General features: G+C 58.9%; 3 protein-coding genes across 3 annotated transcripts; all 3 read left to right on the top strand.

The window, feature by feature from the left end:
• The first annotated feature begins 4966 nt into the window (after positions 1–4966).
• RAC2 (Rac family small GTPase 2) lies at positions 4967–18110 on the top strand. The gene is made up of 7 exons (XM_081083861.1): positions 4967–5160; positions 7201–7272; positions 12927–13044; positions 13757–13819; positions 14150–14309; positions 16675–16807; positions 17368–18110. The coding sequence occupies exons 1-6, from the start codon at positions 5126–5128 to the stop codon at positions 16803–16805; spliced, it is 579 nt and encodes a 192-aa protein (XP_080939987.1). The 5' UTR covers positions 4967–5125; the 3' UTR covers positions 16806–16807; positions 17368–18110.
• Positions 18111–26366: 8256 nt separating this feature from the next.
• SSTR3 (somatostatin receptor 3) lies at positions 26367–34446 on the top strand. The gene is made up of 3 exons (XM_081083836.1): positions 26367–26568; positions 26772–26935; positions 30867–34446. Exon 3 carries the CDS (start codon positions 30902–30904, stop codon positions 32174–32176), a length of 1275 nt encoding a protein of 424 aa, XP_080939962.1. The 5' UTR covers positions 26367–26568; positions 26772–26935; positions 30867–30901; the 3' UTR covers positions 32177–34446.
• Positions 34447–41807: 7361 nt separating this feature from the next.
• On the top strand, positions 41808–46535 carry C1QTNF6 (C1q and TNF related 6; the record flags this gene model as incomplete). The annotated part of the gene is made up of 3 exons (XM_081082467.1): positions 41808–41906; positions 44340–44598; positions 45988–46535. Exons 2-3 carry the CDS (start codon positions 44346–44348, stop codon positions 46533–46535), a joined length of 801 nt encoding a protein of 266 aa, XP_080938593.1. The 5' UTR covers positions 41808–41906; positions 44340–44345.
• Positions 46536–65523: the final 18988 nt, after the last annotated feature.

Here is a 65523-nt window from a genome sequence, read left to right as displayed (position 1 = left end):
ATTAGACATTTATGGAACACTGACTATCTATACGTTTATGAAAAATGAACCTCATTCTAGGTCACACATAAGGCAAATTTAAAAGAATCAAGCCAAGTTCTTTTACCACCTACCATTAAAAAAACAATATAAAAAGATAGCAGTCCCATTTCCCAACAATTGAAAATGAATAACAAACTTTCAAATACTTCATTGATTAAAAAAAACACAAACACATTATAATAAACTTTAAAACTTTTAGAATGTTTAAAATATGGCATATCAAAATTGCAGGTTGTGGTAAACGTTATGTTATGTATATTTTACCACAATTTTTAAAAAGTTGGTTGTGGTTAAAGGAAAATTTAGAGCCTTAAGAGCTTACATTAGGAATAAAACAAGGTTGAAAATTCATGAACTTAGCATTCAAAACTCAAAAGTAAAGTAAGAACAATAGGAGAAACCCAAAGCAAAAAGGAAATAATAAAGATGAGAACAGAATTTAAATAAATGGAATAAAATTGTATCGTAGAAACAATTAACAAGGCCAAAAGTTGATTCATTGAAAAGATGAATATAATTAGCAAATTTTGGGAGCAACTAAAAACAAATGCTGGAAGCAAAAATAATTAATATAGGATGAAAAAGAGGAATATAACAAAAAATAAAAAGGAGCGATTAAAAGGACGTATGAAAATGCTAGGAATTGCTTTATATCAACAAGTTAAAAAACCCAAGCAAAACAGAAAAATATACAAAGTATTTCTAGAAAAATATATAAAGGATGACTAAGAAGTAATAGAAATTCCAAATGGTCCTATAGCCTTTAAAAACACTGAATTAGTTTAAAATCTATCTCCTTCTCCTCTCACATAATTTCAAAACCAGGCCAGATGGCTTTACAAATGCTATAACATGTTCGAGGAAGAGATAAATCTGCATTATCCAAACTTCTCTAAAAATAGAAAGAGAGATACTATCGGCAGCTCAGTTAATGAAACTTTACACCCTTCTCCTGTCCCCACATAGGACAAGGACAATACGAGAAAGGAAGACTGCTGGCCTTACATGATGAGCATTCTCTTCATACCGTGTCCCCAGTCAGGCAATTTGAAGCCAGCGATGTATGAGAGACAGTCATCACGACTGCATTCATTACTTGAAGCTGTTGTAACAGAAAGACCCTATAACACAGTGGCTTGTTTCTATTTTTATTTTATTTTTTATTGATTTCAGAGAGGAAGGGAGAGGGAGAGAGAGAGACAGGAACATCAATGATGAGAGAGAATCATCCCTCGGCTGCCTCCTGCACGCCCCACCCTGGGGATGGAGCCCAGCAACCCGGGCATGTGCCCTGACCGGGAATCAAACTGTGACCTCCTGTTTCATAGGTCGATGCTCAACCACTGAGCCACGCCAGCCTGGCCACAGTGGCTTAAAGACAAAGTGTGTTTCGCTCCTCCATCCAGAGGGGAGTGGTCCTGACCTGGCATCCCCTGTGCATCAGGATTTAGCCAGCATTTCCGTTTCCTAGCCAGGGGGGCACAGGGTCAAAAGATGCACAGCCCAAGGCTTAGCCTTCATGGAGACGGTGACTCAGGCGCTGTGCACATCCCTTCCATTTATGCCCTCCCTGCCCCCCGCCCCGCCCCGCCCCCAGCCTTAATCATGGGGCCGCACCTCGCTGCAAGGAGGACTGAGAGATGTGCTCTTCAGCGGCCGAGAGCCGGCTGCGAGCCCTGGGGCTCTGCTATTGAAAGGAGAGGCGGAGGATGACTGGGGGACGGTCAGCAGCGTCCCCTGGAGTGACTAAGTCAGGTTTCTGCAGGAAGGACGGGCCACTGCACGTTAGAGACTGGATTGATGTTATTCACAACATCTCCATAGATACAGGGGAAAGAAACAAACATGCAATAAGATTAAACACTCAAGATCAAAACAAAACAAGCTGTCGTGAGTAAGATAGCAGGAGCCTCCTCTAACTGAGCAGAACATCTGCCAAGGCCCACATCACGTTCAATGCTGACGCCCAGACCCACTCCTCACCATCAGACAAAGTGCCCGCCGTCGCTGATGCCACTCAATGCGGCCGCGGAGGCTCCAGACGACCCAGGGAAGTAACGCTATACAAATTGGGAAGGAAGAAATAAAACTGCCACTCGTTACAAGTGAGAAGACTGTTGACAAAGACAGTCCCGGGCTTGTCAGTAGCCAAAGCTCCCGATAAGCATTTCCACATCTATAAGAGTTTCCCTATAATAGGAATGGCCATCCAGGTAAGTCCATGATGCAAAATTTGACATTTTTCCTGCGTGTAAGCAACCGACAGAAAATGCAATTTTAAAAAGTGCCCGTTACCATCCCCCTGAATGTGACTCGGCATCAAGGAATCGTCTTATGAAAACCATGTGCGTGACCTTCCCGGGGGGGGGGGGCGGGGGGGGGGGACAGAACTTCACTGAAAGACGCAAAGAGGAAATGGAACGTGTCCGCGGGTGGGAGGGCTGAGTTTACAGAGATGTCCACTCTCCCCGACTCCCCTAATGGAACCGAATTTTAACGAGACTCCTGGCGTAGCTTTTCTCGGAACGTGGTGAGCTTATTCTAACACGCATGTGGAAGAGCAGATGGTCAGCAAAAAGGAACAATTTTGAGAAAGTTCAAGAGAGAGGCCTAGGCCTGTGGGGTAGGAGGGCCTGACACAGGATTTCGGTAACCACGGCCGCGCTGTGCTGGCTGCAGGGCGGGCAGATAGGCGAGAGGCAGAGAAGCTACGAAGACGCGCACGGCTCATGGGGAGGAGGCAGGCGGAGCCTCAGGAAATGGTGCTGGACCCTTGGTCGTGGAGGGGACTAAACAGAATCCATATCTCACAGAACGGAAGAGGCTCATATCTCACCTCGCCAGAAAATCCATCCCAAGCGTGTAAAGACCTGAATATCAACAGCGAACTTTTTTGATTTTTTAATCCTCACCCGAGGATATTTTCCCACTGATTTTTAGAGCGAGTGGAAGGGAGAGGGAAAGACAGAGAGGAATATTGATGTGAGAGAAACGCATCGATGGATTGCCTCCTGCTGGAGCCCCAACCAGGGCCCGGACCAGAGAGGAGCCTGCAACCGAGGTACATGTCCTTGACCGGCATCAAACCGGGTGAGGATTAAAAAAATAAACTAAAACAAACAAAAACCCCGGGAAATTCACTTTAGTTTTAGTGCCATACTGCGAAGTAAATTTCTATTTGTTTTGGATTTTACTACTTTTCCCACTAGGTTTTTTGTTTGTTTGTTTGTGTTTTTTTTCCTGTTCCAGGATTTAACCCAGGACAGCACACTGCATTTAGTACACTGTTATCCTTTTGAAGGTTAATACGGAGGTTGCCCTATAGCAGTGGTTGGGAGAAGAATGTGAATACGGGGAGGACCCAGAATAAAGCTGTTAGGTGGCCTGGGAGGACGGAGCCCCAGCTGGGTCATGGGGTGGGGGGCGGGTGGGGGGGGGGGGGGAACTGGGCCTTCCTGACCTGGGCTGGGTGCCCTGCAGCGCTTCCTGCAAAGCACAGAGCAAGGACCTGGAAGTGCACTGGCTGTTTTTAAAAAATATTCTAATTGACTTTTAGAGAGAGAGGAGGGGAGAAGGACAGAGAGAGAAACATCGATGTGAGAGCAGAACATCCGTGGTCTGCCTCCTGCACGCCCCCTACTGGCGATGGAGCCCGCAACAGGGCCTGCGCCCTGACAGTTCCCTCCACGGACGTCGCCCAGCCAGCTGAGCGCTGCGCCAAGGCCACTGGCTGGTTTGATAACTGACTGGCCAAGTGTAGGAGCAGGCCCTGGGGAGCCGCATTTCCTTCTGCAGAAGCCCTTTGTGCCAGCCCCTCGGCTTGTGTGGACAGTTCTGGAAGCTCCCGCCTGGGTGCCTGGGGGAGTCCTGGGCTCTGCCCCCAGGGTGGGCAGTGGGAGGGACGCGGGCACCCTGCTGACTCCTGAGCTCCCTACTCCTGCGGGTGCCCGGTTTGCCCCGAGTGGGTCCAGGCGGGTGGCCGGCGGCTCTGCCCATGTCCTCCCACCCCCGGTCCCTGGAGCCACGGCAGCGAGTGGGAAGGACCAGGTGAACGTGGAACCCGCTGGGGAGACTCGGCTGCTCAGATCCGAGTCTGCCGAGCTGAGGGGGCCACTCCCCATCCGCCCGCTGCTGAACTCTGGCCCTGAGTCCCCCGGCAGCAGCCGCGGTGCCGGGAGGGTGTGGAGTCACCTGACTTCTCAGACCCTCTGCTTCTGCATCTTTAACATTGGCCACGGATCTGACTTAGCCCCAAGGTGCCTGGGCCCACAGGGCTGCCTCCAGCACAGGGCACGGCCTGTCACTTCCCTTCTATTTCCCCTTCTCCGTGAGCTCACCCCACCTCCCTTCCTGTCTCATCACCCCCCACCCCCCCCCATCTCCCATCCTTCCCTGCTCAGGGGTTCCCACGCCAGCCTCTCTTTGGGGGGAGCCTCAGTGTCTTGCTCAGGCACCCCCCTCCCTGGAGCGCCCTCTCTCCCTCACCACCTTTCAAGGGCTGGCTCGAACGCCACCTCCGGGCCTCCCGCTCCCCCTCTGTGGCACGCTGAGGTCCCCTCCCGGTAGGTCCCCTGTGGCCCCATCCCTTCCGGCCTCGATGGACAACCGTGATGAGGTCCTATCTTCCCCAGGACCCGGCCACCTGGCCTCACCACTACCGGATACTGAGCCTGGCCCACAGCAGATGCTCATTCAGTGCTTATTGCTTAGTCTGAGTGGCACTAAATTCTTGGAAACCTCAAGTTCTTGGAGAACAGCTCTGGCCTTGCCCGTGGACGTGAGTCCCCAGCTGAGAGGGTCCCTAGGTCTCCAGCGAGTGCCCCAGAGCAGGGATGGCCGCGGGGTGGCCAGGGCCCAGCCCAGCACCTGAGCGCCCCCCACCCCCCGCTGTTCCGCCAGACCGCACGCTCCGCCTTCTGCAAACGGCTGGGAGGGCAGCTTGGGCAAGTTCCCCTTCCGCTTCCTCCTGCCTCCGTCCCGCTGCTGCTGCTGCCGCTGCTGCTGCCCGGGGCGCCTACCAGGCTCTCCACTCCCTGGTGCCGAAGACGCTCCGCCGTCACCGCCGCCCCCAGGTCCCGACGCGATGCAGGCCATCAAATGTGTGGTGGTGGGAGATGGGTAGGTACCTGGCTGACCTTCCTCACAGCCCCCACCGGGGAGCCCTGAGACCCTGAGACCCTCCTGCACAGGTGTCCCCAGGAAGCCCCCTTACCTGTGGGAGTCTCGGAGGCAGCCAGGAGGACCTGCTCCTTCTCCCCGGAGCCAGAGGGAGCCGCTGGGGTGGGCTGAGGACACCTCACTCTCTCCGTCCACCTCACCCCGGGAGCCTCCTGGGTGGAGGGCAATGGACTGCGGGTGGCGGTGCCTGGGCCCCTCGCCTGTACCGCGGGGGCTGGGGCAGGCCTCCCATGGGACCTCCGTCTTCAGCTCAGTGGATGCAGGTGGAGGGTGGGGAGCCGAAAGCTGGCCCTTGTTCCCAGGCTGATCTGGGCTCTCGTCACTGGCTAATGCTGCTGTGTGGCCTTGGGTAAGTCACAGGGCCTCTCTGGACCTCGGCTTGACCGTCTGGGATCTCCCACCAGAGTTGGTGGGGTTCACCTCAGGCATTTTGAGGGGCTGTCCTGCACATAGTATGTGCTCAGTAAACGCCACCTCCTCCCCTCCCCCCGCAGCGGCCCGTTGGGAGGATGTGGGGGGATGTGGGTGAGAAGCAGAAGGAGGGACATGAGAGACGATCAGGGGAGGAGGGGGGCAGAAGAGGTGTGATTGCGGGGGTCAGTTTGGAACAGGCTGGGCTGAGGCGCCTTCTGGGTTGTCATGCCCTCGGTGGGCATCAGTGTCCTGAGCTGTGAGGTGACAGGTCCAGACGCCTCTCAGCAACAGTGCTCAGGGTCCAGCCCCTGGTTCGTCCTGGTTCTCCATAGGCCCAGCCCATCACATAACAGCTGGGCAGGCTTCTTGTCCGACTCTCCCATTCCACAGATGGGCAGCCCGAGGCCCCGAGAGACTCCGATCTTTCCCGGCCTGGGTCCCTGGGGCCCCGGCTCACTCTGACTCTGATGGGCCGAGGGGGCGGGCCAACTGATCAGGCTGCCCTCAGCTGATTCTGAGGCACCGCTCAGCTCCCCGTTATCTCCCTCCTGCCCACTTCTGCTTTGTATCTGATCTGAGGAGGTCAGGGCGGAAGCCAAGGGCAACGTTCCAGTCATTCAGGGTTACCTTGCTGGCAGGCCCTGGGGGCGGGGGTTGGGGAGGGGGGACAGGCAGCCAGCTCCTCAGAACAGGAAGTGACGAAACAGTGCAGTGGAGGCAGGGGAGACGGCCCGGCTGCCCCTTGGGCTTCCACCTGTGTCCCCTCCCAGCCCAGCAGGCCCTGGGAAGACAGCGTGTCTCAAGGGCCAGCACTATTTGCTTAGCACACCCTGGGCTCAGTCACACCCTCACCCACCCTGATATCAGGCCCAGTGAACAGGTGGGAGAACTGAAGCTCAAAGAAATTAAGTAATTTTTTCAAGACCTTACGGGATTGGAACCTGGGTCTTCTGACTCCAAATCTCTGAGCTCTGAGCTGCTGTGCTCGCTGATGAGGCAGGATGGTGGGGGGCAGGGCAGGCTTTCCCCAACAGCCGGGCCCTGTACTGAGCTTGGTTTTTTATGGGTTTCGTCTAATTTCCTTTTCAGCACATTCCTCTGAAGAGGGACTCACCCCTGTTTTCTAGATGGGGAAACTGAGGCATAGAAAGATGAAGGGACTGGCCCAAGTTGGTGCCGCAGGCAGGGGGTGGACCGGGTGTGAGGGCAGAGCCCTGGTCAAGCTCGGGAGTCCCTGCGGCATTGCCCGGTTCAGGGGTGTCCTGGGCACCCTCTGCTCTTAACCCTCAGGCCCCCATCAGCGCCACCTGGGAGAGCTTTTCACAACACAGGCTCCCAGTTCCGCCCCCAGCCGCGGGTCAGACTCTCTGGGGTGGGGCCTGACGTCTGCCCTTTGACAAGCACCCCGATGACTCCACGGTTCTCAGGTTTGAGAACACTGACACGGGGACCCTCAGATGGGGAAACTGAAGCCCAGAGGGGTGAGCCTGGGTCTTTCCTGAGGGCTGGGCTCGGGGACCAGGCCGGGCCTGTGACTGACGCCCTCCGGAACTTCCTGTCTTTCAGAGCCGTGGGCAAGACCTGCCTCCTCATCAGCTACACCACCAATGCCTTCCCGGGAGAGTACATCCCCACCGTGTGAGTCTCCGTGTGGGCGGGCCCCGGAGGGCGGGGCGACACGCATCGCCAAGCCCGCCCCCTTTTCAGGCACTTCTGTGTGCCCGCCACGTGTGGGCACTTGGGGTCCAGCAACCGGGAGATGCCCCAGCTGGTCTGCCTGGCAGGGCCCCTAAGGATCTGGCTGGGGAGGCGGCCACTGAGGCCGAGATGAACGGTCAGGGGGCAAGGCTGGGGGCTCCTAAAACGCAGAGAGACCGTGTCGGGGTGGGGGGTGCTGAAGGGGAGCAGGTGGCCTTCGAGAGGGCCTCGGGGAAGAGGGAGATGGGGGGGCCAGGCTGAGCGGGGGCAGGGAGGGAAGAGGGGCTGGGGCAGCGAAGGGGAGGAGAGGGGCAGGGTGGGGAAGGAGATGATCTGATCGAGGGGTTTGGTCACAAGGAGAGGAGATACCAGGGGGCACGTGTGTGTTGCGGGAGAGGGCAGTGCCCTCTGGAGGCCAATCAGAGGCCGTCCTCTCTCAGATGTGAAGTCGGAGTTGTCATTTGACATGTTTGTGACAAAGTGTGGGTGCCAGACTCAGGAAGGAAGGATAAGGGGGAGGCACCAGCCCCTCCCCGGCCGGTCCCCAGGGGCCCCCATCACTCACAGGGCAACTTCCCAGCGCTTAGCTCGGCATCCGAGGCCCTGTGTGGTCTTCTCGCAACCTCCCTGCCTCGCGTCACGGCCCCTTCAGTTCACCACACACTCCCAGGCATTTCCACGGCCGCTCGGGGCCTTTGCTCCGCTGTTCCCTCTGCCTGGGGTACCTGTCCTTCGCACATCCACATGGCTATGCCCGCCAGCCCCAGCTCTAGGGCCCCCTCCTCCAGGAAGCCTTCCTGATCTAGCCTGCAGGGTCTCTCACTCCCCAGAATGACGTCATTTGACCGTTGACCATGAGCCTGGGGAATGCAGGGCCCCAGCCCAGTGCCTTTCAGGCCAGCCCACTGTCCCCGCGCAGTGTCTACGCTCAGTGTAACCTACACCTTGTCTCAGACACAGGAGATACGTTTTGAGTTGACCTGACTTGAACTTCGTGGGGGGGCTGTAGGACTGATCGCAGCTACCATCCTTTGAGGGCCTGCTGCATGCTGGCCTCACAAAACGTCATTTGACCCTCATGGGAGCTGGGAATTACGATACCGGGTCACCCAGGAGGAAGAGGAAGCTCCCGGCCACTCAGGGGCCTGCCCTCAGGCTCCGGGGGGCCCTGAGTTCCCTCAACTGAGACACTGACCCGGCCCAGGCAGGAGCGGGGCGCAGACAGCCAGGACAGGGCAGGGACACCTGGACAGGGAGCCTGGAAAACCCACAACTGCCCCAGCTTGGTCCCGCCTCCCCATGGTGTGGCGCCCACGCACACCTCTCCCCACACTCGCCCTCATCTGCCAGGTCACCATCAATTATCAAAAAGCGAGGGCACCTCCCAGCGGAGGGAGGGCTGGCTCGGACCGAGCCGGAGCCGGAAGCAGGGATCCGTCAGGGGGAGGCCTGGTCACCCCGAGTGTGTTCCTGCCTCAGCCTGTCCCTGCTGGGCTGGAGGGCACGCTTGCTGAGGGCCCTTACACCAGTCACGTCCTCTCTCTGAGCCTCAGCTTCCCTTTCTGTAGGAGGCGGGGGCTGGGAGACGCCCAGCTCGTTGCCCGGCTGCCTCCTCTGTCCAGGGAGGCGGAAGGTGTGTTCTCAGAGGCAGGTGCTCTCGGCAACTCGGAGAGACTGGCCCCTGGTGAAGTCGCTTGGCCTGGGCAGCCTTGCAGAACAGCCAGAACGGATTGGACGAGGTCCACCCGCTGGACAGAGGAGCCGGTCAGAGACCAGGGCCGGCTTCACCACGCCCTGTCCCTGCAGCTGCAGGGGCCCCGTGTGCGTGGAAGGGGCCGCATTTGGTTTAATGCTCTCATATCCCCTCGTCTTGAAGTTCTTAATTTTTGAACAAGGGGTCCTGAGTTCTCATTTTGCACCGGACCCTGCAAAGTGTGTGACCAGCCCTGCCTGCCACCCCCCTTAGAGAGGGGCTCAGCTCGGACAGGCCCAGAGCAGCTCCTGGGGCCACACCTGCGCCCTGCAGCAGGGCGGGCATAGGTTATCCTGAGCCCTTGAAGGGCGGGGGCAGCAGGGGAGCGGGGCTAGGGAAACAGGCAGCTGGATAGAGGTGAGAAGAGCTTCTGGGGTAGGGAACGGAGGGTTTGCTCAGACCCCCACTTCACCGACCGGGAGACCAAACCTCTCTCGATGTTGGGGATGCAAAGACATGGCCGGGAGACCTGTGGCCAGGGGGTCTCCCCTTCCCACCATGTCCCCTTATAGCCGTCCTCAAATGGAAGCCCAGCTGAGCTTTCAAATGTGAAAAGCTCATGGCCCCGTTACCATTCAAGCCCATCTCCTACCCTGGCATCCAAAGCCTGGAATGCCGCCCCCCCCCCCCATCACCCCACACACGCCAGCTCCCCACAAGCCTCTGCGCTCTCCCCTCCCCACCATCCAGTTCCTGACCCAGGTATCACCCCCCGGACTCTGTCCTCTAGGTGGTCCCTCCCTCCACCCAGGCCCCTTGACGTCCTTCATAGCCGGTCCCCCCTGACTTCCCTGCTGGGATGGACGCTCTGGGCGGTCAGGGCCCTGTCCTTGTCTGTCCGTCCATCCATCCCACCAGCTGCTGGAACAGAGCTGAGCTCGTCAGGCAGGTCAAGCTGCAGTCTGCCCTGAGAAGGTGCTGGAACTAGGGCACCCCTTTCACCCGCCCCCCTTTTCCTCCTCCACTCCAGTCCAGGGTCAGGGCTGGTGAGTGCAGACAGAGGCCGCACAGACTCTGGGTGGAAACCTCCCAGCTGTGTGACGGTGGGCAGGTAACTCCCAGTCTCTGATTCTCGCTTTCCTTGTGTAAAACGGGGACGATGGCAGGTCCACTGAAATGACCTAGGCATGCGGGGCCTGGAAGAGCACTTGGCGCCCCTGGGTGCTCAGCAAATGGGCGCTCCCTGCCCTCCCCAGAGTTCGCAGTCAGCCCCAGGCCCCAGCTCAAACTCCACCGAGACCCCAGCCGTGAAGTTGCAGCGACCCTTGCCACACGGGCTCTGAATTGGGTAACAGGATCCAGTCCTGGCTCTGCCACCAACTGTGAGGTCTTGGGCAAGCCCCTTCCTGCCTCTGAGCCCATGTCTCCTCTGGCAGCGGGAGCGAGGGCTGGACACAGTGGTGTGTGAGGCCCTCTTGCCAAGGCCGCCTGTGGAGGAAGGGGGACCCCGGGAGCTGCAGGTCCCAGGGGGGGGTCCCCGCAGACATGCCCGGCCCTGACCGCTGGTCCTCGGGGGAGGGGCAGTGGAGCGTGTGCAGGGGCAGTGAGCACAAGGTCATCAGCGGCTCAGCGGCTCCCCACGGGGTGGCTTCAATGTCCTCTGTCTCTTTGGAGCCTCCCAATGGTCCCAAGAGACAGGGCTTTTTCACAACGAAGACAGCGAGGCTCAGAGAGGCTGGGCTGCTCACCCAGGGTCACACAGCCCGGACAAGACTTTACCAGGAGATCTCTGTTCCCTCCCAATTCTGGGGGACGGATCCCAGACGGCTGTCCCCAGGTTCCCTACTGGGGGTCATGGGAGAAGCAGGGTTCAGGTTCTTGTTTATGAGCTGCCTGGTCTTGGGGCCTCGGCTTCCTCATCTCTCTACTGGGAGGAACTTGAGGTCCTTTGGTCTTGGGTCACCTGGGACTTCAAGACCTATGGGATGAAGGCCCCTGGCCCTCTGCCCGGCCCCAGAGTAGGTGCTCGGTGTGGCTATAGATCCTAGGTGCAGCTCCCCCCGCCCCCGCCCGGCCACAGCCCCTGAGACCCTGGGGGGTGACCCGGAGAAGGCAGACACCTTTGGCTCAGGAATTTGGGGCGGCTTTTGGGCGCCAGAGTTTCAGACTGGACATTAGAGAAGAGAGTGTCCCAAGCTTATCCTGAAAGAAGCCAAAGACAACACAGACACTTATTTTCCTATCGTGCCCAGTGGCATCTCCTTGGACCTGAAATCCCAGTGGTAGGGGTGGTGCCCAGAGTAGGTACCTACTATGTGCCAAACACGGTGCTGGCCTCAGGGTGCAGTAAGGAACAAGCTCCTGCTTTTGAGGTGCTGAGTTCACCACAGATTACTGGTTGGGACCCAACCTGGCGGGGAATCAGGAAAGGCTTCCTGGAGGAGGTGGCATTGAGATAAGGCTGGGGGGGGGGGTGTTGTGTAAGAGTCAGCCCAGCAGAGGGAGGAAGGAGAGTGGGAAGTCAGGGAGGAGTTTGCAGAGCGTTCCAGGCAGGAGGGAGCAGGGCCATCTGAGGAGCTGAGAGTAACCAGGATCACTCCCCAAGTGCAGTGTGTTAACCTGCTGGGCTGTTGCCCTGGCTGGGTGGCTCAGTGGTTGGGGGTCGTCCCCCACACCAAAAGGTGTGGGTTCTAGTCCCCATCAGGGCACATACCTGGGTTGTGGGTTCAATCCATAGAGGAGGCAACTGATCAGTGTTTGTCTCTAACCTGGATGTGTGGGTGTGTTTTTTTCGCTCTCTCTCTCTTTCTCTCTTTCTCTCCCTCTGTCAATAGACATATCCTCGGGTGAGGATTTTTAAAAAAGTTAGGCTGTCAACTTTTGTTTTTGTTTTTTTGTATGTGGGGTCTTTCTCAGGACAGGTGTCTTTGGAGTTACTCTGGAGCATTAGGGCTCTGCAGCCTGTCACTGAGCAGCATTCCGGGAGGGCTGCATGGAGGAGGTGACATCCACGGCATGAGGAACCAGTGCCTTCTTCTCAGGAATGTGTGTAGTGAAAAATACTCTTGAATTGGTTTTGTGTGTTTTCTTTAATCTGTCAGCTTGTTAGATTGCCCGGAGTCCTCGCTGGTACTGGCAGGGAGATTTCAGGGGTCATGGTTGGTGCCCATGCCACCCTTTGGCATGTGTCTGTCCAGCGTGTGCCAATGGCATTTCCCCAAACCTCCTGTGACTGACAGCTTCAGTGTGGGTTGGATAACAAGGGAAACAACATCCCAGGACATCCCTCTAAAAGTGGAAGATGGAGAGGGTGGGCAATACCCCAGCTCCTGCCCCCTCTGGGGGGCGCCCTAGCATGGCCCACGCTGTCTCCCAGTGGCCCTGGCTGGCCGGAGCCCCACTTGCCCACTAGCTCACCCTGTGTCTGCTGCTGCCCTTCCTCTCCTCCCCACTGGCCTCCTGTAGCTGCCTGGACTCACTTCCCAAATAAACCACTTGTACCACCCCTCACCCCCGGGTCTGCTTCCGGGGAGACCCAGCCTAAGACGGGGATAAGTTCTTATTCAGCACATGCTGGGTGGCCAGCCTCGGTGGCCAGCACAGGAGGTGGGTACATTTATTCCGATCAAACCGTGGCGGGAATAGTATGCAGCCTTGAAAAGCCGCTTCTCCAAAGAACAGGTGAGGGCAGGAAACCAATCGAGGCGATGTTTCCCTCTATGCTTCCCCGAGTTTTTGAGTTTTTACGTTGCGAAAACCCACTTAATTGCGTGGTGCTGTGTGACTCTGGTCCTGTTGCAGGCCCTCTCTGGGTCTCCGCCTCCAGCAACCTGGGCCTGGACTAGAGGGCCCCGGGCTCTGGGCGGGAGACTGACCCTTCTGTCTTGCCCGCGCCCCGCAGATTTGACAACTATTCAGCTAACGTGATGGTGGACAGCAAGCCGGTGAACCTGGGGCTGTGGGACACTGCCGGGCAGGAGGACTATGACCGCCTCCGGCCCCTCTCCTACCCGCAGACGGTGAGCTCCCTGAGCCTTTCTTGCGGGCCGGCCTCTGCTCCCCCTGTTCCCTCTGCGTGGGGTGCCCTGGGGCCAGCTTGGCCTGGTGAACCCTGACCGTCCCCCAAGGCCCAGCTCGAGGACTCTGCCTTGTCCTCCCCAGGCACAGCCAGGGACTCCTCCCTCAGCCCCGCCCTCCATCCGTCCCCCTGACCACTCTGTCCTCTTCCCAGTCCCACCACCTGGGCCCCCTGTGGGTGGGGCAGGCAGACCCAGGATGGGGCTTCCATAGGGAGCCTAGGGCAGGGAACCCTGGGTGAGCTGGGTGGGGGGAGAAGAGACTGGGTAAGCCTGCAGGCGGCTCTGTGGTTGCTGGGCAACCACCACTCCCCACCCCCTCCACCCTTGACCTTCCCTCCAGGGCTGGTAACCGGATGGTGGGGTAGTGAGTGCCTGGTTAGGAGTGTGGATTCTGGAGCTCCAGGTGGCAAACCCGCTAACCTTTGCGGCCTCACTCTTCCCATCTGCGGAATGGGGGCGGCAGCCCTGCTGCCGGGTCTGCGTGAGGACAGGGCCTGGCCTTTGGGAGGTGTTGGGTAAAAGGCAGCAGCCTGGACCCTGCCCCCTTACCCTGGGCTGCGCCACTGCTCAGTGCTGCCAGGTGTGTGGAGGGGCTGCAGGTGGGGCACCCCGGGCCTCCCCTCACAGGTAGCCCTGGCCTGTCTGTCCCTAGGATGTCTTCCTCATCTGCTTCTCCCTCGTCAGCCCAGCCTCCTATGAGAACGTCCGTGCCAAGGTGAGCTGAGCTGTCCCTGGGGCAGTGCCAACCAGTGCTGGGGAGATTCCGGGATGAGACTGGGGGAGGGGGCAGGGCTCAGAGGGGGCTGGGAGTGTCAGCTTTATTGCCCGCCCTCTCTAACCTTGTCCTCTCTCCTACCTGCACAACCTCATGCCTGCCTCTTATCTCTGCACAAAATCACACCTCCTCTTTTCCTGCACCCACGTGCCCCCCCCCCCCCCGTGCAACCTTCTTCTCTCAAACTCATGCCGCCTCTTATCTTCTCACGACGTGGTGCCCCTTTTCTCCCCCCACTCTTGTGCCCCTCTCGTCCCCACGCCTGCCCAGTGGTTTCCCGAGGTTCGGCACCACTGCCCCAGCACACCCATCATCCTGGTGGGCACCAAGCTGGACCTGCGGGACGACAAGGACACCATCGAGAAGCTGAAGGAGAAGAAGCTGGCGCCTATCACCTACCCACAGGGCTTGGCACTGGCCAAGGAGATCGGTATGGGGCTCGGGCTCAGAGAGGGGACCTGGATGCCGGGAGAGCCCCAACTCAGCCTCTGGTGACTGTAGACATGGCTCCAGAACCAGGCTGTGCGGTCCTAACCCTGGCTGTGCGTGTGCTGGCTGTGTGACCCTGGGCCAATCACTTAGCCTCTCTGTGCCTGTTTCCTCATCAGTAAAACCTGGCTATAGGAATAGTTCTGGGAGAATTAAACGAATTAATACACAAGGCACCTAATAATAACTAACACGGCCTGGCTCCCAGCACCCACGCATGGGGATCTGTCAGTGTTAGCTATCTATCTATCTATCTATCTATCTATCTATCTATCTATCTATCTACCTATCTATCAGCCTAATATGCAAATTGTCCCCATGGGAGTTCGACCAGGAGACTGATTGCTCACTATGACGTGCGCTGACCACCAGGGGGTGGTATGGAATGAAGGAAGGCCCCAGAAGCTGGGATCCAGGGAAGGGAGGTCCTGGCCGGCAGCCAGAAGGCCCTGATTGCCGGCCAGGCCTAGGGACCCTAACTATGCATGCATTTCATTCACTGGGCCTCTAGTTATTAGTAAAAACCATAATCGGATCTTGAAATAAAGTGTGTTTTGCCCAGAGAGAAGCAGGAATGGAGTGGGGTGTGCTGTGGCCGCTTAGAGGACGAGCAGCCAAGTCAGGCTTGGGTTTTCCAGGAAGGCTTCCTGGAGGAGGCGCTTCTGCCTTGGGTTTGCAGGGGGAGGCTTTCCCTTTTGTCTCCTCACCTCCCTCCCCCTCCCAACTCCTCTCTGCCTCCTGATCACTGCCCAGAGAAGTAAAGTGGCTTTTTAAAGGTCACTCATCTAGTAGGTGGCAGAACTGGGATTTGAACACAGGACAGGAAGTTGCTTAGGGGCCTGATGGGCTGGCCTCTCCCATGGTGTTCCTAGTCTGGTCCTGACCGACCTACAGCCCAGGGCACACTTGCCCAAGAGCCCAGGCCCTCCAGTGGGTTTGGCCACTATGAGCAGTGACCCAGCTACCCAGGGCGCTCTGCCTCACCCCAGGGTCCTGCAGGCCCAGGATTTTGCCCCCAATCAGTGAGGCCTCCCCACCCCATCCCTGCCTCAGCCCCACCACTCTTCCTTCCGCCGGAACTGGGAGGGCCCTGGGGACTCACATCTCTTCACAGGAAGAGAAACCGCAGCTGCCACCTCCCCCTTCCCGTGACTAGCCCAGTGACATGGCCATCTTCCCTCGGGGACCTTCGCTCTGCTGAAGCCCTGGGTCCCATGCCCCATCCTGGGGGCTCTGGTCTGGCCTGCAGTCTTCCCTCACGAGTATGGGGGATGGCTCCCCCGCCTGCTCTCTTTCTGACCAGCCAGTCCCCCTGGACCCCTTCCACCAAGGCTGACGCCCCCGCCTGCCGTCAGCCCTTTCCCTTTAAAGCATGCGCTTCAGGATGAGTAGGGGCCTGAGAAGCCGGTGCTGCTCCTGGCTCTGGCACTGTCGGTGTGACCTGGAGCCAGTGGCCTCTCCCTGGGCCGCAGTCTCCCCACCTGCAAAGCCACCCACAGAGTCCCTAAAAGCCCTCTCCCCTCTGTAAGGAGATGACCTGGGGGTCCTGTCTTGGCCTCTAGCCAATCTCTCCTGGAGTTGATCCCAGTCGGGGGGTGGGGGGTGTCAGGGGCAGGGACTTTGAACTTGTCTTGGACCATCCCAGGCCAAGGGCTTTGGGGGTGGGGGGCTGCAGAGCTGCCCAGGCAGCAGCTGCCTCTGCCCATGGGCTCCTCCCCAGCCTGGAGTGAGGAGTTGTGGGGCAGCTCAATCTCCCATCCTGGGGGAGGGGCTCTCCTCTTATCCTCGGGCCGAGAGCCCCCGGCTTCCTCAGGGTGGCGTGTGACTGGACAAACACCCCCACCTCGAGGAGCCTCAGTTTCTTCATCTTGAAAATGGGGAGAAGCTAAGGAACGGTCAGACATTTGGGAGGTCCTGTGAGTGGGCCACGCGTGGGACAGGCCTCGTGGGGGAAGCAGGGCGGCAGGTGTGGGTCTCTTCTCTGGAAGGAGCTGAGGCGTGGAGAGATCGGTCACGAGCTGAGCCCTTTCCTTCCCGGGAAAGTATCAAACTCTGCCTCCCTTCCGCAAATTAAGGGCTGATGTGTCCAGGAGAGACACAGACCTGCTCCTGCGGGTCGTCACCCTCCCACTGAACTCAGGCTCCCTGTTCCAGGCATGAGAAAGCGGCACAGAGAGGCCAGTGCCCTGCTCTGCACGGCACAGCCCCGGTGGCCCCCAGCCTGGGGCGGGCACGTGTCTTGGGAGGGGGTTTTGCCCGGGATCCTCCCCTGACCTGGGCCTCTGCCCTCTCCCGGCCTCACCCAGATTCGGTGAAATACCTGGAGTGCTCGGCCCTCACCCAGCGAGGCCTGAAAACCGTCTTCGACGAGGCCATCCGGGCCGTCCTGTGTCCCCAGCCCACGCGGCCGCAGAAGCGCCCCTGCAGCATCCTCTAGGGGTGAGGCCCCTCCCCCACCCCCCACCCCATCGCACAGCAGACTGTAGCCGGCAGGGCCCTCCATTTCGCTGGGAGTGGTATTTAGACCAGGACAGAGGAGGAGAAGCAGTGGCTTCAGTTTCCCCATTTGCCTGAGCCAGTGCCACTCAGTGAGCCCGGTTCCCAGAGGGAAGGCCCAAGGTATGAGAAAAGGCCGGGTACCCTGAGCCAAGGCCTGGGGGTCACTGAGCCCCCACTCTGCCCTCCCTGCAGGAGGGCGGGGAAGAGAAGGGTTAGAGACACCTCAGCCCCTGCCCCCCAGGGGAGCCCAGTCCAGCCAGGGAGAACCGACCCCCACGTCCAGGGGTGGAGGCAGGGAAGACGGAGCTGTGAGACGATTGGGGCAGAAGAAGGATGGGGAGGACCGGGTGTGGGGGAAGAGCAGGGCAGGCCGTCCTGGCGGGCAGGCAACCTTGACCAGAAGCTGGGAGGTGGGAATGAGCTGCGAGCCCGGGAGGCTGTAAGCTGGGGCTGTAGATCCCGCTCGTCCCCACATTCTCACCTTGCCTGTCTCCCTCCAGGTGTCCCAGTCTTCCCAGCCAGATGGTTCCGACCCTCCAGGGCCCCCACCCAGAACCCGATGGCACCCCGGCTGACCACGCTGTCCCCTTCCTGTGGCTCTTCCTAGCACGTGCTCAGAGCTTGGTTGATGGTCTTCTCTGTGCTGGAGGCCCCCGAGGGTCCGAAGGTGTGAATCCGTAGGTGCTGTGTCCCGATCCCCTCATGCTCCTGCCTCCCCAGGGGCCGGAGGGGAGCCCCAGGACCCAATAAGCCCCCCCTGCATTACTGTGGTATGTCCCCCGGCCACATACGGCAGCGTGTACCCATTTACCCCAGCCCCGCCCGACCCCTGAACGTCCTTTGGAAACTTTGGGCCAGATGGTTGCCAGCCACCGCTTGTATGCCTCCGGAACGGGCCTCTCACTCCCCCTGAGGCATCCACTCCAGTATTGCTGGTCTTGCTTGTCTGAAAGTTCTTCTACTGCGCTCATATGAGTGTCTCAGAAGTGTGTCCCTCTGGCCTTAATGCTCCTTTTGGGACAACAGAAAACAATCAGATTTCCCAGAAGTCTGTGGGCACTGCCCAGCCAGCCTGAAGTCGGGGTGCAGCTGGCTCCTGCCGCCCTCGTCTTTCTGCTCCACTCGGGATCCTGAGCTGCCTCAGACCCTGCTCGCCAGGAACTTTGCTATTGCAAACAGAAAACCCGATTCAACCTGCTTAAGTAGAAAATAAATTTACTGATTCCAGTTTGGAAATATCATGTCTTCAGGTGCAGCATGATCGAGGGGGCTCAGATGGCATCGTCGGGGCTCACTCTCCTGGACCCCTTTGCCTTGCCTTCCGCTGTCTGGTTCATTCCCAGGAAGGCGACTCCCAGGGCTTTGTCCTTCCAGGTTCAAGTTCAGCAAAAAAGAGCAAGTGCTTGCCCCAGGCGAAGTTCCAATGAAGATGTACTCTGATTGGACCAGCTTAGGTCTCGGGTCCCATTTCAACCAGTCCTATTTGGTAGGGAGCTGCTGGGCTCTGCTGGGCTGGGCCACACCCCCAGGGTGGAGGGGTGGGTCCCTACATGGAGACGGAGAGCCTTGCAGGGAATTTGGGAACATGGGTGTCAGGCAGCTGGAAACTCGCGGCCTCTCCTACTGGAGGTCACAGGAAGGTGTCCAAGGGCATAAAGAAGCAATGCCAGTCCCCACAGGCACTAAGCAAAGGGGAGTTTCTTTAAAGGAGAGCTGGCGCTGTTGGAAGGATCGAGAAATTCATCTATAAAGCGGGCAGTGCCCGGTATGGAGTCAGTCACCTTAGTCTTTGCCAAGTTACAAATGCCAGACTTCCCACTCCTGTGGACAATGACACGTCTTTGTCTAAACTTCCCCCACTCATTCTGCACAGGTAGTGAGCACTCACTCTGGGCCAGGTGCGGTTCTAGGTTTGGGGTCGGGGAGGGAGGGTGGCGGGGACAGGTCCAGGCGCGGGGATCCAGGCGTGCACAGGAGCTCCTGACCTAGTTAGCTGGCATCCGGAGAGGCTAACATAAAGGAATAAAAAAAGAGACGGAAAACTCCGCCCCTGACAGCTCAGAGTCCCCGAGTCCCAGCCCTGTGAATCGCTTTGAGTTTCTATTTTCTTCTCCCCAGAGCCCCAGCCACCCACGCTGCCCCCCAAGTCCTGACGTTCTAGGCAGGACCCTCTCACACCCCTGCCTCCCCGAGCCTCACCCTCTTGAAAGGAAGTGAGTGCAGGGGGAAACCCCCGCCTTTATGAGTTTCAGCTCAGACGAGTTTATGTTTTTAAAGTTACTTCTCGTATGAAACAAAAATCTCACAGTAAAACCAACACTCGATGGAAACAGATGTGGTGGGTTGAGCCTCCACCCGGATCCTCAATGTTTCAAAGCCCAGAGGTGCCCCCTCTCCTGGGGCCAGAGTCTGAGGGGGGGCGGTCTCCGTCTGCTTCCTGCTCTTCCTGGGCCCCGGAGGCCTGGCCACACCCCAGCTCCCTCTCTCCTCCTGCACTCACACCTCCACGGGCAGACTGGACTCTCACATCCTCAAAGCCACATCCACCCCAGCCTTTGCACAGCGGATCTGGTCCCCTTTCCTCGAACAATTTCCTCGGCTCCTCAAACTTCCCTGCATGCCTACCCCAGTGGACACGTCACTGCTTTATTCCAATGACGTCATAGAATTTATCTATTCATTGTGGGTCTCACCTGGCACCTATTAGCTCACTTAACCCTCCTCCTCGCCTTCTGAGGCGGGGACTAGCAGCTCTTGTTCTGCAGAGAAGGACATGGGTGCACAGGAGGGCACAGGAATTAGGACTCAGCTCATTAAGACACTATTTTCCTCTCTCTGCCACGGCACCCTCCTCCTTGCTATCAGAATCCTAGTTCTGTGCAGAGCAGCAATGTATCTAACCCCAGACAAAAATACTTGTTTTCCTAGCCTGCTTGGCAGCTGGGGTTCCAAGATCACACAGTTCTGGCCAACAAGACATAAGTGAAAGTCAGCTGGAGAGGTGGCATCTGTGATGTTTTTGTCCTCCCCCCCCCCCTCCAAAATGCCCTTTGTTCTGCCCTCTTTCCTGCCTTGAATACGGATGTGATGTCTGGAGCTGCAGCAGCCATCTTGCGAACCTGAAGCCAGCCGCATGAAGATGCCCACTCACAGGCTAAGAATAGAGGAGCAGAAAGAGAGAGAGAGAAAACAGCCTGGATCCTTGACAACTTTGATGGGCAGCTGAACCAATGCCAATGGCCGCTTTATTACGGCAACAAAATGAAAATGAAACCACCTGTTTGTTTCCTCGCCGCTGGCCAGGCCTACTGTTAGCTGGCGGCATTTGTAATTGAGGTCTCAGGGCTTCTAGCCCCTTGCTTTTCCCACTGTCTCAGGTGCCCAGCACTCACTGTTCATGGGCGAGTCACTTGTTTTTGCTCTGCAAATTGGCTGAGGACGGCGGGGGGGGGGGGGGGGGGGGGCGCCTTTAGGTAGGAAAGAGAAACCTGTTTTGAAACAGGAAGAACTGCTGGTTGTGGGCAGAAGCTGTCAACACGGTGATGCTCACTCATTCGACAGCAACCACCCCCACCCCAAGCACCCCGCCACTCAGTCCGATGCATCAGACTTGGCTCCGTCCATGCAATCATTGCCTGGTGGGCAGGGGAGCACCAGCCCACAAGACTCCTCCACTTGGGGCTCTCCGTCACAGCCCAGCGGCTCCTTGTTCCTTCTTCCAAAGCAGAGGCCCAGGGGTGCCCTGGACCCTCCCACGCCCTCACCCCAGCATTCACTGTCACCAACTCTGGCCAGGTCTGCCTCCCCATGTCTGTTAAGCCCACCCCCTTACCTGGCCCACTGCCAGCCCCTGCTCTGGGCTTTGCATCTCTTCCCTGGACAGTCATTACAGCCTTTTCATCGGCATCCCAGCCTCCACAGTCGGCTTATACTCCAACCTCCACTCAGCAACCTGGGGGATTTCCTCATTTACAAACATGATTTTGCTTCTCAGATGCCTTCAAAGATTCTTATACAGCACTGATTCATTCAATCAAGTAATCATTCAGCAAATAGTTATTGAGCTGTGTGCCAAACACAGGGTTTGAGGGCATGTCAAGGGAGGGCCTGCTCTTAGGAGCTTAGAGCCCAGTGGGGAGCTGCCGAATCTTCAGAGAGCCCAGGAAATATAACCTTGTGCTTAAATGGTTCACCATGACCTTAGCAAGTACCTGGTAGATGCTGGATACACAGTAAACCCAGCTTTCCAGCCATCAAGGCACCAGTCATGGCATGAGCCATTTTGGATGTGCCAGCCCAGTCGAGTCCCCGGATGACTGTAGCCCCAGCCAATATCATATAGAACAGAAGAGCCACCCCGCTGAGCCCAGCCAACCATAGACTCATGGGAGATGATAAAATGGTACACTGAAACAATTTTCAATCTTTAAAAAAAGTATTTTTATTGATTTTGAGAGGGGAAGGGAGAGGGAGAGAGAGAGAAACATTGATGTGAGAGTGAAACATCAATCAGCTGCCTTCTGCATGCCTCCTACTGGGGATCAAGCCTACAACACAGTCATGTGCCCAGATTGGCAACCCTTTAGTGCACAGGATGATGCCCAACCAACTGGACCACATGGGCCAGGGCCAATTTTCATTTTTTTCAACAACAATTTTTACCGACTTTTCAGAGCCCAAGTCCCTGCTATCTTTTTTTAAAAAAATTTTTTTATAAAAATTTATTTGAGCCAAAAATAAGATATGCCTGGAAGCAAAATCTCAACAGATTGAGAAAAATTGTCCCTGCTGTCTTTTCCTTTCATTGTTTACCTCTCCTCCCTCCCCTCTTAACTCTCCCATCACACAAGAAACGCTATGTATGTCTTTACCCTATCCTTCCACGCCTCTAGGGTCACCTGACTGCATCCAGGCCTTGTGGGCTATGGGAAGTAGGTACAGGGTGGGCTCGGGGGAGGGAGGCAAAGGTCTAGGATGGTTCTAGAAGACTTCTGAAGGCCTCGAGGAAGGTGGAACCATGAGCAGCCATCTGTATAACCAGAAGCTCAAGTCAACTCAGTTCCCATGTGCTCTGTGGCAGGAGCTGAAAGTGAAGAGGAGGGTGAGACCCAGCCTTCTGCTCCCAGGGGCTCTGAGGCCAGTAGGAGGGACAGACGTGTAAATCAACACCCGGCCTGTGGTTGGGTTCACAATACCACAGCAGCGCACTCTATACCGAAAGGAACACTCTGGTCTCAGGTGCCAGGGGAGAGAGATTTTTGCTTCCTGCACTTCGCTGAAGAGCAGCCACGACAACAAGGAGAACACATAACAGAAACACAAACTCTCATCTCCAAAGAAAGCAGGAGACACCTGTGACCCCAAACCACAGCACAGGCAGGAGAGCAGGGGGACGGGTGGTAAATGATTTAACAGCCCCGACAGGCAAGCCAACCTGCCTGCTGTTCCCTGTGGCGGGGCGGGGCGGGAGGAGGGGCGGAGCCTGAAGAGGTGCAAACCAACTGGCCTGGCAGAACCCCAGGAGGCTCCCAAAGAGGGGCCCAGACACCACAGATGGCGAAGTCTGTTTCAGGAGCCGTTGGACTCCAGGTCTTCCCCTCTGCACTGTGCAGCCAGGCGACCATCCTTCTCTAAGCCCGGGCGGGGAGATTCCAGCCAGAGACTTCCGGACCCAAGGCCACTGGCTACTGGCTATGGGCATGTGGGGGTGAGACCCCAGGCTGCATCCTGTGGGGGGGGGGGGGGCGGTGGTAGATTTGATGGTGCTTAGCAGGTAATCTCAGTCCCATCCCCCACCCCTCCCTCCAGGCCATGCGTGTAATTTCCCACTCCACTGATGCAACCTGGCCCAGGTGACTTGCTTTTGGCCAATGGGTGGTTAGCATACGCATCACTAGGAGAGACCTGAGTGTGTTTCGCCCTTGAGCTTGCTCTCTTGTGCTGACAAGAGAACGTGCCTGGTAAGCCTGCTGGCTCCGAGTGTGAAAGAACCGGCGGCTGTAGAGGCGGGTTAAGTGATTCCATCCTTGAAGCACCCTATGCAGTAGCTTTGAAGATGAGGGACTGAGGCTCAGAGAGGTTAAGTCACAGACCCAAGATCACACAGCTAGGAAATGCTGAAGCTGAGATTCAGCCCCAGGAGGACCCTGCAGGGACTGATGAACCTGGGGACACCTTAAGGGGGACTCCAGTCACAAAGCCCCAGGGGGTGGGCTGGGAAGGTGTTTGGCCTCAACTTGTCTTATTGGAGAGGACAGACCCAGCATCTGCAGCTGAGGCCCCGCCCCGCTCTGTGGTTGGCTCTGGCCTAGGCTCTGTGTTGGGGAGGAGCAGGTTCTGCCCTGGCTCTCAGGGTGGGAGGAGCCTGGGCCCCAGCTCCTGGGAAACCACCTGTCTGATGGTGGAGGCACATTTGTTGGACTTGGGGGAGCCCTCCAGTCTGAGGGGAGAGACCCTAGTTTTGAGAGGGCCCGGGTGTGATGAAAAGACACATATAGCATCGTCCTATCTTGGGGAGGCAGGCCAGACAGCCCCTCCAGGTTGCCAGGGACATGAGGTGACAGGTCCAGGCCTCACACTCCAGGACCGCAATGCCAGGCAGGGCAGGGCCACCCCATGTCTCCCAGACACCCCGCGGCGCCTGCTCCCCAGCGCTCACAGGTATAGAGCTGCACTTCCTCCTTCTGCCCGGCCCGTCCCAGGGGGAGGGCTGGTCAGGGTCGTTTCTGCTGCGAAGGGCCGTGGGTGGGAGTGGGTGTTGGACTCAGGTCCTCCCTGTCCCCAGCTGGGTGCTCGCGACTCCTCACCACCCTCCGGCCTCCAGCAGCCGCTCAGCAGTCTCCCTCCTCCTGCCACCCTGCCCACGCCCCCTCGCCAACTAGCTATCCTCTTTTCCTCCTTAAACAGGCAGCACATGCCTACTGGCCAGGCCAGTGCCAGGCCTGGGGACACAGTGCGGACCCACAGTCTCCCCTTCCCGAGCTCACAGCCCTGCACGGAGAACACAGCCCCCACAGCCGAGTCTTGAGGTCATTAGAGGCTCGTGGAGGGGGCGTGGCTCTGGGAAGTCTGGGGGCGTGGCTCTGGGAAGCCGGGGGCGTGGTCCTGGGCTGTCTGGGGGCGGAGCTTAGCTAACCCAGGGCCTGGAAGGCTCCTGGGGAGGCCACCTGCAGGAGGACTTCCTTCACCTCACACCAGGGGTGGGTGAGAGTGTCCCGCCACAGCTCGGAGACCTTGCCCTTCCCTCTGCCTGAAGGCTCTTCCCTGGACGTTTGCTTAGCCTCTCTCACCTCTCCAGAGGCCTTCTGAGCTCCCCTGTCTCATGAATGAATGAGAGACTGGCAGACTTCATAAATGAATGAATGAGGCTGGAGGTGCCTGGAGCTCAGGCTGGGGGAGGGATCTGTAGATGAGAAGACCGGGGGAGGGGCGGGACAGGCGGCAAGATTGGGGAAGTATAAAGCCCGGTGGGCGATGAGAAGCCACTGGAGGCCTTGGGCAGGGGAGGGGCAGTGCCATGGAACCCTCCCTCACCCCCAGAGCCCACTTACTCCTCACCAATTTGTCTGGGGAGAAGGGTGAGGACTGCAGGAAGGTCTGTCCCTGGGTCCTCGGCTCCAGGCACAAGCAGGTCTGTCCCTGGTCCTACTGTGTGCTGCAGCAGCCAGGATGGCACCCCTGGAAGAACCGGGTTCCTGGCTCTCTGAGGGCCTACTACACACCAGCCTTCCAATCAAGTGCGTCCAGCTCTGTCTTTAAGGAATGGGGCCCAGACAGTGCCTGGCACACAGTAGGTATTCAACCAAGACTCCTGCCTTTCTCCTGACTGTTACCCCCTTGCCCTCCTGAGAAGGGGGCAGGCTGCTCGGTGGCAAGGCGCTCGAGAGCACACCTTTGGTGCGAGGCTCTGGCTTCTGCTGTGTGATCTGAGTAGACGGCTTCCCCTCTCTGAGCCCCAGCCGCCTTATCAGTAAACCGATGCACTAATGCCGCTTACCGTGGCGGGTGTGGTGGCGAGAAGTGGGGTAACGGGCCTAAAGCAGCCCACGCCTAATAAAAATTGCCGTCATTACTAAGGGACCCTAAGCGTTTGTGACGCTCCCGTTGAAAGAGGATCTTAGGGCTGGTCTAGTCTCACCTCCCCACGATCCCAGTGAGGAAACTGGGGCCTGAGACGGGACGACTCACTCATGGTCCCTGGCAAGTCAGCACAAGCTGGCACGGTGTCCTGGGGCAGCCAGGCCTGTGCGCAGGCCCCGGGCAGAGCACCTTAGAGCCAGGGGCCAAGCGCCCCGCCTGCGGCTGCGTCGCCTGCCAGCTAAGAATAGATTTCACGGTGACCACTTCCAACCGATTTGATGATGGGAAATACTACCTTTGAATTTCAATTAAGCCAAATATTATTTCCCCCCAAAGAATTCTGCTCTTCTCAGCAGTAGACCTGCATCACAAATCATCATCCTTAATCATTACTATTAGATTTTGAGTTTTGTCAATGTAGGAAGAGTGGACATTTGTTTTCCGCAGCTTTGAGTTGCCTCCTGGGCCCCAGAGCCTGCAGCATTTATTCTGGCCCCTGTCCTCCCTCGCCCCGCCCTGCCCGGGCCCTCCAGACTCAGCCAGTCTCGGGACTGACGACCCCCGCCTGGCCTTCCTCCGTGCCCCGTGTCCAGCCTGTGGCTGGGAACAGGACTCCCATTCCAATGCTCACCCCACGCTGTCAGCCCTCCTGGTGGCACTGCCACACCCACCTGGCCTCGGGACCCAGCGTCACCCTAGGGGACATGTGCCATGGTGGCCTGGGGTAGGGGCTCCCTGGCCCCTGGCTCTCAGCCCCCAGCTTTCCTGTGTACCACCCTCTTCTCTCCGCACCCTGCAGGAGCCAAGGCCAGCGTGGGTGGCTGAAATCTCCCCGGTAACAGGCCTCCCCCTCCTGCCAGCCTCCTCCCCTAACCTGCTGTCCCTCCTCCCTCACCCTGCACCTGCTCTCTGGCCCCTGGGCCCCTCCCCCCAACCCCTCCCACACCCCCACTCCTGCTCCCTCCTTCCCTGGCTCTCCATGTCACCATCTGTGGCACAATCCTTCTCTGTCACTCTCTCTGCCACCCCCTCCTTCCCCTTCCTCCTTCCCCGCTCTCTATCCCTGCCTCTCTCCGCATCTCTCCCTCTCTTCCCTTCTCTCTCTCTCTTTCCTCCTCCTTTTATTCTCACTGTCACGCATTTCTCATCACTCCCCCTCATTCTGGCTTTCCACCCACTCACTGTCCTCTCTCTCTCTCTCCCTCTCTCTCCACCTCCGACCGACCCCCCTTCCCTCTATCTCTATTGGCTCCTATCATCCCCTGCTCCCCATTTCTCTTCTTTCCTTGGGAGGCTTCTCCCTCCATCCCCACCCCAGGCTCCTGCTTGCAGACCCCATCTGCGTCCCTGCCCTCCAGGACATGTCCTGGAGATGAGGGGGGACGCACCACGCACCAGCGGGAAGTCAGGGCTGGAGACCAGATGGAAGAGGCTCTGTGGGCAGACGTGGCCACTGCGGGCCTAGGAGGGGGCCTGGGCCGCAAGCGGTCTAGAAGGGGGCACTGTGCGGGGACCCCGGCTAAGGGGTGCTCTGGGGGCAGCTGGGGACTGTGCAGGCAGAAGGGACAACAGAATGATAACCAGCTTGGCAGCAAGGAGGGGATCCCTCACCCCACGGACAGGTAAGGAGGCTGGGGCTGCGGGGGGGGGGGGGGCTCCCAGAGGGTGGGGTCCTGGAGCTCCCCCTCTGCCCAGCATACATTTGGGAGGTTGGGGCTGGCGGCTGGAGAGGGTGGGGAGGCCCAGGGGGCAAAGGGGCTTTCCTGTGGCCTCTGGGTGGGCTGTGGGGGTGGGGGGCCATTCATCTTGGAATTTTGCACCACAGCTCTCGGATCTGGGAATCCCTGCAGGGCCGTGTCGGAGCTGGAAGCGGCCAGATGCATCGGGCTGCGTGGCCTCCTCCGCTCACGCGCCGGCTTTCCTGAGCCCCCTGTCTGTGCTGGGCGCCGTGCTCTGCACGCTCCCGTGTAGTCGCAGCCACCCCGGGAGGTGGGTACGCTCGTCTTCATTTAACAGGAGGAAACAGGCCCAGAGGGAGGAAGTGACTTGCCCAAGGTCACACAACTCGGGCATGTGGGACGTGTTCCTGGGGTCAGATGCCAGGCCTGGGGTGGGAGTGTTCAGTGGGCAGTGACCGGGGGCCTCCTCGGGGAAGGCCCGGGGCAGCAGAGGGCACAGAGAACACAGCTGGCCAGGGGCCAGCAGCCTGCGTGGTCCGGGCTGGCCCAGTCCCCGCTTCCTTTAAGCCCGAGGCCACCAGGGCCAGGGGGCACTGATGGTTTCTGAGTAAACAGAACTGAGTTTGAACTCTGACCTCCCGCTCACCAGCTGGGTGACCTTGTGCAACTTGCTGAACCTCTCTGAGCCTCAACTTCCTCTTCCCTGAGCACCTCCCCCGTGGGCCCCGGGAGGGTTTCATAATGTGAGTTTGAGGCGTCTGCCCAGGGGCAAGCCCCACCTCGCTCAGAGCTCCACTCGCCGAGAGCTCCACTCGCCGAGCGTCCTGGTCTAGTCCTGTCTTCTGATGTTCTGGGTGCTGTGCTAGGTGCGCAGGGTCCCTGCAACCCAAGAGCCAGCACCCTAGAGGGGCAGGGGGGTGGGGGGGGGGACAGACAAATGCAGAACCGATGGGGCGTCAGGGATCCCGCCCTCCTGAATTGTGTGGGGCTCAGGGCCGCCACCCGCCCTCTCTGGGCTTCCGTCCCCCTGAACAGTCCTCTGAGGGGTCCACCCCCAGCTTTCAGGCAAACGGTGCCAAGATAAGCCAGACAGGGAGGAAGAGCCTCCTCCGGGATGGACTGGATCATGCACAGGATTCCGGCTCCTTAAAGAAAAGGCGGCACCTAAATTGCAGGTCTGGCTGATGCCCCCGGAAAGCTGTTCTTTCCCTGCTTTTGGCACCCTGGCCCCTTGAACTTGGCCAGGGGAGGTGGGTCCAGATTAAGGTGGAGGCAGGGCATCTCGTGAGGGGGCCGGGGCTCTGGGAGGAGCTGGGCCTAGTGGGTCCCCTGTATCCTACCAGGACCCTGTGCGTTAGCACGTGTGCTGTGCGGGTGTGTGCACACGTGTGTGACCGGCGAGAGGGAGGCTGTCCTCAGAGCTCACCCCCAGGCCTCCCTGGGGGCATCTGTCGCTGCAGCCTGGCAATCAGGTCTGCCCGGCTCACTGCTCCTCTCTTGGGAGCCCAGCACCCCTCCCTCTTCCATCGCTGGGCTGGACTGGCCGCCTGGCGGGGAGGCTGTAACGAGGATCTGCGACAGGGAGGCAGGGGGATGGGTGGGTGGCGCAAGACTCCCAGAGGAGGCCAGGGCTCGGGTCCCAGATTCCACGGTCCCGGGTCTCAGCAGGGCTGGCTCGGGTACTTGGAACGCTAACATTCCCTGATTCAAGGCCACGGATCTAAAAGCCCATGACCACAACTCAGTTCTAAGAATCTACAATTCTATTTCTAGGCCTCCAAGAGTCTAGGGATTTGGGTCTATGGTCCTACTAGTTCCAGGCCCTGAGGAGCCGTGAGAGCTCTGAACAGGCCGGTGGGAGAGCTGGAAGCCAGCTGGGCGGCCTGACCCCCCGTGGCACCAGGCAAGTGCCTTCCCCGGGCCTGGCCTCAGTCTGCCAGCCTGTGAAGTGGGTCCTCCCAGCTCTGCCCCTTCACAGCTCTGTGACCAGAGCGTGTGGACTCCCTTTGCTCCCGGTCTGCATGTTGGGAATGGCAGACACTAACGCCTTCCTCAGGGGACCCACGGGGTACAGCGCGTCACCCGCTTACCCGGGAACCTGGCAGTCGGGCTCAGTGACAAGGAGCTGGCCACACTGCTAGGACCCCATGAGCCACTGCCCAGGGCCCCTCCCTTAGATGCGGTCCCAGGCCCAGGGGAGCTGATGAGGGCCTGGGGTGATGAGGACAGGGAGGGGGTGCTCTGAGCCCAGCCAGCCTGGGGTGCCCTCAGGGGGAGCCACAGACAAGGGGTGCTTTGCCATTCTTGGCATCGCCCTGCCTGGCACTCAGAACCCTCAGAAGCCCCAGATCATCAGGCAGGGCACCCAGGCGCGCTCGCCCTCCCAGCAATGCTTGCTCCGAGTTGAGGCACCTGCCCTTTCCCGGAGCTTTGCATCTGGAAAGCAGGGTCCTGACAGGGCAATGCGAACCCCCAGTGTTGGATTGGCAGGAAGATATTGGATCTGGGAGGGTTATTAGGAAGCAGGGGGAGGTCCAGGCCCAGAGGAGGCCGCAGCTTCCAGCCTGGTCTCTAACTGGGCCTCCTGGGAGCCAGGAAGTCCGGCTGAGGGAGGCTAGCAAATCCGGGGGCCGGGGGGGCCTTTCCCGGGGGCCTGGGTCTCCACTCTCAGCAATGCATCCTCCCTCCGTGTTAAGATCTGTCCCCTCTGGTTCTCTGATTCGTTTGGATGGTGCCTCAAACACGGATGCAGAGCTCGGGCTGGTGTGAAAGGGACAGCTGGGACACGAGAAAGGTTCAGAGCTGAGTGAGAGCGACTCCACACGTAAGGAGAGTCGAGTCCAGCAGGGGAGCCAGGAGGAGTCCCAGCTCTTCATCATGCATGGGAGGTGTGACAAGAAGGGCCCTAACACAGTACATGGGAATGCTCGTTCCCACCATGCTGGGGGACGTGCTCCTATAGATGCTTCAAAACCCACCCTGAAATGCCCTCATTTCAGGGAGACCTGGCTTGCCAGGGCCTGGGGGGGGGGGGGGGGGGGCGTGGGCAGCTAAGTGAGAGTGGGTTGGCAACCGCTGCTCTAGTGTGTTTTGAATTTCTCTACAAGTCTCCCTCTGGGGGAGAAGGGGCCCCAGATAGCCCCCCCTCCCCAGGTTCACAGCCAGTCATCCTGGGCAGGGTCTTTGCACGTGGGCTGGGGCAGGCAGAAAAGGTCCCCAAGGGCTCTGACTCCCAGGGGAGGGGTGTACTCCTGAGCCTGTGGTTCTTAATCTGATGAAAGCTCTGGGCATTCAGAGTTTTCGGGGTTCATGGATGCTCTGAAGTTCAATTGGAGACCCAAGTTCAAGGTTAAGGAACCGTGACATGCAGCAGTGTTTTCAAATGTGAGGGCTGAGACCTGTTGGTGGGTGTCCCAGTCCATTTGGGCTCCTACAACAGACTACCATAGACTGGGGGACAGATGTATAAACAACCAAAATTTACTTCTCAGTGCCAGAGGCTGGAAGTCCAAGATCAAGGTGCTGGCGGATTTGGTGTCTGGTGAGGGCCTGCTTCCTGGTTCATAGATGGCCATCTTTTTGCTGTGTCCTCACCTGAGGGAAGGGGCAAGGGAAAGGGAGCCTCATAAGGGCACTAATCCCCTTCATGAGGGCTCCACCCTCATGACATAATCAGCTCCCACCACCATCACACTGGAGATAGGATTTATTGCTTTGGTGGGAGACGTCTATAGCAGCGGGTGATCCACGTGGGGCTCCGCGGGCTGGGACCCTCTTATGTAGAAAGGGCAGGAGTTGCTTTATGAGACAATATGACTCCATTGGTTGCTATGTAAAATGTACTGGCATCGAAAATATTTGGAAAGCACCAGTGTAAAGGAAAGGGCCTATGTTGTCATCGGCTGATTGAATGATCTATTGATTCCTTATTGGACATTTGTGTAGCACTCACCCTGTGCACAGGCGAGGGGACACAGGCCAGCGCTGTGTCCCCTTTAGAGCCTTTAGAGCCAGGCAAGCCGGCGCCCCTCACCACACCGTAGCTACGATGGTGCAGGGAGGTCACTCTCCCTCTCTGAGACTCAGTCTCCTCCTCTGAGAAGTGGGGATACCTTGCTGGCCTGTGCAGTGACGAGCTGGTGCATGACACTCTGGCCAAGCACAGTTCAGTGTGAGGAGGGAGGGGCAGCTGGGAGGAAGCCATCTTGCGCCATGACCTGGCTGTGTCCTCCCTCCTCCAGGCCGATAGCGGACTGCTGACCGCCCTCCCTCAGCCATGGACCCCCTTGGCTATCCTTCCCCGGTGCCCGCCACCTCGGAACCTGAGAACGCCTCGGCCTGGCTCCTGGACGCCACCCTGGGAAACGTGTCGGTGGCCCCGAGCGCGGCCGGCCTGGCCGTCAGGGGCGTCCTCATCCCACTGGTCTACCTGGTGGTGTGCGTGGTGGGCCTGCTGGGCAACTCCCTGGTGATCTACGTGGTCCTGCGGCACACGGCCAGCCCGTCGGTCACCAACGTCTACATCCTCAACCTGGCGCTGGCCGACGAGCTCTTCATGCTGGGGCTGCCCTTCCTGGCCGCCCAGAACGCCCTGTCCTACTGGCCCTTCGGCTCCCTCATGTGCCGCCTGGTCATGGCCGTGGACGGCATCAACCAGTTCACCAGCATCTTCTGCCTCACGGTCATGAGCGTGGACCGCTACCTGGCGGTGGTGCACCCCACCCGCTCGGCCCGTTGGCGCACCGCCCCCGTGGCGCGCGCCGTCAGCGCGGCCGTCTGGGTGGCCTCGGCCGTGGTGGTGCTGCCCGTGGTGGTCTTCTCGGGCGTGCCCCGGGGCATGAGCACCTGCCACATGCAGTGGCCCGAGCCTGCGGCGGCCTGGCGCGCCGGCTTCATCATCTACACGGCCGCGCTGGGCTTCTTCGGGCCCCTCCTGGTCATCTGCCTCTGCTACCTGCTCATCGTGGTCAAGATGCGCTCGGCGGGACGGCGGGTGTGGGCGCCCTCGTGCCAGCGGCGGCGGCGCTCCGAGCGCAGGGTCACGCGCATGGTGGTGGCCGTGGTGGCGCTCTTCGTCCTCTGCTGGATGCCCTTCTACGTGCTCAATATCATCAATGTGGTGTGCCCGCTGCCCGAGGAGCCCGCCTTCTTCGGCCTCTACTTCCTGGTGGTGGCGCTGCCCTATGCCAACAGCTGCGCCAACCCCATCCTCTATGGCTTCCTCTCCTACCGCTTCAAGCAGGGCTTCCGCCGGGTCCTGCTTCGGCCTTCCCGCCGGGTGCGAAACCAGGAGCCACCAGCCGGACCTCCGGAGAAGACAGAGGAGGAAGAGGAGGAGGAGGACGAGGATGGACAGGAGGGTGGGGAGAAGGCGGCCGGGAAGCAGGGGGAAGCAAAGGAGATGAATGGCCGGGTCAGCCAGATCACACAGCCTGGCACCAGCAGGCAGGCGCTGCCTCCCAGCTGTGTGCCCGGCAAGGAGCAGCAGTTCCTGCCCCAAGAGCCTTCCTCGGGGGAGAAGCCGGGTTCCCTGCACATCAGCTGTCTGTAGGGCCGGTGGAGGGCCAGAGCGGCCCAAGCACAGAGCACAGGCTGTGGGTGCGCCTCGGGGCTGCCACCCAAGGTGCCAGGGGCCCGTGATGGGCTGTTCAGATCCCACTGCTGCTGAGACTCGCTGTGTGACCTCCGACAGGTCACTTGCCCTCTCTGGGCCTCGTGTTCTCCTCTGTGACTCAGGGATGGGAGTCATCGGTCTAGACAATGCTGCCGGATGAGAAGGCTGAAGGGACATGACCGCTGGGCTGACCCTCCTGAGGGGGCCCAGGGTAAGGGGAGAGGTGCAGACTGGCCGTCCCCTTCAGAGACAGAGCATCCTGGTGGGTTGGCCTGAGTCTGGGTCCTCAGAGGATAAACCAAGGCCTGGGTTTCCTGGGCTCAGAGTCAGGTTCATAGGAGAGGGGCTGGGGCCCAGGTTCACAGGGAGCTGGACTAGTACCACCCCCCAAGCCCCCAGTAGAAGAAAATCTTGCCCCGTGGAGGGCGGGTGTGAGGCGGCTCAGGCCCACACCAGCTCCCCCCTATTGCTGCAAGGCCTTGAGGCAGCTCTTCTCTCTGGGCTGCAGGCCTCACCTGCTGAGCACCCAGTAACCTCCAGGCCCTCTTGCCAGACGGTCGGGCCAGGACTCCTGTGATCCTGGACTTGAGAAGAAGCGAATTTTCCCAGAAGCTCGTTAAGTCCAGCTGCAGGGTCCCTTGCTGCTTGGGCCCTCTGAGTCCCTGAGCCTAATTTTGTACTTGGAATTTTGTATCGCTTTTCTTAAAGAGGGACCCCACATGCATAAGCTTAGGCCACCCGAAGCCTAGCTCGGGCCCTGCTGAGGGCAGCCCACGAATCCCCAAAGCAGCTCACTTTGTGTTTGGAGCCTGGAGGGGGGTGGGGGGTGTCTCTGGGTCTGTGAGAGCTCACAGGAGAAGCATCCCTGTGCTTCCCCTCTCGCTGACCAAGGCAGGGACCCCACCAGGCATACTGGCACGGAAGGGCAGAGGGTAAGACAGTGAGTGCTGAGAGGAGGAGGAGGAGGAGGGGAGGACAGGAGGGAGGAGGAGGAGGGAAGGAGGACGCGGGTGGAGGATAGATCTGTTCCATGACCTTGGAGCTGTCCTTGGCCCCTCTGGACTGAGCCCAGTTGCTGCATCAATGAAACTGAGTTGCCTGGCCCAACAGTCCCAAGAAAACGATGCCATCAGGTGGAAGAGCAAGTGCTCTGAAAGGCACAGGGCCAGCCCCTTGAGGCCGATCAGTGCTGGGAAGAGGGGCTGGGCCTGGCCTGTGCTGAGAAGCAGGGCCTGGGAGACCAGAGCAGGCCTCTCGCCCTCTGAATCCCCCGGGCTGCAGGCTGGAAAGGCCCAGGGAAGACAAGACAAGACAAAAAAGTGGGACCACAGGGCCCTCCCTGGTTTGGCCCAGTGGATAGAGTGTCAGCTCGTGGGCGGAAGGGTCCTGGGTTCGATTCCAGTCAAGGGCACATACCTCCATCCCGGCCCTGGTCAGGGCACATGCGGGAGGCAACCAGTCGATGTGTCTCTCTCGTGTTGCTGTTTCTCTCTCCCCGTCTCACCCCTCCCTTCCACTCTCTCTAAAAATCAATGGAAAAATATCCTCGGGTGAGGATTAACCACCACAACAAAGGTGAGACGACAGGGAGAGACCACTGCCCCAGGCTGGCCCGACCGGCCTGCACTCCCTCCCCCAGGTGACCCCTGAGAGCCACAGTCAGACCGGCCCCGGGGAGGGTGGTACCTCTGGCCAAATCGCCCAAACCCTCCACCTGCAGGGGCAAGGGGTCCTCAGGGAAAGCACACGGACCACAACTTGGGGGACCCACATCTTCAGCTCACCTCAGATCCTGGCCAGCCGCGACCTCTCCGGGCCTCAGTCTCCCCATCATAAAATGGAGGTGGCTGTCCCAGCTTGCCTGCCTCCTTGGATTTGGGGAGGACAATAAGTCACATCAGGTAAACTGCCACACACACTGAAGGGGGGGGGGTGACCCCCTTCTCCTTCACCTCTGTATCTGGGCCTTGGGGGTGAGGACATGACGAAGGTGGGGGTCAGAGGCTCAGGGAGACAGGGCCTGGAGGAGTGTTTCACCACCTTAGGGGACCCGGGGGTCCAAGTGCAGAGGCCGCTCCACCTTCCTGATTCCTGGGACAGGGAGGGAAGCCTGTTCTTCAAGGGTGGCTGGGAGGCCCCTTAGAGAAATTCTTTGCCGCTTCTGCCCCTAGCTCTCGTCAATAAAGATGGTGGCACATGACAACAGCCATGACCTGTGTCAATTCCTTTGCCAGGTGCTGTGTGTCTAGATCGGTGTGCATGTGTGTGTGTGTGTGTGTGTGTAGATCGTGTGCATGTGTGTGTGTGTGTTTGTGTGTGTCTAGATCGTGTGCATGTGTGTGTGAGTGTGTGTATGGGCGTCCATCTCTATCAGATGCTCCCTGAATCCATCTCAGCTCTGTGTGCCCAGGCCTCCAGGGGGCGTGGAAGATGCCCCTGACAAGCCTCAGCCTCTCATCTTACAGATCTTGATGCAAAAGCAGCAGTTATGCTTTCTTCCTGTATCCAAATCTCAAATCTCATGGAAGGAAGCTGATTGGTCCCAACTAGGGCACATGGTGGCCCCTTGGGCCAATAACCAAAGACAACGCGATAGAGTGCCATGATTGGCCAGGTGTGGGTCATGTGACCATCCTCCCAGCCAGAGAGAAGGTAGGACTCTGTGATGAACAGTCTGGCTGACCAATGGCGTGGGAGTTGGGTGGGGGACAGTCTACAATGGCAAAGGGAGACTAGCCAGGGAGTCTGGGGGAACCCGGGAGAGTCTCCCCAAGAAGGTCAGGGACCCACGATGGGCTAACGGGAGAGGAGAGATTGCCCCAAGGTCCAGTGACCTGCCCGAGCTACACAGGCCAGGCCAGGCCCCAGCCTGGGATGGACGCTACAGCCAGGCCTTTCCCTCCTTCTCTCGGGCCAGAACCTCTTCGACAGCATCAAGAGCGAGCCCTTCTCCATCCCTGAGGACGATGGCAATGACCTCACTCACACCTTCTTCAACCCTGACCGCGAGGGCTGGCTGCTCAAGCTGGGTGAGATGCACGCGCACTCAGGCACACGGGCACACGCAGGCACACACTCAGGCACACTGGGGGCACATGCTGACACACGCAGGCACACACTCATGTGCACTGGGGCACATGCTGACACACACAGGCACATACTCAGGCAGACTGGGTCACAGGGCTGACACACACAGGCACACACTCATGTGCACTGGGGCACATGCTGACACACACAGGCACATACTCAGGCAGACTGGGTCACAGGGCTGACACACACAGGCGCACACTCATGCACACCAGGGCACACACTCATGCACACTGGGGCACATGCTGACACACACACAAGTTGACATGCAACCTCAGGGTGGTATGGAGCCAGTCCCAGACCTCCTGACTCCCGGTGCAGCTGTCGGCCTGCCCCATCTCTCCATCCGTCTGTCCTGGGAGTGAAGGGGATGGTGGGGGAGGGAAGGACAAGCAGGAAGAGAGGCAAATGCTGACAGACCCACAACCCTTCATCTCCAGTTCCTCTCCCTTCCCGAGGGCCACTGAGGAAGCTAAGGCTCCGTGAAGTGAGGGCACCTGCCGGAGGCCACAGGCAGCGAGTGGCAGATCTTGGTGGGCAGAGGGCGGGGTGTCCCTGAGGACAGAGGGGGCAACAGGATGACAGGAAGTGGCTCGGGGGAGCCTCCCCCAACATGAGGGCCTAGACCTGCAGAGAGGAGCCGTGGTGGGTGCTGCGGTGGTGTGGGCGGCAGCTGCAGAGTCTGGTAGGGGAACCACAGGGCCCAGCCCCGGCCCCGACTCCCACTCCTGGACGCCTCCAGCAGGGACCGCTTAGCCGGGCACAGGGGCCTTCTGCGGCCGGCGGGACAGCTGTGACATGGGCAGAGTAATCACTGGGAGGCTTGACTGTAGCAGAATGGCCAAGCGCTTGCCTCTGGGGCTCTGCCCCTGGGGGGTTCGAATCTCAGCTCTGCAGCAGGATCTTGAGCAGAGACTTGGTCTCCTCATCTGTGAAATGGGTTTAATAACGATCTCCTCACAGGTGCAATTAATAAGTGATTATTATTTAAAACCCTCTAGAACATTGGTTCTCAACCTGTGGATCGCGACCCCTTTGGAGGTCGAACGACCCTTTCACAGGGGTCACCTAAGAGAAATATAAGGCCTGTCTTTTGGGAACCAGGACCAGAGAGAAAGAGACAGTTCTTTTTTAAAATATATTTTTATTGTTTCCGAGAGGAAGGCAGGCAGAGGAAGAGATAGAAACATCAATGATGAGAGAGAGCGGTTGATCGGCTGCCAAAGAGACAATTGTCAATCACTCCCACCCTCCTCACTCTGGAATTGCCTGGATTTGAATCCCAGCTCATCCATTCACTGCCTGTTTGCCCTTGAGCCCGTTCATGAAGCTTTCTGTGCCTCGGTTGCCTCTTCTCTGAGATGAAGATAAGAGCACATGTCTCTATTGTTAGGAGCTTTAAATGGGTTAATATTTGCGAACAGCTTAGAACAGTGCCTGGTGCACTGTAGCTGCTATGCGTGTGTTAAATAAACGTGAGAAGTGCTTTAAGCAGAAGCAAGAACCCATGCATGGGTGGGGTGGACGTCTCCTCGGGAGGGGCATGGCCAGCTGAGTGTGAAGAGGGAAGGAGGCGTGGGAGACAGTCAAGGTGCTGAGAACAGCTCTGATATCCATTTTACAGCTGAAGACAGTGAGGCCTGCAGAGGCCATGTGACTTGCCCAGTGGCAGCACCAGAGGTAGGAGCAAGAACCCTGTTTTCCTGGCCCCCAGTCCAGTGTCTATAGTTTTTTAAAACTACAATAATGAGGGCCGGGGTATCAGGAGTGATGTTGGGAGTGGAGAGAGCTCTGAAGCCACTGGTGCCAGCTCCTTGGTGGCCGTTGGGCAGTGGCAGACAATGCTCTCGGGCATGACCGGCAGCCCAGGCCCCACGGGACCTCTGGCGCCTCCTACAGGTCCAGCCCCTCCCCAGCAAGCCCTGCAGCCTTGGCAGGCCAGTGCCGTGTGCACACAGGAGCGAAGGACTGGCACACACTTGTGTGTGTGTGTGTGTGTGTGTGTGTGTGCGAGCTTGAGGGCCAGACCAGCCTTCACTTTTTCACGGGCTCAAAGAAAGTGCCCGAGCCACACTTGGCATTCTCCAGGGTCCCGGACACCTCAGGTCTTGGCTCAGGCCCTGGGGACACAGCCTGTAGGCAGGCAGGAGCCCGTGCCCTCCATGGCCATCCTGTTAAAGGGGAAATGAGGCCTGCAGTGGGACATGGCCTCTTCGTGCTGCGCTCTGCTCTAATGACCAGGAAATATGTCAATATTTGCACATGGGAGCTGCTGGTCCTGTCGCACTTGGTCAACATGCCCAGAGCCTGTTTGGTTTCTTTATTTGTAAGAGGAGGGTTGACTCTGAGCTCTGGCCTTCTGTCTGCTCTTCATACAGGGCAGGTCTCTTCCCTCCGGCCATAGTAAACGGCAGCAATTACAAGAGGAACAAAGAAAACACAGTGCCCATGACAGTGGCACGTGAGCTCTCAGCCACACAACCAGGTTCGAACTCCAGCGCTCCGTGCCTTTGGGTTGGCCTGGGAACCCCTTGGAGCCTCAGTTTCCTCATCCATAAAGTGGGCTCCATACCCCCATCTCACAGAACTGTTGCAGGCCCCGCGGAGGCCAGCGCTGCGCTCTGTGGCCCGCAGGGGGCGCCAGGGACCTCCCTCTCGCCTCTGGGAGCCCGACGCCGCTCGGCTCGGCCAGACTCGGTTTCATTCGTCCCCAATCGGATCCGTTCGGTCAGACTCGGCAATATTCGGCTATCCTCGGCAACACTCGGCGACGCTGCGCTCTGCTCGGCCAGCTCGGTTCCGTTCGGGTCTGTTCGGCTCCTCCCTGCGCAGGACACAACAAAGGCCCCGCCCCAGCGCGGCGGGTCCGCCCTCACCCCGCGCGTCCGGGTTCCCGTGTGCAGGCCCGGACGCCGGAGCTGGGCCGCATCTCGGCGGTCTCGCCGGCGGTGTCCACGCAGCCGGGTCGGGCTTAGCTGAGCCCTGGGAGGTGCGGAGCGAGGCTGCGGCCAGCGGCGGTCTTTTCCCCGGACTTGAGGACGGAGTGGGCGGCGATGGAAGGGCCTGGGGTGGGGGAGTCACGCCCCATAGTTTTGCCCAGCTACCCGGCCGTTTTCGTGGGGAGGGAGCCAGCTGCTGCACCTGTTTCCCTGAGCCTCAGCTTCCCCCTCTGACAATTAACAGGGTCCGGAGGGCCTGGGACGGCGGGGGCCTCTTGGGGACTCAGTTTCCTCTTCTGTAAAGTGGGGCAGTTCGCCCAATTCGGGTTAGCACCTGTTGGACCAGTCATGGGTTGCAGAAAGCCCAGGATGGAGAAACTGAGCCCAGAGAGTGAAGTCCACCCCGTTAGTCAGAGGAGGGGCGAGGGAGAACTAGGGGTGAGGGAGCCTGCCCTTGGGAGAGGAGGTTCCCATCGGGCCCCGCCCACCTTGCGGGAGTGGGTTTGGAAGGAAAGGGAGGGAATGGGCGCCCCAACCAGCCCTGCGCGTCTCAGTGGGCTCTTCCTCCCCCGCCCCCTTCACCCCTCGCCCTCGGCTCCCCAAGAAGGTGATGGGCCGGTGGGATGGGAGCATCCCTGGTCGACAGGCGCGACCCGTTCTCTCCGGTTTCCAGGTGGTGGCGCTCACGGCTTCCTTTGTTTAGTCTCTGAATTGGTTGCTGCCCTTGAACAGTTGGATCAGTGACTGGCCAGTCCCCACGCCCCTGGCTGGCCCCAGGAAGCATCTGGGCCTCGCTCACTTTTCTGACAGGCACACGGTTCCCAGGGCTTTGCCAGCACTGGTTCAGGGTCACTGTGTTATGCCTTCTCCCAGCCCGTGGCTGGGGGGTTCTGAGTGTCTGCGTCTGTGCTTCACTTTCTCATCTGTGCGCATCAGGAGAATGGGCCCAGCCCCTCGTCACACTCAGAGTTTAACCAAGGAGCAGCCCCGAGGGGCGGCCAGGATAGCGTGCCCCCGGCGGGCATCCCACCAGGCTGCTCAGGTGGCCTTGGCTTCATGCCCAGAGACACGGAGGCTCGGAGGGAGGAAGACATGCCCAAGGTCTCACACGGAGACGGCAGGCAGGCGGTGGAGCTGAGACCCACCCAGGCTTGTCTGCCCCGGGGCTGCAACTCTGTCTCCAAGCTGCCCGGCCTGCTGGGGGACCAAGTGATGGTGCACAAATGGAGGGGTTTCAGGCAAGCTGGGAGGAGAGCCAGACTCAGTTCAAGGGAGTGGAGGACAGATATTAAAGTGTAATATTTTGAGTCCTGTTCTCTAATCTGCCCTGCTCCCAGCCAACTGCCCTGCACCCAGGGGGACAGGGGGCTGTTTTCTGGGGCATGATGTGACTGGGGGCCAAAGGACCTGGCCGAGAACCTGGCGAGTCAAGTGCCTTCCCAGGGCTCAGCCTCCTCACCTGTTAAGTGGGATGAGCAGCTGTCCCCGCAGAGGGGCGGTTGAGTGGGCACAGAGCACAGTGCTGGCCACATAAGAGGCCCTGACAAAACCATTCCTGTGTCCCCCTCCTGCTCCCCACCCATTTGTCCTTCCCTCCCCCCTTTCTCAGAGGCGAGGCTTTTTAAACCAAAACCCAGCTGTCTCCCCTTCCAGTGCTGCTGACTCAGCGGTTTTCCTGGCAGCAGCAGTGCGGGGAGGGCGGGAGGTGACTCCCTGGCTCTGTCCCTCTGCAGCCCTGGCTCTGCGCCCTGGGAATGCTGCCGGGGGCAGGGCCACACGGAGGGCACAGCCAGTGTGGACCTGACCGTTTTCCCAGCAGCCATAGACCTTTCGTCTGGGGCCCTGGGACCCCTAAGTAGGCGTGGGGGGGGGGGGCAGGTGGGCTTGGGAGGGAGAAGCAGCAGAGCTAGACGTTGAGAGAGTCTGGCTGTCGTCCCAGCTTGGACTCCTGTCTCCTGTGTGACCTTGAGCCAGACTTGCCCTCCCTGGATCGCAGTGTTCCTGGGGGACATGAAGGAATTGGATTAGATCATCTCTAAGCGTCCTGCAGGCCTGGACAGTCAGCTGCTGGTTAGCTCCCAAAGAGGAAAGCAGGCTCCGGTGAGAGCTGGTCAAGGCCACACAGCCCAGCGGTGTTCCGTCCTCCACGCCTGGCTCACCTGCGAGTGGCGGTGGGTGGGTTTAGGGCCCCAAAGTCCAGACTTCAGTAAACCCCCGAGATCTCTGCACGCCTGCGCCTCCTGAGGGTGATCATGTCACCCCTCTCCCGGCAAACCCTGAACGGCAGCCTTTGCCCACAGCCGTGCCCATGTGCCCTCGTGGGAACTCCAGTGGGATGGAGAGCACCTCCGCTCTGTAGGGTTGTGGTTCCTTTTCAGCAGCTGTGTGACCTGGGAGTCACATCAGCTCCTTTCCCAAGGCCGGGGCAGGGCTCCCTCAAATCATGGGTCTGAAGGCCCACTGGGTACCGAAGCCCCTGCAAAGAAGAGGCCTGGACAGGCAGTCAGTACAGCACCAATGTAGCATGAGCTTGGCCGGCGTGGCTCAGTGGTTGAGCGTCGATGAACCAGGTCGCTGTTTGGCTCCCAGTCAGGGCACATGCCCAGGTCGTGGGCTCCATCCCTCGTGTCTGGGACATGCAGGAAGCAGCCGATTGATGATTCTCTTTCATCATTGATGTTCTTTCTCTCCCTCTCCCTTCCTTTCTGAAATCAATAAAAACATTTTTTTTAAAAAAAAAAATGTAGAATGTGAGGGTGCTGGGGAGCAAGGGACATGGACCGGCTCTGCACTGGGTTCTCTGGCTGCAGAGAATCGGGGCTGCAGCCTTTTTAAACCTCCCGCAGCCTAACCAGAAGGAAGCCAAGGCAGGACCCTGTGAACTGCTGGGGGCATTTCCCGAGGGGCACTGGCTCTAGAAGACCAGGAGGATGAATCAATCATGGCAAAATTCTAGGTGGAGGAGGAGGAGGACTTTGGCACCCATTGGGATGGGGGTTTTGTCCGGCTGCCACCCTGATAGCCCAGCAGGTAAGGCCTTCACTCAGCAAACCTCTCCTGTGCCTGGCAGGGAGGGGGCTGGCACCGGAGTTCTACAGACACCTAGGGTGTCACTTATGAGTGGGTGGTGGCACCAGAATTGGAACTGAGGCTGCCGGGCTGGTGCCTGTGCCCTCTCCCCTTTTCAGCTTAAGCTGGGGGCCCCCAGTAGCAGGATTCCAGAGCTGCCTCCCCTCCCCAAACAACTGAAGGGGCTCCTGAACCCCTCTCTCCCCACCTCAGTTTCTCTGCCAGCACATCAGGGGCCTCCGATTACCTCCTGGCGCGGACTTTTTGGGCCTCTGAATCCAACGAGACCCCACCAAAGAGTTAAGCAAAGGAAATCCAGAGCTCCCATTATCTGGGCAGAACCCAGCGGCTGGAGGGGAGGGAGCGGGGAGGAGGGGACGTGGGAAGCCAGCTCAGCCCTCTTCCTCCGCCCTCCCTCCCTCTCGCCCTGCCTCCATCCCTTACTCCCTCCCTCCTCAGCTTGGCCTGGGGGTCTGGGCCAGCAACCAGCTATTACTGCAGACATGGGCCAAGGAGCCAGAGGCTGACCCGAGCCCGGGTCTGTGAGCGCTGGGCGAGGCTGCGGACGGAGGGTGAGTGATGGAGGGCCTGCATTTCCCAGGCAGGGCCGCCCACCCCCAGAGGAGGCTGGGGTCAGAGCCTGGAATTCCTCTCCTCCCTCCTCGCTTCCTGGACACATCTCGGGCCCTGCACCATTCCTCTGACGCCCGCCAGGCCCTCCAGGCTCTCCCTTCCCCATCCCCTCCTGTGACTGAGGCTGTAGCCCCTGGTGAAGGGCTGCCCTCTGCTGCTCCTGGCTTGTGCCCACCCTGGTGGGCTGGGACATACACCAAGTCTACTCTGCGGGGCCTGGCCCTTCCCCCACCCCCAGGAGACCCCAGCTCCTGAGTGGAGGCAGCAGGGACCCCCTAGCCACCCCCAGGGGCCCCCTCCTCCATGGCCAGTCAGTGATCCAGGCTGTCACTATTTCTTTTGTTTAAGGCCGCTTTGCTTCCTGTCCCCCAGGCCAGTTTGTGTCTCAGAGCCTTTGACTGTCATCTGGCTGGAGCCACAGTTAGGTCCCCAAACGGGCCAGTCCCCTGGAGGAGCCCTGGTCTGCCCTGCCCTGCCCCGGGAAGAGGTCACGCCGGGCAGAAGAAGGAGCAAACTTTTTATTAAGAGTCTTTTGCAGGTCAGCCAACTTCGCTGCGCTTAAATCTCCCCGAACAACCCGGCGGCGGGGAAGTGGCGGTGCCATCTCCTTGTAAATGCCAAGGGGCAGGCACGCCAGTGGGTCCAGCTACTAGTCCCAGGTCTCCCAGCTTGTCAACTAGCCTGGGACTTCACGTCTGACTCCAGGGCCTCACCTTGTCCCATGAGGCCACATTCTGGCCAGGAAATAGGGGATTGTTGTTTTTCTCAAAACCACTGGGATGTGCAGTTTACAAATAAAAGGTGAGGGTGAGCATCGTGGACAGAGAGGATGCTGATCTGTGTGGATTTGACCTGCCTTACAGAGCAGAACCAGGACACGGGGCCAGGGGGCCAGGGCTGGGGGCAGAAGCTGGGGAACGGACACCTCCAGGAGGGGGTGATGGCAGGGGAGGCTGCCCGGCACCCCCTCGCTTCTGCTGCTAGCCAGCCCCGGGGAGGGGAGGTGCTCAGGAGAGGGCCTCTGCCCCTTTAAAACCTAGCTCTCACTGCAGTGCTCAGAGAGAGAGAGGGTGGCGTTTAAAACAATACCTCCTCTAGGGGTAGTAACCACAGAAAAATATTTTTGAATTGTACTAAATGTTAAAGGAGAACAAAAAAGGAAATAAACAAAGAAATGCCAGAAGCGTAAAAACCAGCCTAGTTTCAAAAGCCGAGTTTCTGATCCTGCGATAACTCAGCGCCAGCCCCCAAAGGCCGCCACCTCAAAGGCTCCTGCCGGCTTCCTGCCCGCCCAGCCCGGCCTGCCTCCCGCCCTGGTGTCCCGGCCGCTTCCTGCCCCTCTCCAGGAACTCTGGATCCCTCCTCTCTCGCCAGGGCCAAAGCGGGCCCTCACAAGCCTGGAGCCTTTCAAGTTGCCAGGCGTCCTAGTCCTGCCCCTTCATTCCAATTTACCACCTTGGCAGCTTATTGGCAGGTCCGCTGTGATTGACACAACCACTTTCCAATGATTTAACTCTCGCCCGAGGCTTCCGTGCAAGGATTCCGTGTGAGGTTGTGCAGGTGGTTGACTGCACAGAGATGCCCAGAGGAGGGGGGCTGGCACCAGCCCGTGCCAAGGCCCCTAGTCTCTGTGGTGCCCTCTCTCCTGTGTCTAACGTGCCCCCCGCCCCAGGAGCGCCCTGTCCCTTGCAGGAAGGCCCGTGCAGGCCAGCAGTGGCTACAGCAGCGACTCCTCACTGCTCCGCAGCATAACCCGTCCCCACGCAGAACCCCGTGTGTCCTCTGATGGAGGTTGCTACCTGCCTGCTAGAACGATTGAACTTTCCTAGCTCCTTTGTCAGGACCTCGTGTTCATGCCTCAAGCCATGGGCTCGCCCTGAGTCCCCTCCCCTGCAGAGCAAGCCTGCAGGATCCTTTGCGTTTGTCCCAAGGCCCTGTCACTTCTCAATGGCCAGGGGGGGGGGGGGTGGGGGGAGGGCGGGCGGAGAGCATATGACAGTCTCAGTGGTTCTGGCCCAGGGGCAGCTGGGGCACCTTCCTCACCCACCCCAGCTAAGGTCCCCGGGAGCCTCCCTGCTGGGCTGTGGCTCTCTCTGGAGGGACCTTGCGTGGCAGCGCCTTCAGAGACGGGGATCCTTCCGGGAGACTCAGCCTCCAGGCCCTGCCCTGCCGGCCACAGTCTCTGGGGCCTTGGAGAACTGGCTTCTCTGTGTGGACCTGTGTTCTTATCTGTTAAATGGGGGCCCGGCGTCCTTCCCCGAGTGATGTCGGGGACGCACTTGCTGTGGGTGGCAGCATGCGTGCCGGGCATGGGCACAGCGGAGGTAGGTGTTCAGTTAGATAGACTGTCTGTTCCTCCTTCCCCGCTCCAGGCCGCCATGGGGACAGCCGCCCTGGACCTCCTGTGGACACTGCTTCTGCTCCCTCTCTTGGTGTTCGGGGTCCCCACCGAGGAGCACACCTCTGGGGAAGCGGTGACCTCCAGTCCCCCCGGGCGCTGCCGACGGTGCTGTGACTCTGAGGACCCCCTGGCCCCCGCCTACGCTGCCGATGAGTCCGCAGCCTCTCCATCCTCCCTCCCATACGTGTGGCCTGAGGTCAGGCCCTATATTAACATCACCATCCTGAAGGGTGAGTGCCCGTATGTGGCTCAGGCTGGACTGGCCTGGCCCGGGACATGGAGGGCATGGGGGGTCTCTTCCTGGGCCTGGGGAGGGGAGGTGGAGGAAGCAGGGGAAACCAGGACAGACAGTTATTCCCGACCCTTTCGTTCACACATGAACTAAACACCTACTGTGTGTCAGGACTCTTCTGAATTCTGGGGCTGGGGCATGAACAGATCAGAGATACCTACCACCATTGCGCCTCCATTCTAGTGGGGGAGGCAGACAGCAATAAACATACTACCCAAGTTAATGAGATACAGTGTTTGATGGTGACAGATGCCATGGAGATGACAAGCTGGGGCAGGGTAAGGGACATGGGGAGTACAGGTCTGGGGGCTGCTTGCCTATCAAGCAGGATGGTCAGTTCTCACTGAGGGAGAAGCCACGTGTATCTGGGGAAAAGCATTCCAGGCAGAGGGAACAGCACGTTCAAAGGTCCTGGGGTGGGAGTGGTCCTGGGGTTTTAAGGCGCAGTGGCAAGGGAGAGAACTGGGGTTTGGAGATGAAGCAGGACCCAGATCAGACTTGGGTTTCTCCTCTGAGTGAGATGGGGCGCAGGGGCAGGTTTGAGCGGAGGGACGTAGTTGGGATCAGGTCCCTCAAGGCATAGGTGGCCACCTGCTTCTCGTGTTCAAGGTCAGCCTGGAACAAGGGCCGGGCAGAGGCGTGCCTGCCTGGGGGTCAGGTGAGCTACTGCCAGACGCCCGGGCAGGTGGAGAGGGGCCAGGCAGTGCTAGGTGAATGGTCCTGCTTCGTGTTTGCAGAGTTTGCAAAGCACTTTTCCACGCGGCATTTGCTGAGGGCTCGCCTTTTCAACAGCCAAGACCCCAGCTAGGGCTGGGCACACAGTGGGGTAAAGCCAGCCAAGGGCTGCCTGGCGCCTAGCAGGGTGCTTTCCTTGGGTACGTCCCTTGGTTCCTTCTTTGGGTCAGAAGTGCAAAGTGCACCCTGCCACTTGCCCATCCCCCCTGGAGCTTGGCTTCATGCAGTGTCCCCCTTCCCTGGCGGGGAGGGGGGCTGGGCCTGCCTTCTCAGAGCCCACGGCGGGACCCTCTCTGCCTGGAAGGCTCTGGGATGGGCGGGTGTGGAGACAGACTGGAGGCAGAGCCCTGCCTCTCCTGCTCCTGAGCTGTGCGACCCTGGGCGAGTCACTTAACCTCTCTGAGAGTGGAAATGGTCGGTGGCTTCTTTACAGGGACACTCAGGGAGGCCATGCCTGGCGGGCAGTAGGTGCTCCACAAATGCTGGTTCCTCTGGCCTTTCTTCTCTGGGCAGGGGCAGAGCCCTCCACAGACAAGTGTAGATGCCCCCTTCGTTCAGGGGGCCTGCCCTGACTTCTCCCTTGTTCCCACAGGTGACAAAGGGGACCGAGGCCTGCTGGGCACACCTGGGAAGCTGGGCAAGGAGGGTCCCCGGGGAGAGCGAGGCCCCCAGGGCACCAAGGGTGACAAGGGGCAGGTGGGCAGCCCTGGCAGCCCGTGCCAGACTCGCTTCTTAGCCTTCTCCGTGGGCCGCAGAACGGCCCTGCACAGCAGCGAGGGCTTCCAGCCCCTGCCCTTCGACACGGTCTTCGTCAACCCGGACGGGCACTTCGACATGGCCGCCGGCCACTTCGTGGCCCCGCTGGGCGGCCTCTACTTCTTCAGCCTCAACGTGCACAGCTGGAACTTCAAGGAGACCTACGTGCACGTCATGCACAACGAGGAGGCGGCCGTGATCCTGTACGCGCAGCCCAGCGACCGCAGCATCATGCAGAGCCAGAGCGTGATGCTGGCCCTGGCGCCTGGCGACCGCGTCTGGGCGCGGCTCTTCAAGCGCGAGCGGGAGAACGCCATCTACAGCGACGACGTGGACATCTACATCACCTTCAGCGGCCACCTCATCAAGCCCGAGGACGACTAGGGCCTCCAGGGGGGCGGCTCCCCGGCGGGGCGGGCCCATCCCCCACGGGGCCTCAGTGCCCCCCTCTGCACGGTGGGCCCGCGGGCCTGGCACTGCGGGTAGCCCTCCTCCTCCTTCCCTCCCCCCCAGGCTGTTTCTGCCCTCCCCTCTCTTGCACATATTTTGAGAAGCCTTCTAACCTAAATAGTCTGCAACCTGCCCAGCCTTTCAGACCAGCACTTCTCAAACTTGACCTTGCACAGGAATCGCCTGGGGACCTTCGTGCTAAAACGCAGATTCGCTCAGGCAGGCGTGGAGTGGGCCCAGGACTCCGCATGTCCGGTCGGTTCATGGGTGACGCTCGCGCTGCTGGCCGACGGGCCACACTGCAGTAACCAGTCCCTAGGACTTTCTTCCTAAACTTTCCGAACCCTCTGAACATTCTAGAGTCATCACAACATCCTTAAACATTCTCGCTTCTCTGGGCGGCCCCTCCTCCCTCCCTCTCTCACTCTCGCCTGCACCCCCACCTGTGCAGCTGCTCACTCATTCCGTTCCATCATTCATCCAACCTCACGAGTGCTCACTCGGTGCCAGGCCCCCGGAAGGCTGGGGCGGGTCAGACGCAGACCCTGCGCTTGGTGGGCACGCAGCCCAGCCTGTAGGGAGACAGAGGGTTCCGAGACCTGACCCGGAGAAACGTTGGTGCTCTTGTCACAGAAGTCTGGGCTCCGGGCACTCCGACACCGTGGCCCCTCATCACCCGTGGTCCCCAAGGCTGGTGGGACAGGGCCCCCGAGATAGGGTGTTCCCGGCCTCCTCTCATTCCTGCTCCATGCCTGTCATCAAAGCAGCCCCCATACCCCTAGCTCCCTGTACAGCTGTACGGGCACCTGCGAGGACTCCCCTCCTCCTCACAGCACCCTCCCTGTCTCCTCTGGGGCTCAGCCACGACCGCGCTTAGCCCCCCCCCCCCCCCCGCCAGGCACCTGGCCTTGGTTCTCCAGAGCTCCCCGGCCTGTCAGACCTTGCTGTCTGTCCCCAGGTGCCGTCTGACCCTCCTTGTCCCCTCTTGCTGTCCCAGTGTCCCCGCTCTCTGAGCGTTAAGGTGCTGAGACCCAGTCTCCCCTGGCCTGGTGCTGCCTTTGGAGATGCCAGGGCAGGGGCGCCAGGCTTTGGACCCTCAGCAGGCCTGAGGAACTGAAGCGGGTAACATTCAGGTCAGTCAGGGGGACCCTCCCTCCTCTGAGCCATGATGCCGAGAGAGGCTCAGGCCAAGTAAGGGACACCAGGCTTCCTGCCCCTTCTCCCCTCCCGGGTGGGGCAGCCTGGTGGCCCCCAGCCTTCCTCTCCCCCGTCCAGGTGGCCTGACCCTCTCCCCCTGGAGGCGGCCTCCAGTCTTGGTGCTTACGCAGACTCTGGGGGTGGTCTCTGGTGCTCACTTACAGCCAAGGGGCCACCTGGTGGCTGCGTGGCTGGGGATGGCAGCAGAGCCTGACTGTGCGCAGGTCGGGGCACAGCCCCTCCCAGCCTCCTGCCCCTGCCCCCTTGTCCAGCGTGATTAAAGGTGCGTGTCTTCTTGGCAGTTCAGCCTGGTTCTTTCTGCTCAGCGCCCTTGGGAGACCCAGGGAACCCATATCCAGGGAGACTGAGGCTCCCCACCCACAAAGAACCCAGCGCCTCGCTCACTCAGGCAGCCGGTCTGCTCCGGAGTCAGCGGGACCGCCTCAGAGTCTGCTGTGCGACACCCTGGCTGTGGCCTCGGGAAGCCCCACTCCCCTGAGCCTCAGTTTCCTTGTCTGTGAAATGGGATGATGATAAGCTACCTCATGAGGCGCCATCAGGACTAGAAGAGAGGTTGCCTGGTGAGCGAGCGCCGAGCTCATCCTCTGAACCACTCCTACTGAGCACCTACTGTGTGCTGGGTGCCCCACTAGGCACGGAGGCTGCAGGGAGGAGCACGCCCATCCCTTCCCTCGGACACCGACGGAGTCTGCTCCGGTCAGTGCTGAACGAGCCCCGGCCCTCACCTGGGGGTTTGGTCTCGTGTTTTATGTTTAATGTTGATGAGAGAACGGCTGGGTGTTCTCTGGAGGCAAAGACACCACGAGGCTGACTTTCTCCGCTAGAAAGTGGCTCCTCACAATGTATTTAAAGTCGTCCACGTGGACGCCTCTGGCTGAGCTGAGTGGGGCGCCCTTCGCTGGGTGGGTGGCTGTCGCTGTGTTTGGTGGCTTTCTGGGCAGCATGCGGAAGAACATTCTATAAAGGATGAACCGCCCAACTGCCCAGGACCGGCAGGCGGGTGGTGGTTTGCCGGTCGCCGAGGCAGCAAAGCTTCAGAAACTTCTTGCCGAGCAGGGGAATTGCAGTTTGTCCTGTGCAAACGAGGGCCAAGGCCCTGGCATTTCCAGGCCACTTGGCTCAGGGCTCTGAGATGGGCTGTGTCACCCGATCCTCTGCAAGCACTTCCTCCATCCCCGGATCAGAGGTGGCCTTTGAACTGTCTGGGCCGGTTCCCCCCACGGGATCCCGGTTCCTGACCTGGTGGCAGGGCCTCGATGGGTGGGCAGAGCCCCTAGAGCAGCGGTTCTCAACCTGTGGGTTGTGACCCCTTTGGCCGTCGAACGACCCTTTCACAGGGGTCGCCTAAGACCATCCTGCGTATCAGATATTTACATTACGATTCATCACAGTAGCAACATTACAGTTATGAAGTAGCAACGAAAATAATTTTATGGTTGGGTCACAACATGAGGAACTGTATTTAAAGGGCCAGAAGGTTGAGAACGGCTGCCCTAGAGCTTTGTGATGGAGACTCCCCCATAGGCAAGGTTTGGACGGGGCCTGGGCAAGCGCCCTGGGAAACTGGAGGCCCTGAACCTGCTGCCAGGTCTGTGGGGACGGTGTCCCCTGGGAGCGCTGCACTGCTTTGTCCTGCGACTCCCGCGAGCTGGCGAATTGCCCACATAACCACATCCCCACTCTGGCGCCATCCCTTCACTGACGCAAATGACATTCTTTCTCTGAAATGTTAGGCAACAAGAAAGGGAAGGCTGAAGAGGGCCGGGAGGAGAATGGGAGTCAGGGGACCTCGTCTTGCTGCCCCAGAGTTAGTCCATTGGTCCTAATTGGGGTTCTGAAAACACATCATGAATACAGCCTCAAACACCCCCACGGCTTCCATGGGGCAAAAGAGCACACCGTTCAATCCGAGGCAACACATAAGGCTAGTGCTGGGTCCAGAGAGGCCAGACAAGTGGCCCTGCCCCCTCCACGCCTCGAGTCAGCCGGCTTGGCCATTGCTCGGTTGGGTGGCCTGGGGCAAATGCAGAAACTATGGAGGGGGCCAGAGGGGTCGGAGGGTTATCTGAATGGAAACGGGCAGAGCTGGTGTCGCGTCCTGGTGGCTGCGGCCGGGAATGGGGGGCTAGACCTGCCATGTGGGGATACGGGAAAGAGAGGGGAATTCTGAAGACGTTAGCCAGGGGAAGCTGCTTCGTGGAGGGGACATTTAAGCAGGGGCTTGGAGCCCTAGCTGGTTTGGCTCAGTGGATAGAGTGTCGGCCTGCGGGCTGAAGGGTCCCGGGTTCGATTCCGGTCAAGGGCACATGCCCAGGTTGCGGGCTCGATCCCTAGTGGGGGGCGTGCAGGAGGCAGCCGATCAATGATTCTCTCTCATCATTGATGTTTCTAGCTCTCTCTCCCTCTCCCTTCCTCTCTGAAATCAGTAAAAATATATTAAAAAAATTAAAAAAGAAAAGAAGGGCCTTGGAGAATGAATGAGGGTTTGAAAGGCACACGTTATGGGGACAGGAAACGGGGGGTGGGGGGTGGGGGGTGAATGACTGGAGGTGGGACCGTCTATGTTCCGGACAGTGGGAAAGACCATATGCTAGAGCAGGGGTGGGCAAACTTTTTGACTCGAGGGCCACAATGGGTTCTTAAACTGGACCGGAGGCTGGAACAAAAGCATGGATGGAGTGTTTGTGTGAACTAATATAAATTCAAAGTAAACATCATTACATAAAAGGGTACGGTCTTTTTTTTTTAGTTTTATTCATTTCAAACGGGCCGGATCCGGCCTGCGGGCTGTAGTTTGCCCACGGCTGTGCTAGGGAAATGTTTGGAAAGGAGGGGTGGGGGAGGAGACGGGATTGGAGGCGGGACAGGTAGGGGCCAAGGTGTGAAAGGCCCTAAATGCCAGGCTAAGTCTGGGCTTGAGCTCCCAGGTGCTGGGGAGCAGCTGGAGGGATCTGAGCAGTGCAGTCGCTGGCTAGAGCTGGCGTCAGAGGCAGGTCACTGGTGGAGCATGGATTGCAGAGGGTGGGGTGGGGACAGTTAGGGGCTGTGCCGTGGTCTAGGGGAGGACCCGGGACAATGCCTGGGAACGAGTGAATTGTGACCGTCATGGGGGGAGAGGGCTGTGTCCCCACTGGACTTTAAAGGAGGCAGGAGGCTTCCTAGCAGAGGGGTGGGAAGAGGGAGCAGGCGGGGTCCCGCTCTGGCAAAGGGTCTACCAGGGGCGGGCCCGGGGCAGGAGGTGGGCTCGGATGGACTGGAGGCGTGGAGGGTGCTGGGTAACTTGTCTGGCCTCTCTGGACCCATCACTGTCCTTCTCTGTTGCATCAGCCTTAACATGTGTGCTCCTGTGCCCCACTGACGCCTTTGGGGGGACTTGAGGCTCTATCCGTGACTGTATTTTCAGAACCCCAAATTAGACCTATGGACTAACCCTGGGGCAGAAAACGTAAAATTACTGCGGATTGTTCCGGAAAATATGAAGTGCATGCGCCAGGGGCTTGAAACATGTTCAGAGAAGCTCAAATTTCAGTGTGTGGGCTCTGGAGCCAGCCCAGGGCCTTCTGATCCCGGGCTCACGTTTTCCCCACACAGCTCCTGGCTCAGAACAGACATCATTTCCTGTGTGTGCGACCTGGGCTTGTCACCTCCTCCCTGCAAGGCTCGGTTTTGTCCAGCGCGGGGTGTCTGGTGCGTGCTTGGTGGCGGCACATGGCGGGCGTGGGGTGACCGGCTCGCGCTGAGCAGCGGCGGCAGAGGAGCCGCGGGAAGCGAGACCAGGGTTGACATCATGCACCGCTCTCTTCGGCTCCCCTCCCCCTGCCAGCTCCGCGGGCTCCTCCCAGTAGCCGCATGCTGCCACGTGTGCATCTGGAGACGGGAAAACGTAGGCAGACACGCCACACGACCAGAAACAGATGGCAAGAACATTATGGGAGGGGCCAAGCAGGGAGAGCCGGGGCCTGTGAGCCAGAGAGGAAGAAGGGATTTCCATGACACGAGTCAAGAGTGAGCAGGGCCAAGGCCGGATGGCTGGGTGTCCCTGGCCTGCAAACCCAGCAGGTCGGGAGGCTGGGTGGCCAGGAAACACCGGGGTGGTGGGGCAGGGGCAGGAGAGGGTGTGAAGTTGCAGCCGGGAGGTGGTGGTGTGGGCTGGAGGAGGTAGTAATTGGGGTCCAGGAAGAAACGGGGGATCCTCTGCAGGGGAGCAGCAGGGTGAGGGAAGGGGTGCGGGCCCACCTTCAGCTGGCTGATGGCCTCTCGGCACTGGAGGTAATGAATCGATGTCACAAACTCAGCCGCACACGAACTAGAACTTGTTTTGTGTCTCCACGGCTGAACTTAATTTCCATCAGGCACTTCCTTCCTGCCGAAGTCAAAGAAACGCGCTTTGGCCAGCTGGGGTGGCACTGCACACTCACAGGGCCGCTGCTGACTTTGTCCATATCCCATCTGCTCCGGGCTCCTGGCTCCGCCCACACGCCAGCCCCCTGGGCCCTCAGGCCTCTGGGGCATCCGGGTCCTCTCTGCCCAGGTGCTTACAGATTCTGTCCCTCATCCGCCTGGACACACCATGTGGCCATTTCTTCCTCGGGGTGTCAGCTGCCTCCTGGGGTTCTGCCTGGGGAGAGAGGATGGCCCCTCAGATGCCCTAAACCGGCTGGGGGTCTTCTCTGCACCCCTTTACCAGGCTCATCTGGGGTGCACAGGCAGGGATCTCCGGCTCTACTGTGGCATTTCTTGCTTCCCCTCTGCACCACCCCCGGGGCCATCTTGAGTGTCTGGGAAGAGGGGGCTGTGTATGTACTCAACACATCCTCTCCCGGAGCTTTGGCTGGGCACAGGCGCGCGCTCTCTCTCTCCTAATATATTTTTATTGATTTCAGAGAGGAAGGGAGAGAGAGAGAGAGATAGAAGCATCAGTGATGACAGAGGATCATTGATCAGTTGCCTCCTGCACGCCCCCTACTGGGGATCGAACCACAACCTAGCCATGTGTCCTGAGTGGGAATCGAACCAGCGACCTGCTGTTCATGGGTTGATGTTCAACCACTGAGGCACCCTGGCTGGGCCAGGCTCTCTCTTCCTTATTTGGAAACTTAAAAACCTGGAGAAGACTCCCTTCCTCCCTCAGCCTTTTGCTACATATCCCTTCCGTGTTGCTTAGGATGCTTTGGGGCGCAAGAAGCACATGTCCCAAGCAGCAAGTAGGAAAGTGACCCTGCAGCCCATGGCAGGGCAGCTCCGGGCCGGTCGCTGTGGCTCAGCAGCGACGCTGAGGACCGGGTCTGCCTGGATCCCACCCGGCACACTAACTGCCAGCCTCGCTCTCAGGCCGGCTGCCCCAGGGCCGCAGGTGGCAGCCACAGGGTGGCGGCCCCGAAACTCTGTCCTGGCCCAGGTGTCACATCAGGCATGAGGAGGGCCAGCGAGAGAAGAATCAGCTTCTTTTATCAGCTTCTCCTCACTTTTCATTGGCCTGAACCGCTCACGTGACCACACCACCCATACCCCAACCTCTGGGAAGGAGAACAGGATTATGGGAAGCAAGGTTTACTCTTGAACCTCCGGGGTCTGGGCTGAACCTCCAAACAAGGTGAGAGGGGTCACAGGGCGGGAAGGGGTTAAGAGTGCAGCTGGCTCAGTTTGCATGGGAGCCCTTTGACCTGCTAGCAGATGTGGCTGTCTGACTCAGCCACCCTGTCTTGGTTCTAAGAAGCCTTCCCAAGCTTAAAGGGTGAGCTTGGCACCCAATCACAGGGCCCTGCCCATTGCTTCTGGGGGCCCAGGGGCTATAGCAGCACCCACGCCACCACCACCACCACCAGCACCACCACCACCACCGGAGCCCTCGCCAGCCCTCCCGGGCAGAGTTGAGCTTCCCCGTGTTCAACTGAGGCTGCTGGGCTCAGATCTTACTGGGTGAGCGAGGGCAGGTCGCTGACCTCTCTGTGCCTCAGTTTCCTCACCTGGAAAAGGGGACTGCTGTGAGAATTAAAGAAGTGAGTGTGTGTAAAAGAGTGGCACACAGTAGGCTCTCTATACGTGTTAAGTATTATCATAAGGCAGACAGTTAATTGTACTCATGTTGGAGAAGAACCCGTGAAGTGCGGAGAAACTGGGTCATTTCCTTCTCGTGTCATGCGTTCATTCATTCACCAAGTACGGACTGACCATCTGTCACAGGCTCCGCACGGGGACAAAGCACTGGCAAAACGCCCACAGGGCCCCTGCCCTCCTGCGGCCTGGAGTCTAGCGGGGAAACAGACGCTATGCAGATCATCCCACCTGGACTTCAGATCCGGGTGAGAGCACTCAGGCATCTGGGAGACGCTATTTGGTAGGTGGGGGTGGGGGCAGTCGGGGAAGGCCCCTCCGAGGAAGAGGTGGTTCCGCTGCGGCCCAGAGGTGAATGGGGGAAACGGCACTGGGTGGAGGGATCAGCATAGGCAAAGGCCTGGACGTAGGGACCTGCCCAGCACTTCCCAGGAACTGAACGAAGGGGCAGGAGGCAGGAAGGAGCCAGGCTCACAGGACCTGGGATTTGGGGCCTAGCCCATGGGCAGTACCTGAAGGAGTTCCAGGTCTTTGGGTCAGAGGTGGGCCCAGGATTCAAACCCAGGCCTTTCTGATGAGCATCCGCACCTGAGCTGTTACATCTCAGAGGACGGCTGGAGGCTGCTACACCTCCTCAAGCTCTTCTGGTTGTTCTCGTGACAGGGCAGGGCTCTTACGGGCGTCTATGGGGAGCTCGTGCCCTTGGACCTCGACACCCACAGCCACTGGGGTGCTGGAGCCACGGGCACCAGCAGGTGAGAGCCGATGGCTGCGTGCATCTGTCCCCAGCTTCCTGTGTCCAGGGACACAGGAAGTTAGCTTGAAAGTGGCCACGGTGGCAGTATTTACACCATAGTAATTGGCCAATGTTACAATTTTAATTTTTATAAAACAAGGCTTTCATGGAAAAGTAAGCCCTCCCGTGATGAAAGGATGGTCCCCAGTGTATTTACCCCCATCCTGAAAACCAGTCACAGGAGACTGGAGACCCTGGGGCCTCTCACTCACAGGGAAGGATGAGCAAGCTTACGTGGGGGCGGGGCCTCCTGAAGGAGGTACTCTGGGTGTGGTCCCCAGGCTCAGTGACCTCCTCTTTCCCTGACACCCCCTTATCCAACCACCATCCAACACCCCACCCAGGGCGCATCTCTCTACGTTACCCTGCCCCCTGGTGGCCAGGGTGGTTGATGGCGCCAAGGGAGGCCCCAACTCCGGGGAGCCAGCCTGAGTCCCGCTGCTGGGGTTTGGGAAGCAGAACCACAATACCCGTAGACTGGGTGAGTAGGAGTCCGAGAATCTGGGGAGGCTAAGGGGTGTGTGGGAGGCCTTCCCTGTATGCTCCAGCTCAGCAAGGCCTGGGTTGTTGTTTTGCCCCCTGAATGTGTTTCATTGAACTGGGCCCACTCTGTCTCTCTCTCTCTCTTTTTTAAAAAATACATATTTTTATACTTTTAAAAATTTTATTACATCTAATTCTTTTTTAAAAATTCTTTATTGTTAAAGTATTACATATGTCTCCTTTTCCTCCCATTGACCTATCACCCCCCCCTCCCACCCCCCAGCACAGGCCCTCACCCCCTATGGTCTGTGTCCATTGGTTATGCTTATATGTATGCATACAAGTCCTTTGATTGATCTCTTACTCCCACCCTCCCCTACCTTCCCTCTGAGGTTGGACGGTCTGTTTGATGCTTCTACGTCTCTGGATCTATATTTGTTCATCAGTTTATGTTGTTCATTATATTCCACAAATGAGTGAGATCATGGGATACTTATCTTTCTCCGACTGGCTTATTTCGCTTAACATAATGCTCTCCAGGTCCATCCGTGCTGTTGCAAATGGTAAAAGTTCTTTCTCTGTTTTACAGCAGCATAGAATTCCATTATGTAATGTACCACAGGTTTTTAATCCACTCATCTGCTGATGGGCATTTAAGCTGTTTAGCTGTTGTAAATTGTGCTGCTATGAACATAGGGGTGCATATATTCTTTCTTATTGGTGTTTCTGATTTCTTGGGATATATTCCTCAAAGTTATATATTTTTTAATTGATTTTAGAGAGGAAGGGAGAGGGAGAGAGGAATAGAAACCTCAATGATGAGAGAAAATCATTGATCCGCTGCCTCCTGCATGCCCCCTACTGGGGATTGAGCCCACAACCCAGGCTTGTGCCCTGACTGGGAATTGAACCGTGACCTCTTGGTACATCGGTCACTGCTCAATCACTGAGCCACACTGGCTGGGCCACTGTATATCTCATTATAACCACACTTCTAAAGACACATTGCCTATATAGTTTGAAAATTTATTTTTTCTGTCTTGTTGTTTAGATAAAACCATAAAAGGGTTAGAACCAAATAGCTTGTATTTACTCTTACACTTGATACCAGGACTATCCAGAAAATGCGGCCACTGGTCATGGTACTGACATGCTCCCTTTGTTATAATCACTTGCATTTGTCCTGCCCCCAGGCTAAGAAGCTCCCTTGAATTAGGCAGATTTCAAGTCGCACACGTCCCTGAAACTCCCACAGTGCCCAGCACGGTGCTGCCAGCAGGAACTCAGTAAATCCCTGTGGCATTAATGAAAGAATGAATAGATATCTCCTCACCCTAATAATAAGGACTTCCTTCCTTCCTCCCTCCCTTCCTTCCTTCCTTCCTTCCTTCCTTCCTTCCTTCCTTCCTTCCTTCATTGCATCCATTCAATCATCCATCCTTCCATTCGTCCATCCATCCATCCACCCATCCTTCCATCCATTCTTCCATCCATCCTTCCATCCTCCCATCCATCCATCCATCCACCCATCCTTCCATCCATCCATCCATCCATCCATCCATCCATCCATCCTTCCATCCTTCTATCCTTCCATCCATCCATCCATCCACTCATCCTTCCATCCAATCATCCTATCAACAAATACAGTTTGAGCACCTCCCTGAGCCACACGTGGCTTTAGGTGCCAGAAATGCTATGGGACTCCATGGACTTGACTTATGTACTCAAGGAGCCCAGTCCAGCCAGGAAGGCAGACACTAAGCAAATCTGCCGCCAATGCCCAGCCAATTACCAGTGAGCAGGCGCTGGGGGAAAGGGCAGGCGCTTGCACTGAGCAGGCCCACGTGGGCTCTAGATAGGGTGGGGCTGACCGGGGAAGGACTCTCTGAGAGAGTGACCACAGGCCAACGGGGCAGCATGGGAGAGGGCCCAGGTCGGGGAGAGCCTAGAGCAGGGGTGGGCAAACTTTTTGACTCGAGGGCCACAATGGGTTCTTAAACTGGACCGGAGGGCCGGAACAAAAGCATGGATGGAGTGTTTGTGTGAACTAATATAAATTCAAAGTAAACATCATTACATAAAAGGGTACGGTCTTTTTTTTTTTTTTTTTTTTTTTTTTTTAGTTTTATTCATTTCAAATGGGCCGGATCCAGCCCGCGGGCCATAGTTTGCCCACGGCTGGCCTAGAGCCTTGAGCCTTCGAGACACTACCAGGCAGCCAGGGGCAGGGACGGCAGCCTGGGTCTTGGGGCGGGCAGGTGATGTCGTATGATAAGTGCAGTAAGAACCCTGTGAGGGACATGCTTTTAGGTGATTTTATTTTCAAGAGGCCAGTGGCTTGGGCCAAGGGCATGGCAATGGTACTTGGGAGGCAGCGTGATGGATGGATAAGGGGGAGGGAGGACAGAGAATGCGGGTCAGGGCTTGGGGTGCAGGACTGTGAGTCCTCAGCACTCCAGGGCAGTTGAGGCTGGAGGTAGGGGTGGACGCCATCACCAGAGCTAAGGGACCAGAGGGCTGGGGCCTGGGGCTGCCCCAAGAGCCCTAGCAGTCAGGGCCAGGAGAAGGGGGTAAAACTGCACCCGCTAAAGGAAGATGAGAAACCACCTGTGTTAAGTTCCCTGCTTTTTCTGGATGTTAAGTGAGGTGAAGGGCTCTGGGAGGCTGGAGGCCAGGGTTCAAGCCTCACTCTGCTGTGTGACCTGAGGCTGATAGCTACACCCCTCTGATCTCAGACTCATCGTCTGTGCAGAGAAGGGACGGACTTGACCCAGATCCCTTGCAGGTCACCGGTCTTGCCTTTCTTTTTCCTTGGGCTCCCCTCATGCTTTCTTCCTGGAACCCAGGGTCCTGCCTTCTTTCCCCTCTTGTCACCCGGGCCCCTGGGACTCCCAGGGAGGAAGAAGGTACTGTCCAGTTCCGGCGGCTCTCCTTGCCTTGGCCTCATCTCCCTCCCACAGAACAGGCTCTGTGCAGAGGCAGCGGAGAAGCAAGCATCGCCCTCTGGTGGCAGCTTCTGGACCCACATGTCATTGTGCCTTGTGGCGTTTTATTGAGCTCAAGTATTCTTAAAGCAATTATGGAGCATCTTTTGCGTGTAATATCCAGAGGCGGGCTTGAAGGAGGTGAGCTGTGTGAAGGGGGAAAGGAATCCCGTATGTGGTGCTCAGAGCTCCACCGAATCAGCCAAACTTGTCCGTGTCCCGGTGTCCTCATCTCTACCGTGAAATCAGGGTAGAGTGGGGATCACGCGCATTGCGCCTGGAGTGCGTCAGCCTCGCTCCCCGCCCAGACTCCATTTATAACACACACGTGCTCAATGCCTTCAGAGGAGCGGCCATCGGAGGGGCACACTGCTGTGTGTGTGGACGCACCAGCCTTGGGGTTCCTCCAGGCAGGGAGGGGCCGGGTGCGGAGGGGCCCTTCCAGTGCTGTCCCTGCAGAGCCGTGGGGGGTCCTCCAGGTGGGGAGACCCTGGCGGCATTTCCAGGAGCAGGGCTGCGAATGCCCAGGGCTGTGGGGGCTTGCCCTTGGGCATGTGAGGTGTCTCTCACTCCTCGGGTAGCAGCTGGGCTGCTGTAGCTCCGTGGCTCGGGTTTGCCAGAAGGAGCCACGGGGCCAGGTGTGCTGGGACAAACGCACCGCGTGGACACCAGAGCTGGGACGGCTCCTCCTCTGGGAGGGAATGTTAGGGAGTCTGGGCCCTGGGAGCGAGATGCTGTGGTGGGGAGTGGGCATTGGATGAGGGTTGGACTCAGGGTGTTTAAGCTCCAGGCATCTGCGTAAGCCACACGGGCCTTTTACGTCTGTGTCCACGGCTGCCTCTGCCCCCTGGCACAAGCTGGTGTCTGACCCTGGGCCTGTGTTAGCTGTTCTGTGTGCTTCAAGGCCTGACTCAAAGCCTCCTCCTCCACGAAGCCCACTATGAATAGGCAGCTGCCCGGGGGCGTCTGGACACCTGACGCAAGCTCTAGGTCTTGTTGCTGCACTCAGACGCACCCTACTCCCCGTCTCCTCCACCAGGCCCGGGCCCAGGCCCCTGAGGCTGGCGTGAGTCTTGAGCGGTTTTTCAGCCGCCATAACTCTCAGCCCAGAGCTGAGATGACACAGATACTTGACCAAAGCTCCATGCTGACCGCTAGCTATGCCTGGGGAAGCGTGATTCACTCTCCCTGGAGAGGCGGGGCTCAGAGCCATGGCGGGAGGACAGAGAAGGTTTTGGAAGGCCAGAGCCGCATAGCCAGCAGTGCCTCCCATCCTTCCAAACTCAGCAGCAGCCCAGAAGTTAGGAGCATGTCTCCTGGAGCCCGGCGGTCTGGGTTCGAGTCCCAGCCCTGGCACTTAACACCTGAGCGGCCTCAGGCAGGATACCTCAGTGCTCTGTTGCTCAGTTTCTTCATCTGTAAAATGGGTACTAAGAGGACCTGCTCAAAAGCATTGCTGCCAGGACGAAGTGAGTAAACACGAGGCTTCTCAGACGTCCTCGTGCGCACAGATCACCTGCTGATCGCGTTAAGATGCAGGTTCCGCAGCTGAGATACCGCCCGCCTGCCCAGCTCCCAGGGCCGCCGCTGCTGCTGGGCCTTCGCGTGGCATATCGGGAGCTAACGCGTCTGCGGTGGGCCTGGTGCGCAGCAAGGGCTGGGGAAGTGTGGCTAGCTGCCATCTCTTGGGGAAGACTATGGCTTCTAGAACTTCCTGCCTTCCCATCCTTCAGGGTGCGTTGCTCTCTGGAGGCTCGGTGATGCTGCAGCGTCTGATCTCTGTGAGGTGGGCTGTCGGCACCTCTTCGGGGGTCTGTGTTCTGGGCCCCGCGGAAGGCAGGTGGAGGGCGATTCGGGGGGAGCTGAGAAGGAAACAGGAAGAGGGCTGGTGGCAATGGGTGGCTCACAAGCCCCCTCATAGCAAGTGTCCGGACTTGCTATGGTGTGAGCTTCACAGCCTAAACCACACACCTCACAGCTCCCCCGCCCCCTCCACTCTCGCCGCCCCCTGCTTCCTGCAGGAGGCACAGGTGACTTCAGCCAGGGTGCCGGCGGGCTTCTGGGCTGGAACCACAGGCCTGAACCACATCCTCCGGTCGAACTGCCCTGTCCCCCTCCAGCCGCCGTGCACTGGCCAGGCCTGCACCTCAGCTCGGCCGTTGCGAGCTCCCTCCTCCTGCACACCCTGCTGCATGCCCCCCTGCACACACCGCCTGCACACACCCCCTGCATGCCCTCCCTGCACACCTCCCCTACACACACCCCTGCACACCTCCCCTACACACACCCCCTGCACACACACACCCTGCATACCCCCCTACACACCCCCCCTGCACACACACACCCTGCATACCCCCCTACACACACACCCTGCACACCTCCCCTGCACACACCCCCTGCACGCCCCCCCTGCATACACCCCCTCTGCACACCGTGCCATGGTCTGTCTTCCACCTTCCAGGCCTGTTTGAGGGGCCCCACATGGCGACTATGGGAATGGTCTGGGAGCACACATCGCCCCCTCCGTCAGGAGTGGCCTGGGCCTCAGGCAGGGGCACCGGGTGCACCCCAGCTCCAGTTGGAGGTCATTTCCTGGAGCAGCTGGGCCCCGAGGAGTCAGCAGCCTCAGTGTCCCCCCGGCTTCACCCCACGGTGGTGACACAGCACCCCTGGGATGCTTCCCCTCGGCTGCTTTCAGGTTGGCTCATGAGCTCCAGGAGGCCCGGGAAATCAAGGTCACTGGGTCAGGGCCACGTTGGGGTGGAGGTGGACTTCCCTCCTTCCCACTCAGGTGGCAGCCCTCCCTGCCTGGTTCTCTCCTGAACGGAGCGGGGAGCGGGAGGGCCAGGCCTCCCCGTGCCAGGAGCCCCTCCGAGGGCTGAGGACAGTCCCCCTCCTTGAGGAAGGCGAGGTGCCCAGTTTGGATTCTTCTAATCAGGGGATGCTTTTCCTGGAGAACTTTCAGCATCACAGACCCAACCCCATCCCGCAGGGCTGGGGGGCCGGGTGCACAGGGCGGCCTGGCACCTGGGGCTGGGGCTTGCCCGGCCCCCTCTGGCCTGTGTTTCTAGTAGCAGCACCCATTTCCCTTTGGAGATCCCGTAAGAGGGGTGATCTTGGTCAAGCTTTGGTCAAAGCACCCCACCTTCTCCAGCCAGCAGGTGGGCGCCGGACCCCATCTCGGCCAATGAGACTGAATTCTGGAGGAAGACAGCAAGCAGCAGCTGGAGACTGGTGCCTGGGAGGGATCCTGGCAGCCAGGCCCTGGCAGCCGCTCTGGAGCCTGTGCCCTGAGGTCTGGTCTCCATCTGCCTCCAGAACCTGTGAACCAGGCCAGGTCCTTCTAGCTACTTCCGTTTGGCTCAAGTTAGCCATAGCCTGTTCCGGGAGCCCCAGGACAGATGAATCACTGAAGGGAGGGGCATGCGGCCAGTGAGCTGGGGAGGGGGGGACACCACTGGGACCGAAACCCAGGTCTCCAGGCTCCTAGCCGGGCTCACGTCCCCTGGGAGGAGCCTCTGGCCCGGGAGGACCAGTGGGACTGAAACAAAGAACTGAGGAGAAGAAATGAGTGTTCCCCTCTCTGGCCAGGTGTTGGGTGGGGGTGTTGGTGGTTTGACTGTTGGGCAGAGTGTCACGGAGCACCTAGGGCTGGGCAGGGGGTGGGTGGGAAGGGATCACCAGCCAGGCTCCATGCAGGTTCACACAGGCCCTGCCCCTGCCCGGGACCCCTGGCTTGTGGTGGGAACTCTGCACCAGGCAGGGGGGAGGGATCTGCCCTTCCCTCCCAAGGAGCCAGGGTTCGGTAAGCAGAGTGCAAGCTGACCCGGTTCAGACAAGCCCCGGGTGGGAGGACATGCCTGGGCCGTGCCTAACTCACTCTGAAAGCGAAACCAGCCACCCACCGACACGAGGGCCTCGGCGAGGGCTGAGCTCTGGCAGCTTGTCTCTTGATGAACCAGCATCAAAGTGAAAGCCAGCCCTCAGCCTATTCCAGATCAGTCAGCCCGTGCCTGGGCCTCCAGACCTGGGGAGTCAGCCATTCAGCCTCGTCGCCAGCCAGGACGACACTCGGCTGTGACCCCCTTTACCGAGCACGCCCGGCGGCAGAAGGCGTCGTCTCGGACCCTCCTGTATTGCCAGAGATCCGATGCTCACACCAGCGACAGGGCCCACGTGACCACCTTGTCCTATTCCCAGGGCCCCCACAGGGAGAAGGCGGTGGGGCAGGCACACTCTCCGGCCCCCCTCTCCGCCGTTCCCACCTCCCCATCACCCAGGCCGGGCCCCAGAGCTGAAGGGTAGGCTGGGGGCTGGCAACTAAAGATGACCTCAGGCTTTAAGCTGGGTGCTCGGTGACTGTTGCTCCACGCTGGGCAAAGGTGCCCGTGTCTGGTGGGAATTTCAACTGCAAACCGTAGCACCCGGCCTGGCTGCTTTCATGAGGGAAGGAATGTACCCAGGATCCTCTGAAGTCGGGAAGCTCTGGCAGGCCTGGCACACCAGGCTCCCAGGGTGAGGGCCTGAGATGGGCTGTTCTGCCCACCCCCCTGCCCCAACCCTCTCCAGGCTCCTGGAATTCTTTGCCTCCTTGTCTGCATGGCGCCCTCATTCCCAGGTCCGCAGCAGAGGCTTCTGATTGGGTGAGCCTGGCCACGTGCTCCCAGGGAGGCTGGGAAAGTCAAGGCTTTGCTTGTTGCTCGGGACACACAGCCTTTAAAGAAGTAAACACCACACACACAGGAAAGGTTTGCGAAGCCGCCGTGCGACCACAGAGAGCTATCCGGCCAGCGCTGGAGAAGAAACACCCTGACCAGCGTCCTGCCTCCGCCCTGGCCCTCAGCGCGCCCCTCCCTCCCAGAGGGCTCCCTCCTTGCTACTGGGGGCCACGGGCCTAACGGTGGTGGTTTGCTGTGTGTTTACATGAAAATTTAACAGTATTTTCAGTGAGAGAATGACACACTTTTTAAAAATCTCAGCTTTCTGCTTTTCTTGAAAATCCAGGGTTTTCTGGGAGTATCGAGCCACTTCTTCAGTAGATGGAGTCTCCGGTGTGCCCGGTCCCCCCTCCCTGCCCCCCTCCGCCCGCCCACACTCCGATCCCTGCCCAAACCCACCCGAACCCTGACAGCCGCTGCTGTTGGGAGGCCATGAGAGTCAGGTACGTGTAGTAACCGCTGATTGTCCCCCGATGGCATTGGCCCGCGATGTCTTCACAGGGCAGTTAGGGTGGCCCTTGAGGGGTGCCCACAAACATCACGGGTCTTGCTGAACGCATAGGAACAACGGCAAGGGAATCCTGCTTTAAAGGTGGTGGGGCATCCGTGTGAGCGCACAGGGCCTCGGCTTTGGGCTGCAAATGCAGGCGCCAGGGGAATAGTGACGGGGCCCAGGCCGCCAGGCTTCCCCGAGTGCGGCCAAAGGGGCTCTCCACGCCCGTCCCTGCCGCTGGCCGGCACATTGCCAAGCTTCCCACTCATGCTCAGCTCCCCTCCCTCTGGCTCCCTTTGGCCCCTTCATCCCAGGGAGGAGATGTGGTCTTGGTGGCCTGTTTCAGGATCTGCCAAAATACAGCTGCATCTCCTCTCAGGCCCACCGACTGAGACCCTTGAGTGGTGATGGGACTGACCTGCCCAGATGCCAAGAGTCAGGGCCCAAGGGGAGGTTCTATGGTCTCATTCTATGACGCAGGGCCAGGTGGTACCCAGATCGGGCTCGCCTGGCACCTACCCACTGCCTGAAGCTGGCATCGTCACTGATAAGGGGGCTCAGGGCCCCTGTTCTCTGGGAGTCCGTGGTCCCTGGCACTGAATTCAGGCTTCACTGGGGGTGTCATTGTAGAGGGGGTGTGGGTTTCTGATGCCATTTACCTCTTTCCTCCAACAGAACGCTGGAGGTAGGCCGTGTGACAGCCAGACACAACCCCCACAGAGGGACATTTAAATGCTGTCTGATTTTTAAATAAAAATACGAAGAGAAAAACAGCAAGCACGTCTAAGTGCTGGGTAGAGAGGAACTGCTCACAGACACTTGGCAAACATCACACGTCTCTGCTCGCTGTGACACCTCGACTGTTTCTGAGAAACATCACAGGTCTTGGTGAAACCTGCTGAAGAATAAAAAAGTAAAAAGATTCTTTTCTACCTGCTTCCCACAGGACGGAGGAAATGTGGCAGGTGCTGTGGAGGGCCTGGGAAACCGCTCTGACCGGCCCCCCAGAGGACCCTGGCTGGGCCGTGAGGACACGGGGTCGGGGGTAGGTATCTGTGTGACTGTGGTCAGAATGCTTCCCTCCCCGGGCTGCCCGGGCCCCGGCCCGGTGACTCCGGGATGTTTTCAGGTTCCTTGGAGAGGCTGCAGATGAGCAGGGGTGCTCGGAGGCCTGGTGTTTGGGGATCCCCGAGGGCCCTCCGACTCCTACAAAGGGTCCCGCATTTTTAATTTTGATTTTGGTTCTCACTGTGTGTATTCCCCTGAGGCACTGTGTTCCATGAGGCAAAGCTCACAGAGAACAGAGCTGGTTCAGGGGCGTCCACTCGCGCTGCCCCCGCCTCCAGCTCCCCTCCCTGGAGGAATACCTCTCTCGAGGGAGTTTTTCCAGGGCTACTCAGGGCACAAACATGCTAGTTCATGGACATGCTCCCATACACACACTCACACATGCATGTTCACCCCCCCCACGCACATACAGCACACATGCACCCACACCTTTGCAGACTCACATACCTAGACCCTCCCTCACACATGCATATACCCTCACACACAAGAGGCTCACCTTCACACCCATCATGCTCACACCTGCATACTCAGACCTACTCACCCTTACACATATCGTACAAATGCACCGGGCACATCCACACACACAGTTAGTCTCACTCATGCACACACCCTCACAAACACCCCCGACTGCACAGCCCCTCACATTCACACCCTCACTCACACACCCTCACATTCACACCCTCACTCACAGCTCTTCACATTCACACCCTCACTCACACACCCTCACATTCACACCCTCACTCACAGCTCTTCACATTCACACCCTCACTCACACACACCCTCACATTCACACTCTCACTCACAGCCCTTTACATTCACACCCTCACTCACAGCCCCTCACATTCACACCCTCACTCACAGCCCCTCACATTCACACCCTCACTCACACCTGCCCCCTTTACTCCTGCAGGGGCAGTGGTGGTGGTGTGCCACACACTCTGTTCTGAACTTGGCTTTTGTCACTCCGCCATCCATGCCGGGTTGTTCCATGTCAGGAATGGAGAGCTGCCACTCCATTTGTTTTTTTTTTCATCACCATGTGGATGATCCCTAATTTAATCTGTCCACCATGGATGCACATTTATTCATTTACTTACTTATTTTTTAA

This window comes from Myotis nattereri, assembly GCF_964212035.1.
Source record: "Myotis nattereri genome assembly, chromosome: 2".
Lineage (NCBI taxonomy): Eukaryota > Metazoa > Chordata > Mammalia > Chiroptera > Vespertilionidae > Myotis > Myotis nattereri.
The sequence above is the reverse complement of the archived record's forward strand: the minus strand, read 5'-3'. Positions and strand labels throughout refer to the sequence as shown.

Bases quoted from the DNA above. Each gene is read 5' to 3' on its own strand.
- RAC2 (XM_081083861.1), top strand. From the start codon at position 5,126: ATGCAGGCCATCAAATGTGTGGTGGTGGGAGATGG. The intron at 7,273-12,926 runs GTGAGTCTCCGT...CGCGCCCCGCAG, and splicing joins GGAGAGTACATCCCCACCGT to ATTTGACAACTATTCAGCTA. The intron at 13,820-14,149 runs GTGAGCTGAGCT...ACGCCTGCCCAG, and splicing joins ATGAGAACGTCCGTGCCAAG to TGGTTTCCCGAGGTTCGGCA.
- SSTR3 (XM_081083836.1), top strand. From the start codon at position 30,902: ATGGACCCCCTTGGCTATCCTTCCCCGGTGCCCGCCACCTCGGAACCT.